At 36.7% G+C, this 72,089-nt stretch overlaps 6 protein-coding genes across 7 annotated transcripts; 5 read left to right on the top strand and 1 right to left on the bottom strand.

Annotated features, from left to right (window-relative positions):
* The first annotated feature begins 10,469 nt into the window (after positions 1–10,469).
* On the top strand, positions 10,470–13,893 carry LOC121900610 (interferon-induced protein with tetratricopeptide repeats 3-like). The gene is given in 3 exon segments (XM_042417042.1): positions 10,470–10,509; positions 11,784–12,197; positions 13,445–13,893. Coding segments are annotated over 3 exon segments (903 nt in total).
* A 2,168-nt stretch (positions 13,894–16,061) lies between these two features.
* LOC121900820 lies at positions 16,062–19,705 on the top strand. The gene is made up of 6 exons (XM_042417369.1): positions 16,062–16,192; positions 16,938–17,000; positions 17,891–17,992; positions 18,104–18,268; positions 18,389–18,508; positions 18,628–19,705. The coding sequence occupies exons 2-6, from the start codon at positions 16,949–16,951 to the stop codon at positions 18,819–18,821; spliced, it is 633 nt and encodes a 210-aa protein (XP_042273303.1). The 5' UTR covers positions 16,062–16,192; positions 16,938–16,948; the 3' UTR covers positions 18,822–19,705.
* A 7,521-nt stretch (positions 19,706–27,226) lies between these two features.
* LOC121900609 (urokinase plasminogen activator surface receptor-like) lies at positions 27,227–30,076 on the top strand. The gene is made up of 6 exons (XM_042417041.1): positions 27,227–27,392; positions 28,095–28,157; positions 29,073–29,174; positions 29,287–29,451; positions 29,615–29,734; positions 29,862–30,076. Exons 2-6 carry the CDS (start codon positions 28,106–28,108, stop codon positions 30,074–30,076), a joined length of 654 nt encoding a protein of 217 aa, XP_042272975.1. The 5' UTR covers positions 27,227–27,392; positions 28,095–28,105.
* A 10,124-nt stretch (positions 30,077–40,200) lies between these two features.
* LOC121900817 lies at positions 40,201–43,538 on the top strand. 2 transcript variants are annotated; one of them, XM_042417362.1, is made up of 6 exons: positions 40,201–40,254; positions 41,031–41,093; positions 41,992–42,093; positions 42,205–42,369; positions 42,512–42,631; positions 42,760–43,538. In XM_042417362.1, exons 2-6 carry the CDS (start codon positions 41,042–41,044, stop codon positions 42,981–42,983), a joined length of 663 nt encoding a protein of 220 aa, XP_042273296.1. In that variant the 5' UTR covers positions 40,201–40,254; positions 41,031–41,041; the 3' UTR covers positions 42,984–43,538. The 2 variants fall into 2 exon arrangements, with proteins under 2 accessions (XP_042273296.1, XP_042273297.1); XM_042417363.1 differs by having other exon boundaries at positions 40,217–40,254; positions 40,997–41,093.
* Positions 43,539–44,968: 1,430 nt separating this feature from the next.
* On the bottom strand, positions 44,969–49,973 carry LOC121900608 (phospholipase A2 inhibitor and Ly6/PLAUR domain-containing protein-like). The gene is made up of 5 exons (XM_042417040.1): positions 49,923–49,973; positions 49,649–49,816; positions 49,354–49,470; positions 48,189–48,290; positions 44,969–45,027 (listed from the first exon to the last, which is right to left on the bottom strand). The coding sequence occupies exons 1-5, from the start codon at positions 49,945–49,947 to the stop codon at positions 44,969–44,971; spliced, it is 471 nt and encodes a 156-aa protein (XP_042272974.1). The 5' UTR covers positions 49,948–49,973.
* Positions 49,974–68,915: 18,942 nt separating this feature from the next.
* Positions 68,916–71,634, top strand: LOC121900936 (interferon-induced protein with tetratricopeptide repeats 5-like). The gene is made up of 2 exons (XM_042417527.1): positions 68,916–68,929; positions 70,332–71,634. Exons 1-2 carry the CDS (start codon positions 68,916–68,918, stop codon positions 71,632–71,634), a joined length of 1,317 nt encoding a protein of 438 aa, XP_042273461.1.
* The last annotated feature ends 455 nt before the right edge of the window (positions 71,635–72,089 follow it).

Genomic DNA, 72,089 nt, shown 5'->3' with positions numbered 1-72,089 from the left:
GCCTGACACGTTGTGAGCAACAAATGTGTAGTTTTTGTATTTTGGCTGTCTAAATTTTTCACACAAAGATCAACACAAGATGTACCAGAAGCCCACCATTTTTTGTTATTGAAATCAATCGTGCAGACAAAATTGGCCTTATCTTTATTGTTTTCTGCTTTTTGTTGCGGCCAGAATGTAGCATTTATGTTCAATGTCCAATTTTCAACAGATCACCGCAATGTCCGCATTTACCTTTCTGACATTTATGACCCACAGAATTCGACTTGTGACTTATTGGGTACAGATGACCACATTCTTCACAATATATTCACAAGGTCTGAAATTTTTACGATGCTGATTGGATTCAATCACTTCTTTGTGTTTCATAAAACAAAACTCAGATCTGCAAATGGGTGAACAGTCTGGGCAATGTATGGTTGGTTGTGAAATCTTGTTGTTTGTGACAATCATCAGACAGGCATATGTTACAAAAATATTTACATTTGTGGCATGCCTGGCTTATATGTAACCTTTGTAACCGTATTCACACACATCAGGGCTTCCAAAAAACCCTTTTTTGTATTGTGTAATAGTGATCTTCATACAGATAGAGCCATACTGTTTCCAAGTGGAGTTGTTCATGTGTCTTGGACATTTCCAGCTTTTTAGTGCCATCATTGTGGTGAAAAACATGAATCTTAACATCCAAATGTTTCTCAGATTTTTACAGATCTCCTAGTGAAGCTTTGTGGTATGAATTAAACCCTACACTCACATGGATTTGTCGCGTCTGTTGTTGAATTTCATTCTCAGACGCGTGGGTATGTGAGGCATGCTAAACACATGGAGAAACATAAATTATTGTCCGTGTTTGTTTCTTTCGAATAATCTGATCATACAGCATGTTTCCTAATTTGCACCTTTACACCACCTCATTTGTTTAAAGCTGCTGTGACAACGAATTCAAGTCAATCATCTGCCAGAATCTGTCTTGCTTTGTATAACCTGTTCAGTTTTGTTCAGAAATATTTCAGCATTCTAGTCATTGGAGGTTTAATAATGTAAGTAAGTAAGTAAAATTTATTTATAGAGCGCTTTTCACAGACATTAGGGAGGTGTGTAGTGAAGTGGGTGTGTTGTTAAGTCTGTAAGACTGCAGATAGACCCTTCTCTTTCTCTGAGATCTTATCTGATGCAGTGTTGAGATATAAATTATTGAGTTTTATTGTGTTCAAAGTGCAGTATGAACTTAAAGTATAAATATAGGGAACTAAGAGTATCATAACATGTAATACATTACAATTTTGCTGTGCTATTTCTGTAGAACTGTGTTTGAAGTTGCATTATGGGAAATGTAGTTTTTGTTCTAGAAGTCACACAATGGTTGTTTGTAATGTTAACCAAAATATTTTTGTTAGTAATATATCCTTAGTTTAACATTTCAATAACAAAGTGATTAATTGATGAATCCGGAAAATAATCATCAGTTGCAGCCCTAAATTACTAGTCAAGATGGTTGATAAAAGACTACAGTGTATATGTGCAGGTAAATTAAGTCTACTTCTGTGCTGATTTTATCTGTTATAGCCAACTAAAGTTATACAAAGGAGCAGACTTTTGTGCTTTCTCATGGAACAGCCAGTGCTGCAGTTGGCTGATACATTTCTTTTTTCATTTTTGTTTCAAACCACATCCTGCCACAGATTTTCATTTTCTGCAAGACCATTCACTTCCTTTGCCACTCCTAAACCTAACCTACTTACTGTATTACACACGCAGAAATACACAGAAACATCCTAAACTGATCTAAACTGAACACTGGCTTGTCAACAGTTAAAAAAAATGGTCAGAATGACAGTAAAGGGTCTTTGTCACCAGTGGTGGAAGGTGAGAACTTTTATTAAAGTATTGTACTTAAGTACAATGTTGGGGTACTTGTACTTTACTTGAGTATTTTTCCATTCCATCCATTTTCCACTACTTTATACTTCTACTCCACTACAGTTCAGGAGAAAATATTGTAGTTTTTACTCCACTACATTTATTTAATAAGCTTAGTTACATGTTACTTGCAGATTCAGAAAAATAATAAAACATGTAATTAACAATTAAATTATGAATTATTATTAAGTTGAAGCTTCATTGATCCCATTTGCAGTATATAAAGTGATTAAAATTAGCCCCACATAGCTGAAACATTAGTGTACACATTAATGCACCAACAATTATAATCAGATAATATAATATATATATGATTCTGAAAGTACTTTTACTTTTAATACAATAAGTACATTTTGATGCTTGTAATTGTACTTACTTTAATTTTACAACTTGAATTTCTAACAGTATTTCTTTGTTATTGTATTGCTACTTTTACTTAAGTAAGTCATCTAAGTCACTTAGAGCTTCCTTTCGGTGTATATCATGTTAAGGGATCAGGGTTTGGTTTGGTGGTTGTTTTTGTGTGTGTGTTTCTGTTTCCAATCATAGAGGTGGCCGATGAGAAAATGGTCATGTTGGTCGGAAGGCACTGACAAATGGCCTAGTTTGTCATTTACAAATGACGACTTGTTACTTTCTTTAAGCAGGACAATTCACTCAGTAACAGTATTTCACTTTTTCATATATTCAAAACAACAATAAAACAACAAGACAATTAAAAATGCATAAAACACTTGTTACAGTCTGCCAATCAAGAGTTCTGGTGTCCAGACTTCATTTTACATTTGAGAGCATGTAAAGTTTGCCAGCTGATTACAAATAGTGGCTCTATAATACTGCAGACTGCTCTTGAACGCAGCATTTTTGACTGCAGGTTTGGGATTTCAGGTTGGAGCCTCTGATTGTCTGTTCTTGTGAGCTGAAATTATTCTGTTCATCATTATCTTACACCACACTGGAGTTACAACACCTGAACCAAGACTGCAATGTAACTTATCTGAAAACATTACTAAGGAAGTTAGAAAAAAACAGTAACAAATGAAATAAGCTGTCAATAAATGACAACTGGCATCCCTTGTGTTTTACCTGAGCATTAACACCGAATCCAAGGTGGCCCCATTTTTTTTCTTTCTGAGTTTGATTAAAACCAATTTTGCCTGTCAAACTCTGCAGATGATAATTCTAATCATTAGACACGTACATATTGTCTGCAATATGAAATATCACCGAAAAAAGAACTTCAAAAATGAATATGGTGTGTTTGGTATATTTTTACCATTATTCTCCTGCTCAACGTGAAATGGTTGATTGTTCTAAAATTTTGTCTCTGTTTCGGAAAGTGCTCTCCAATAATTACAGGTACACGCAATTTGTTTTTAATGGGCTAAAATGTGAACAAATAATCATTTGGTCCTTAAAGTAACTCAAACAACTGAAACAAGTTTTTCTTTCCATAATCATTCCTCCTGTTCATACCGACCATTGGAAGATCCCTTCATAATGCACTTACAATGTAAGTGATGGGGGACAAAATCCACAGTCCTCCTTCTTTTCAAAAATGTATTTAAAGGTTTATCTGAAGCTAGTATGAAACTTCGGCGTCCAAATGAGTCAAATCAAGTAGATATCTTTCAACGTTAGTCTTTTTAATGCCATGTTACTGAAGGACAATAGCTGATCGTTCATGGTCCAGAAAGACGACAGCAAACAGGACAAGGTGATTGATGACTGTGAATGTCTTTGTTTTGTTATGTCTATGAAATCAAAGCACACTTTATGAATGTGGATGAAAAACACAGACTAATAAAACAGAAAATAAATGACATGAGGAAACATCAGATTTATTCACATATTTTTTTTTTACCTTGTTGCACACAACTCATCAGCAGAGTCACAGGTGTGTAAGACTGATTCCTGCCAGCACTGAAGAGCTTCAGCTGTAATTATGAAAATAGGAAATAGTGAGTAAATAAATATGTATAAAAATATAAATAAACAATAGTTATGGGCATAATGGTTACATTTTTAAAACTGTATTCTTGTGCCTATATTAATACTTACTGTAACTTTTCCTCATGTTGATAATTGCCATTAATAGATTCTTTTCTAGTGTGATTCCACTGTAAGTGAAGGGGGACAAAATCCACAGTCTTTATCGTGCAAAAATACCTTTCAAAGTTCATCTGAGGCTTCAGCAGCATATATGACACTAACTTTAATATTTTTTGGATTTGGACTGTTAGTCAGACAAAACAAGCAAATTGAAGATATCACTTTGGCCTCTAATAAATTGTTTCAGATTTTGTTCTGATAAACTATTTTTTCAACATTTCAATAACAAAATGATTGATCGATAATAACCATCAGTTGCCGGCCTAAAGTATTAGTCAAGATGGTTGATTGAAGACTACATGTGTATATGTGCAGGTAAATTAAGTCTACTTCTGGGCTGATTTTATCTGTTATAGCCAACTAATTTTATAAAAAGGGGCAGACTTTTGTGCTTTCTCATGGAACAGCCAGTGCTGCAGCTGGCTGGTACATTTTTTTTTGTTTCAAACCACATCCCGCCACAGGTTTTCATTTTCTGTAAGACCACTCACTTCCTTTGCCACTGTTCTATAAACCTAAACCTAACCTACTTACAGTATTACACACACAGAAACACACAGAAACATCCTAACAAAACAATTTCCAAAATATTTTAATAAAATTCATCCAGTTAAAATTCTGCACATCTATCTTTCAGCTAACACAGCTGATCTAAACTGAACAGTAAAAAAAAAAAAAAATGGTCAGAATGACAATAAAGGGTCTTTGTCACCAGTGGTGGAAGGTAACTGAGAACTTTTAGTAAAGTATTGTACTTAAGTTTCTGGTCACAATTTTGTTGTACTTGTACTTGAGTATTTTTCCATTCCGTCCATTCTCTGCTACTTTATACTTCTACTCCACCACAGTTCAAAAGAAAATATTGTACTTTTTACTCCACTACATTTATTTGATAAGTTTAGTTACTAGTTACTTTGCAGATTCAGATAAATAATAAAACATGTCATTAACAATTAAATTATGATTATTACAGGTTAAGATGTGGTTTCATTGATCCCATTAGCCCCACATAACTGAAATATTACTGATGTGCACATTAATACATCAACAATTATAATCAGATAATATATATGATTCTGAAATGGGCCATACTGCATAATAAGTACTTTTACTTTTGGAACTAAAAGCACATTTTAATGCTGATAATTTTACTTTAATTACTTTAATTTTACAACTTGAACTTATAACAGTATTTCTACATTGCTGTATTGCTACTTTTACTTAAGTAAAGCTCTTTACTTATCAGCACATGTGCTGCAGCATCAGCTGTTTGTGCTGACAGATGCATTAAACGGCCTGTACATGGTCAAATACAATCCCAATATGCTGCACACAAAGAATCTGGAGCGCTCCACTGGGGAGGATGGGATGTGCACTACAGTGATAGGCTGTCATTTAGGCTTCCAAATACAACAGCAAATGGAAGCATTTTGCATGTTCAAAATTCCTTGCACCATATGTGTTGCCTGCTTCAAAACACAGTACCTTGAGCCATTGGTGATAATATCTCATCAAATAACCCACTAGTGTTCAGCCTGATGGTCAGCTGAGCCGTATGGATTACATACCGGTGTCAATTTTTAACTTTGAAATCAACCATTGTAGGTGACCTCTCCCCAAACCCTTGCGGAGGCTGCTTTGTCTTCAACACTGTGTCGGTTATTTTGTTGGATTTTTTTCCTGTGTGTCATCTAGGCAGTGACCACTGTGTGGTGCTAGATACCTAACATGACTCCTGCTCCCCTGCTCTCCTGCAGCAACCTGTGAGGGGTGGTGGAAATTTGCATATGTATTAGAGGCGCACAGCCAGCTGAACACCTAGGCACACAGAGGACAGCCCCATGTTACATCTTTCATGCAAAACTTGACTTTAAATTTCTCTGTGTGTATGGTCTTGTATAAAACACAGGTATAGTTGAAGCACATACACTTTATTTGTTAATGAGAACATCTAAGAGAGCCAAGCAAGGTTTAAGCCCTCTCCACCAAAAGACTTCTTGTCCACTCCGTAATTAAATAACACTTTTTCATTGACCTCAGTGTTCCTGGTCGCTAGAATAATGACGTCTTTTTCCTCCCCATCTGTGTCCACAGTATACAACCTGGGCCTTAGGTTGGCTCCTTTCCTGGGAAAACCTGATAAACCGGCCAACCATCTGCTGCTCAGGGTGGCACTCACAAAAAGCTGAAGGTGCATCAATAAACATGGGCTGCCCTTTTTTATCTTTGTAAAAGAACATATATCCAGTCTTCCCCTCACTTTGTCTGCTTCACGTGGTAATGTTTTCCGCCATCCCAGACAGACTTTTCTGTGTCTGTCATAGTCTTGGTGGCTGTCTCCAAGACTTGGTGTGCCACCTGGCTGGTCACTGGTTGAAGGTTGTATCTAAATGCAAGTTTAAACAGTATTAATATGACATTAATTAATGCACTTTTAAGAATCCAAGGTGGCCCCATTTTTTTTCTGAGTTTGATTAAGACCAATTTTGCCTGTCTAACTCTGCATATGACAATAAACTGATTCTAATTATTAGACATGTACACATTGTGTGCAATATGAAATATCACAAAAAAAAGAACTTCAAAAATGAATATGGTGTGTTTGGTATATGTTATCATCATTCTCCTACCCAAAGTGAAATGGTTGATTGTGCTAAAATTTTGTTTCTGTTTCGAAAAGTGCTCTCCAATAATGACAGGTACGCACAATTTGTTTTTAACAGGCTAAAATATGAATAAATAATCGTTTGGTCCTTAAAGTAACCCAAACAATTGAAATTGCACAGTACAGTGTATGTAGCTATATTGCAATCATTTGCAGAATTTGTAATCTGTAGATTGCAGCACAGTTAACAGCAAAAAATGTCATCTTTAAAAATATCAGCCTAATATTGGGTTATGAATTTTGCTGTGATGCCAGTGGGTCAATAAATTGTGGCTAAAGTGGTGAACCTGACATAAAGAAACACAAAAATCACATTCAGATTACTTTCAAAGTTGTTTTTTTGATTGTTTTGTTTTTCTTTGTTGTTCTTTTCACTCTTTATTTGACCACTGATTATTATGTGTATAGCCACAATAGTCATAGATTTACCAAACTTCAGAATAATTAAATTTATCAAAAGAATAACTCATCACCAGCATCTTTAATGAGAAATCTTTTTTTGTCTGGACTTCATGCCATCATACAGTAAACTCTTTCTACCAGTAGAGGGCACCGTAACACCAATTGTACCTTGTTACCAGTTGCTGACACCAGCTGTAAGAACACTGTCACTGACTGGCAACTTAATTTACCTCACATATATTCTCCAACAAAATAAAGGAACCCCAAATTAAACTTTTGCACAAGGTCTATCCCTTTAATTTGTTTCTAGCTAAATTTACAGATACTGACATTGGAGATCTTGAGCTCACAGGTGATTTAAAACATGAAAAGTCAATGATGGTCACCATGATTGGCTTCCTTGGAAAAATATTTATTTTTAACACAAAACGTCCAAATTGGGTTGAACAGATGAACACATTGTAGCAGTCACCCATTTGTGGGACTGTTCATAATTTGATATAGTTGTATGTCAAAATCTCTCTGGGTTAATTGGAGGGTTATTCAGATCACCTGTTGTGCAGAGTGTGGGGACTGGCTCCCAAATAGTAATTGAGAGCAGCTGGATGCATTCCCCTCTTGGCCAATCAGGGTGTGACGACGCCCTTTTTCTGGGGTTTAAGAGAGGAGAGAAACTGTACACCCTGGTCCCTCTGTTCTTTCCTCAACTGGTTGCAGACCTTGTTTGCAGAGATTGTCAGAAAGAAACTCTAGTCATCACCACCACAACATGAATGTTGTTTATTGTTTATCTTTATATATTTTGCTCCTGATGAGATTTGATTCTCTTCTAAGGCAGCTTTATTGGCTCGGCCTGCACATCTCGTGTTATAGTATGAATATTCCCTTTTGTTGTAACCTGTTATAATTTTTTTTTATCTGATGTTTTATATTGTATCTTCTATTTCAATATAGTGCAAATAAACAAACAAAACCCAAACACTGTATGTCAAAATGAAACGGCATTTAAGTCTGATGATCGAGTTACTCAACACACAAGCAAAGCACATCTTGTTGCCAGTAGGGATGTGCAGAGAACCCAGTATCTGTATTTGTATCTATATTTGTTCTGGCAGCAAAATTATTTGTATTTGAATAAAAGTGGAAATGGGCTTTAAAAAAATCCTGTTTTGTTTTTATTATGCTTTTAATTTTAGAAAACTAAAGTATTACAATAAGTTTTCATGAAAAAAACAAGCTTGTGAAGGAGGTCACCACACTGGAGTCTCCCAGATCATAGATGACTGCACTGACTACTAACCTAAAATCTAGCACATTACTGCTGCGCAGATGGACCTATAGGTATTTACTTTTGGTGTATGTTGACAGTATATTTGCACAGTTTCAAAGTATTCTGAGTGTAATTTGCCATGTTTTGGATTTATATGGAATACTTTTTTGCACAAATTCCTTGAATCTCAAACTAACTATTAACTCTTTCGCAAACTTATTTTTCTCCCCCATTTCTTGAAACAAGGCACAAAATTCTGAGAAAAACTAAAAAAGCCCTGACAACATATTTTCTTCTTCTTTCTTTCTTTTTTTAAACTGTGGACTTCATTGGAAAAAGGTAATGACACATACAATATTTCGCTCAAAAGCTGATGATTGGTTGTGTGCTTACATTGCCAGGCCACTGTCTATCAAATGTACAAGATAAGTTTTTGACTGTGAATTCTAAATGAATAATGTTTGTCTGAACTTTGGCTGCTTATAAGTCATAATTATTCATTATTATAGAGTTGTTCTTAGAGTAGTTTAATACCAGGTTGAAAAACAGTGTTTCTGCCTGTCTAAATAGAAGTTTCCAGTCTGTAGTGGTGGAGGAAACAAAGCTTTCTGAAGCACCAAATCAGTGTGAAGCAATAGTGTTGAAAATGGTTCACTGTTGGGGGGGATTTGATACAATCAAAATGACGACATCTGCTGGACAATTGTTGGCATTTCATTGGCATGGATTAAATCTGAGGCCATGATGAAATACTTTGTTCAAATCCAAGTAGTCTAACTGCTTTCATCGTTGTTTTGTTCAATAAATATTATTATTATTATTATTATTATTATTATTATTATTATTATTATTATTATTATTATTATTATTATTATTATTATTATTATTACCTCTACCGTTACCTCTGACTACCTAGCATCACTGATGGGTGTAGTCAGATATGTGCTTTATTGTAACCATGTCAATGATGTCACGGTGTACTGACACATCCTGAAGTGCATGTCTTCATCACTGCAGCTTGGTGAGAAGTTTTGAGGAGTTAAATTGATATTTAAGATTTGAAATAAACCTTTCAAGGACTTTAAATGTGACATTTAAAAAAAGAAATGCTAAAGGTTATGTCTTTATGTGTGTTCATCCCACCAGTCACAGTGAAATACACAAATACTATAACACTTGCTAAGGAAACTTTTTTAGTCCTGTTTACACTTTATAAAGCCCATTTGTCGCTATAAATGGCCTTCAGTTGAGATGGACCCAAATGCGAGGGGGAAGCCTGCCTGCCTGCACAGAAGCTGTGTGCCATTTTGAAAAAATAAAATACAATTTGATCAAAAGAGAATTTATCAGACATGAATTCTCATGTAGCATGTAAGCAGCAGGTTCTGTAAAAATCAATACAATACCTTTGCATTTTGGAATGAAGTAGCTGCTCTGGTGAAGACAATACGAGAGAGAGAGAGAGAGAGAGAGAGAGAGAGAGAGAGAGAGAGAGAGAGAGAGAGAGAGAGAGAGAGAGAGAGAGAGAGAGAGAGAGAGAGAGAGAGAGAGAGAGAGAGAGAGAGAGAGAGAGAGAGAGAGAGAGAGAGAGAGAGAGAGAGAGAGAGAGAGAGAGAGAGAGAGAGAGAGAGAGAGAGAGAGAGACCCATGGATGTTTGTCTGTCCAGCAGCTGAACATTTCTGTCTAGAATGGGTTTTGAGTTTTGCGTTGATCGTCAGTTTCAAAACAAACCTTTGACACGTGTTAGTTCTCTCAGTCCATCTGCATGCTGTTCTCACTTCCTCAATCTTCATCTAAACCAATCTGAGATCATGTAATGTGACTTTGTCAAACCAAAAAAGAAGAAAAAAAAAAAACCACAAAACAATGTAAAAATGTCATGAGTCTGCAGGATTGAGGAGCCAAACACAGACACATGGGCACAAGGCAAGCAGGTAGGATTAAGGAGAATTTACAGGAACAGAAAAACAGGATCAGGTTTCAGGTAACAGGCAGTAACAGGATTCAGGATTCAGGATACAAACTTGGACAGATGGAAAACCTAAGGTCATATGATGGGCAGATGGAGGATTGCAGGTCTGGAAAGTTCCTCATAAATGATTGGGCCAGAGAGAAGTGAAGAGTGGCTGAGGATAGGTACAGAGGGGCAGACTAAGGATTAAGGCAGTCATCGTGACAATAAAACCCATTGCCAACATTTGACAAAACACCAAAGCAACCCAAATGGGCTAAAAGTCGGAGAAAATGAATTTTGTGCCAATCCATCCAATTGGTGGTGCTAGAGGAAAAGTCAGGAGATCATCAGAGTCATTGGGATTCATCTTCTGGGGACCATGAATGTTTGTACAAAGTTTCATGGCAGTTTTTGGGATATTTTACTCTGGATTTATATAGTGAACTAACTGACTGGCATTAGAATATCTAGAAAAATACAGCTAGTGTGGCCAAAACTAGTATCTGAGCTCAAAATTAAGAAATCTAAATGGATTCTGTGTATTTTTAAGACTTACTGTAACAAATATGCAGAATGGATTTCTTTCCTCATAAACCAGTTGCAAAGCCATTATTTCACAATTATAGAATACCTTAAAGAAATAAAGCTTAAAGAATTAAAGCCAGAATTAAAAACGCAACCAGAACTTTAAAGCAGTGTCTACATCAACTTTAAAGAGGTCACAAGCCAAAAAGCTTGGTAACCACTGGTTTAATCTTTAATATTATTTTTATTATGTTTTACATACATATAAAGTAGCCTACCATAAAAGATAAATACTCAAGTAAAGAACAGTAACTCAAATGTCTTTAAGTACTTTACTTCAGTATCACTATAGATATCTTCAGCTAAACATACTGACTCAATTAATTAGTAGTTAATAAGTACCAACACAACAATGTAAAAATACTTAATCAAAAGTAAGTAAGTAAGGCTTATGTAAACTTAAAGTATCAAAGGTAAAAGCGCTTATTTAGCCGAAGAATGCCCCAACCCACCCATTTCAGTATGATGCACATGTGGCTGTAGGTTTCTATTACTGGGAAAATGACACACATCTCATCATGTGGCATCATTTACAGCGTCACAGAAGTTAAACATAAAGAGCAAAAACATAATTAGGAAAATACTTAGTCCAGATAACAGCTGCATGAGGTGAGTGGGTACTTCTGCATTTCATATTTATAATCAGTAACAACATCAACAAACAACAAAAACATTATGAATTCAATGTGATTTGTTTTATTATTTATCAGCTCTCCATTCCCTCTCTTCTCCTCTTTTGCTCCATTCCCTCCTTCCTTCCTTTGCTCTTATTTCTCCCCTTTTCTTTCTTTCTTCTCTCCCACTCTCCTTACCAGCTCAGCATATTACCATACTGGATATGTGTTGTGATATTAGTGATTTTTCTTCTCAGTCAGTGCTGCTCAGAGTCAGACGACACTGGAAGCTAAACTGGGGGCCCTGCAGTGCCACTTCACCTGGGACCTGTACAAACTGTTCCATCTCAGGGACACGTTGGAGGACATCGGCACCAAGGAAGGGACCAGCTGGTTGGGTCACATTTACAACCTGCAGTGGTACATTCACTACCAGCTGAGCTCCACTTAAGACGCCCGGTGTTTCTTCAGCAGGGCCACAGAGGCCTTCCACCATATAAGAAACACCATCTCAGATGAAGGCCCCTGGTTGGTGGTGAACTACGGGAACCTGGCTTGGCTGCACCACCACCTGGGAGAGGAAGAAAAGAGTCAGACTTACCTGTCAAAGGTCGACGCCCTGCTGAACAAATACCCAACTCCATCCCAGGACAAGCTCCATCTGGAGATCTATTCAATTCAATTCAGTTTTATTTATATAGCACCAAATCACAACAAAAGTCATCCCAGGGCACTTTTCACATAGAGCAGGTCTAGAACATACTCTTTAATTTACAGAGACACAACAATTCCCCCATGAGCAAGCACTAAGGAAAAACTCCTCTTTAATGGGAAGAAACCTCAAGCAGAACTGGGCTCTAGGTGGGTGGCCATCTGCTTGATAATAATGAATTGCAATAATCCAGCCTAGAAGTAACAAATCTGTGGACTATTTTTTCTGCATCTTTTTGAGAAAGGATGTGCCAATTTTTGCAATATTATGTGAGTGAAAAAAGCAGTCCTTGAAATTTGTTTTCTGTGGGAGTTAAAGGAAATATCTTGATCAAAGATAACTCCCAAATTCCTTACGGTGGAGCTGGAGGCCAGGGTAATGCCATCTAGAGTAGCCATATCATTAGATAATGTGTTTCTAGGGTGTTTAGGGCCAAGCACAATAACTTCAGTTTTGTCTGAGTTTAGTAGCAGAAAATTGCAGGTCATCCAGGTCTTTATGTCCTTAAAGCATGCTTGGAGTTTGTTTAACTGATTGGTTTCATCAGGCTTCATTGATAAATATATTTGGGTATCAAAAAAAACTATGGAGTGCTGCTGAATATTATTACCTAAAGGAAGCATATACAAGGTGAATAGTAGTGGTCCAAGTACAGAACCTTGTGGAATTCATCATTAACGTGTACAAACTGAAATCGATCTGATAAATAGGACTTAAACCAGCTTAATGCAGTTCCTTTAATCCCAATTAAATGTTCCAGTTTCTGTAATAGGATGTGATGATCAATTGTGTCAGATGTGGCACTAAGATCTAACAAGACAAGTATAGAGACAAGTCCTTTGTCCGGGGCGGTCAGGAGGTAATTTGTGACTTTCACCAGTGCTGTCTCTGTGCTATGATGCCCTCTAAATCCTGACTCAAATAAACTATTGTTATGTAGAATGTCACGTAACTGATTAGCAACTGCTTTCTCACGGATCTTAGAGAGAAATGGAAGATTAGATATAGGTCTATAGTTGGCTAAGACACCTGAATCAAGAGTAGGCTTCTTAAGAAGAGGTTTAATTACAGCTACTTTGAAGGACTGTGGTACATAGCCTGTTACTAAAGACAGACTGATCAGCTCTAGTAAAGAAGTGGTAATTAAGGGTAAGACTTCTTGAAGCAAGCAAGTCTAAAAGCAAGTCTAAAAGACCGCATCCCAACTGAAAAAGCCATGGACCCCGATGAAGTTCAACAGAGACAAAAAACTGCTGGCTGCAGATTACTTCCAGAGAGCCATCAGGATGCAGCCAGATGTTGTGGAGTGGCACACCAGCCGCGTCATAGCGTTAGCGAATGCTTATAAGCACTACAACAAACCACTGGAAGAAGACATTTTGGAGAAAATGAAAATCGCCAAAGAACACGATCCAGAGAACTTGTACCTTGTTGCTCTGTACCTTCAGGCAAGGAAAGGAAGAAGAATTGAAGATGAAGTATGTGAGTTGGCAAAAAGGGTGTTGAGAAAGCCTGTAAGCAGCTACAGATGTATAACACCATTACTAATGCTGTACAGAATCTATGTATCTATGGATGAGGCTATTGATTTGGTAGAGGAGGCCCTGGAAAGACATCCAGATGAACGTTATCTGAAGTGGCGTGCTGCAGTGTAACAGGTCATCACTGGAGGAGGCCCACTCTGATTGTCGAGGACGCTGGCCCGGTTTTATGGGGAAGCTTCGGAGCCCTGGCCCTAACTATTTAGCCAATTAAACACCTAAAATAAACCTTTCAACCTGATTCTATACTGAGATTATACCTCCATCACATGTGCAATGAGCTGACCTCAGCCATTAAATCTGAACCTTTATCATTCTGTTATTTAATATACTCTGAAGTTTATCCTTAGCCAAATTCATCATAATTTGTAATCTAAATGGATTTAAAACTAATGTCAGCCTATCTCAAAGACGGCGCTCTTTCTTACCTTAAGGAGATACCAGAAGACCTCAGAAATGAGCACAAGTCAGGGACTTTGGTTGGAGTGTATAAAAATACAAACTAGTTTTATTTGTTTTTTTTACAAAATAAGTCTTATAAGATGCAAAAAAAAAAGAAAACTACAATAACTTGAGTAAAAATTAAAAAAGCAAAAATGAACTAACAAAAAAGACCTCAAGTGACTACTCAAAGAGATTCAAAAAAGAGACCTCAAAAAAGCCTCACTCAACTTCAACCCTCGGAAAAAGCTCCCTTGTCACTCTTGGCTATTCTTTTTATAACCATACATCTTCCTCTTTCTTACATTCTTACTTTCCCATATGGGTTTTATCTTTAGGACATCTATCAGTTACATGCTGATGTTATGACTTTATACAAAATAGTGACTTTTTCTTTAACTGTCACTTACACCACACCCTGTGGAACATTGGAACTTCTTCTTTCATACATTTGAGGTTAAAATTTAAGGATGTTTTCTGCGTGCAGAAAACTGCAGCTTCTCCTTTGGCCTCAGGTTTCCTAACAGTTGGCTATGTTTTTTTTTGTTTTGTATTGGTCATTCTTGACAGTTCTAGTTCAGTACAAATTGTACAAATTGTGCAAGTTCCGCACAAATGGTGCAAGACATTAAACTATGTTTTATTTATCACAAATTAGAATTAAATAATTTAGTCTGAAGTAGGCTTGAGTGGAGTTTGTCTCGGCCACTAATAGTGGAGCTTTCAACACCAGTAATTGTGTAAACTTATCCCCACATGTTTTACCTCATTGTTAACTTTTAGTACCTTTCTATTTTTAACAATATTGTAGATTCTGGTTTGCACAGATAAGTGCATGAATGTTGATTTTATTTACATATTTTGCTCCTGATGAGATTTGATTCTCTTCTAAGGGAGCTGTATTGGCTCTGCCTGCACATCTCTTGTGATAGTATGAATATTCCCTTTTGTTTTAACCTGTCTATTTCAATATTGTGCAAATAAACAAACAGTGTGTATGTAAACATTTGAATAATGAAGTGAAAATAAACCATACATTTCATGTCTGATGATCGGGTTACTCAGACATCTTAAATCACTGGGAATGTTCAGACAAACATATACAAACAAAGCACATCTTGTTGCCAGTGCTGTCAGCAGTTGACAGCCAGTAAACTTGACCCCAAGCTGTTTCCATAGCAACGTAGTACGCATAAATGTGTATAGTTAATAATTACAAGTAGTTATTGACTGCTCACTTCATACTGATGCAGTGTCTGATCTTAGTAGCAGTGTGTAAGATCACACTGGTAGGTTAACAGACATCAGTTTCTATAGAAACACGGTTAAGGTCAAGAATCTCACTTTTACAATTTTACAGTAACATCGTCATCCCACAGTCCACACAGTAAAATCCACATAAAGGAAGATCTGAGTTGTTTAAAATGTTAATATGTTCATCTGTATCAATTAGCTTCCATTATTACTGTGTGCTCACAAGAAACAAAACTCCCATCAGTGAGTGTTTTGCAGATGATTTACCTCAATGACAGTGCAAGAAGTAGTGAAACAAAGCTTGATGAAGATGGTGCAGCTTGATGAAGATGGTTGATTTCACATGATTTCCTACTGCCACTTTAAACATTGTGCAACAACTGCTCATATGAACATCACTTATTATGCCTCTTCTTGGTACAACATTTTCTTTCTTTATTTTGTAACACGTTTTACTCAATAAGATGTTTGTGACCAGAAACACTGATATTATGTTGTCAGTATCATGTAGAGAAGTGAAACTGTGCCCTTAGGCTGTGAAAAAAACAGTGAAGAGGTTGAGACATCATTTGTGGAGGTATAAATGGAACAGTGTTAGAAGCGAAGAAGCGAAGAAGAACAGACATTTCTTCTGGGACAATTTTCACAATAAATTCAACACATTTTTATAAGTTTTCCTTTTTTTGTTGATGAACTAGAAGTGTTGAATTTTAACTGGGTGAGTTTTATTAAAATTATTCTGAAATTTTATTGATATGCTCAAGGCTGATGTTCATTTTGATGCCTTGAAGGCCTTGATTATAATTCATTATAATAATTTATGATAGTTCTTTAATAATATAATAGCTGCATTTGATTCTATTCAACTTAACTTCTGGTGTGAATCATGTTGTTTCATTCCTGTACTGAGGTGTAGCTGTTATCATTATCAGACTTTCACTTCTTAATGTTGACAACATTTTATGATCCAATATTTATTTAAATTTTTTTATGGAACTTTGTCATAATTTTTTCTCATAATTTCTCAACTTACTGTGCTAACTTACAGTAGCTTAAAAATGTTAGAAACAGTTTGGACATATTTTACCATTGAATAGCTCTGGAGTATAAAATCTAACCTGCTGTTTCGTTTTGTTTTTTTGTTTGGTATCATTTACATTATCATTTTTTATTTTCCAATTGTTCAAAATACTATTCTTTTTAAAGAAATTATTGTTCTATGATTAACAATTATATTATAAATTATATTTATATATGTATTCATCCAGACATTACTGCAGGTGAAAAAGACAAAGAGTCGATGGCTTGTTGAACTGTGTATTTCAGCTGTTTACAGCAAGAAAGTTTATTAATTTTGCTGGTTTTAAGGTAAAAAAAAAATACCCCTGGTATTCAACTGTGATCAGTAACTTCCTCTTTTTAAACACAGGCTCACTATATAAAATATTTCCTGTAATCTGCAGATTTACTCATCATGATGAAGCTGATCCTGTCTCTCACTCTCATCTGGACACTCTCCAGCACAGGTAACCTCACTCACTCTTAAAACAGCATTTCTGCAGGTACCTGTCATGTCAGGTAGTTCATAATTCTGCTATTTTTTTAGTTTGTCTGCCAGGTGCTGACTTTTGTTATCATCATCATCATTTATGTTTTGTTTTATACCATCTAGTAACCACAGAAATATACAAAATGATATAAAAACACTAAAAAGACTAATTTGCAACAGCAAATATGTTTAGAAAGAAACTTCATGCTGCACAGATTTTGTTTTTTTATCAGCATAATGAAGAAACATCTTTAATTGAGCTATCAAGTTACAAAAATTTCACTGTCAACATATTTGATATGTTTTTCCTACAATATTCACTCATGTCAACCAAAGCATGATTTATATCTTTATAGTAACATAGTTATAGTTGTTGAGGGACTCAAAGCACTTTCTTAAGATAAGGGAAAGATGATGGTCTTGGTTAAATAATAAAAACATCAACACAGACTTGAAGAACAGGACATGTTTACTTTTTCAATACTGAAACAAAACCACAATCTTTCCCCAAACATCAGTTTTTCTTTATTGGCCACAGAAATGTCCCAGTTAACATCATTTTACATAGTGCCGTTTCATTCTTTAAACATTTTTAGAAAGAGAGATAATGCAGACGTCACCATGACAGAAAACTGTACATCTAAAGGCTGCAGTCATTAAATTTGATGACTGATTTCTGATATTTTATATATTTGTTAAGAAGAATTTATTGGATTTATTTTGTCTTAAATATCATTCTGTCATTGTGTGTTGTAATTTGGGGTTGTCTCTCATCAGATTAACTTTGCATACTGTATCTGTGTTTATATGACAAACAGGATTCATGTTGATTGTTCAACTCATACTTATTTATTTCATAAATTGCAGCTGAAGCTGTTGATTGTTGGACCGGTCAAGGGACTGACACAAAGCAACAGGAATTACTTCCATGTAACTCTACTGAGTTGTGTGCAACTGTTGCCTTTCAAGGTATCTGTGAAAAGTATAAAAATAATCAGATTTTACCTTAATATCATTCACTTATTCAGTTTTAAACGGGATTTCTGAATTACAGTGTTTGGTCTGTGTTTCACTTTACAGGATATGAAAATGGGACTGTCACTCAGGACACCATCAGGTTTTGTTTGTCATCCTCCATTTTCAGTGAAGGACAGCACACATTTTCATTCAATGATGGTTTTGGAGGTGTGGCTGCATCTGTTCATATGTGCAACACAGATCGCTGCAACAATCAAGTCATTCCTTGTAAGTAAAGAGAAAAGCTTCCCTTTTTAAAGACACAAAATCACATTCACATGCAGTATCAGTCTAATCTTTTGTCGTCTGTCTTGTACAGTTTCTGCCATGTCTCCTGTTCTGTTTCAGACCCTGCTGTTCAGAAGAAAAACAACCTGCAGTGTTTCACCTGTGATGATCGATTCTCTGCTGCGTGTAACAAGACATTACAGTGTGTGGGAGTGCAGGACCGCTGCATTAGTGGGACTGGTGAGCCCTCATGATCCTTTTGTGCCTCAAAACACATTGCTGCCTTCAAAATGACCATTTCCTGCTGATTAAATTTGAAAAAAAAAACTGTGGTCTAACAATGATTTTGTCATCCGCAGTGGGAGATATTGATGACGAGGGCGGAACATTTCCTGTCTTTGGATGTGTCTCTGCAAACCTCTGTCAAGTTGTTCCTCGCTTGGAGCTCCTCCTGGATGCTAAATTCCTTCATGCACCAAAATGTTGTGGAAGCAGCTTCTGTAACTCTTTGGACTCATTACTCGTATCATCTACTAGAACAAAGAGAAACTAACAAAATAGCAAAAGGACACATGTAGTGTGTGTGAATAAGCCAAATACGTCTATCATCTTCTCACACATTTACACAGTGAAATGTCTAACATTTTGAATGTTTTAGCTTGATAATTATTTTGACCATAACTGCAGCATCCCAGTAAAAAAGTTAGCTAATGGTAATCCTGTCTGGTTCAGTAACAAATACGTCTATTTATAAAATGATAACTTCCTTATTGAGTTATTTGAAGAAAACCAAAACAGCAGTGTTGTTACTTTATATGTAACAAGAAGATAATTATTTAAAAGTTAAAGTACCCATCAAAATGAGTACTTGCAGTAGTACTTGAGTAGTGAGTAACTTCATGAGAACCCCTTATTCATGAGTATATCTGGTCAGTTCTTGGTCCAATCCTGTCCTCTGCTGCATCATTTCTTACTTTGATATTGTTTCAGTGTTATGCTAACGAGACAGCTGCATCTCTCTTTTAATCACAATAACTCTGTGAAGTTAGATACAATCCAAAACTGCCAGGAGCTGGACCATGGACGTTGCAGTTATGTTGTATAAGCATTAACCATTACTGGACTGTATGGACTGTAAATCTTGTCTCTGTTCATAAACAACCATATACATCCATCTTTTATTAAGTTCGTATCATCGTGTGTCTCCATCCTCTGATGAAGAATTTTAGATTTAGTTTAAAGTTCTGGAAAAAGGTAGTAAGACACACCTTGAGTGAAGATTTTATTTTTAATGCCGGGGATGAACTTTGACACAGAGGATAGTGAATGATATTGAACTAAAGGTAATAAGTAGACAAGGTCAAAAAGAGTCTGTCATCTTATATCTTCTGTACTGTTGCAACCAGCTAACATTAAACAGTATCAAAGGACTTTAAATCTAGTCTACATGATTGAATCTGAGAGAACATGAGTTTCAGTGTTCACATCCACATGCACCAAGATCAGTGTTTAACAGTGTCAACTTTGGGAGTTTAATCTGAGTGACTAATTCCCTTTGAAAAACTCTTTAAAGAAGACTTTCAGCATAGGCAGCAGAACAGAACCAGCTAAACTGGGAAAGGTAATGATGCTTATTCACTACATTACTGAAGAAAATGAATCATAAAATAACCAAGACTCATGTGACTCTGAGTGCATGAAACTAAACAAAAGCGTCAATCTTACCTGAATAACCGTAAAATCATCACTACTAAGAAACTGTCAAGGTCAAGGTCAAAGTAATCTTTATTAATTTGTTGCACAGCCAGAAGTAAATAATACAAACACCAACACCAACCTACACTCAAAAAAAGACAAAGAATTACATAATACTCAAATGGTAGCAGGGACAAATAAGTTTTAAGTCTACTGGTCCTGCATATGGACAGAATATATCTGCGGCCAGTTAGAAGCAACCTGTACTCACTGAACAGGGGGTGACTACGGTCAGCCAGGACTGACTGGGCTTTCTTTGTGGCTCTGACTTTGTACAATAGGGAGAATTCCTCAAGATTTGTGCCAGCGATTTTACTGCACATTCTTCTAATGCCTTCCAACTTACTCCTGTTTTTCAAGTTAAGTGACCTAAACCAGTAGATAAAAGAAAAGGTTAAAATAGACTCAATAAAACAAGGATAAAATATTTTCATGGAAGAGGTGTCAACGTTAAAAATTCTGAGCTTTCAATAAAAGTACATATGTTGGTGAGCCTTTCCACAGACAGCATCAATGTTAGAGTCAAATGTTGATTTGTTGTCAATTATTGTCTCCAGATACATGTGCTGTTGGACAACTTCAACAGCCTGGCCATGAATAAATTAGAGTATAGAACAAATAAAAGTGGTGAGAGGACACACCCCTGAGGGGAGCCAGTGGAAGATAAAATGACATTAGATAAGATGCCACTGACTCTCACTTTCTGAGGTCTATCAGTTAAAAAGTCAAAATATTAACCTCTTCCACTCCTGCCCCCCTATTATAGACCCATTTTTTGGGGGGACAGGGGATGTTTAGGGGGAGATAGCAGGTCAACAGTATATGCCACATAGAAGTGGTATACATCATCTGACAGCTGGGAACCTGAAGATTAATTTGAGATGCAGCTGTGTGTCAAGGTTTTCTAGTAATAAATCTGTAATAAACATTGTGTTTTGGTTAGGCACCTTTTCAAATTGTAAAAAAAAAGTGTAAAAGGGCTTAGAACATCATGATGGAAGTATATGATGGCCATTCCCAGGCTCAATTATGTCTCATAAGTTGTTGCAGCAATTTGGGGGTTGATACAATTTGTTACACAGATTTGGTACAAAATTTAACCATTTTTGACCACTCCACAATTGATAAAAATAGTCAAAAATCCCTTCAGAATACCACATTAAGACACCAAGACCTCGAGGAACACCACAGAATAATCCATGCTGTGATTTGGTATCAAAAACATTTGACATTTGGAGATTTCTGTAAGAATTGCATTTTTCAGTGATTGGATGGTGAGCACTTCTGTTCTGGAAATTGCTCAGAAACCCCCTTATTGTCAATATACCTATGAAAGCCATACATCCTCTGAATGCCCTCAGTCTCTAGTTTGTGGTTGTAAAGTTTCATGAGGCTGTGATTATCAAAGAGGTCACAACAGGTCATTTTATACACTGCTTTTGCAGCAGATAAAGCATGCTTGTCTCGTGCCAAGGGAGGGAAAACATTTAGTTTAAGCCGTGTTTCATATAACCAAATCATATCAAAACTATGAATCACATCATTTATTAGTAAGGCGTTGGTAGACAGTAATCTGATATTTATAAAACCAAATTTAAGCGTCTTGTTGCAGTGATCAGTAGTAGGCAGAACTGTAGAGCTACCACTAGATTAAATATTTGTATTATTAGACAGTTTTGAAGGCTTGTGCTTGGGATGGTATGAGGTCACATTTTTGATGACATTAGATGTTTGGTGCTGCTTATTATTAGGTTTCTCTTTTTTTCCCTTAAATGTGTCTCTGTCCAGGTAGGAAAAGGAAAGGAAGAGGGATGAAGGGTTTGCAAGGGGAGGAGGCTTTTCATGACACCCCACTTTACAACACACACACACACACAAAGATGTACACACTCAGGTACACAAATGCATTTGCACACGTAGGTCACACTTCCATACTGAGATACACACACAAAGATCTACACTTACACGCAGGCACTCACACACATGCACATGTAAATAGGTGTATATTAGTTTTAGATTTAATTGTGCGGGTGGACAACCCACTGGACACTGGTGACAATGTGTTCTATGAGTTATCCAAAGTCAGATGGATGCTGTTTCTGGAAAGACAGTTTGATGTTGCATTTTTTCACAAAACTATGGCCTAAAAGAGGCTAAAATGTTCTGCACAGCTGCACCGTCAAAGTATAAAATTAAATTAGTTAAATTAGTCCCACCAGCTAGTAAAGGTGAGCTTTTAATCACTTTATGTAGAATATTGCTACTGGGATCATTGAAGCATTGTCTTAACCTGTAATAATACATCATACTTTACTCATACTATACTTTATAACTAAACTTATCATATATAAATATATATGTAGTGGAGTAAAATTTTGGAGTACTTGTACTTTACTTAAGTACAGTGCTTTAGTGCTTTAGTAAATGTTCTTACTTTCCACCACTGGTAACAAAGACCCTTTATCTACCAGATGTGGCTGGAGTCTCTAAAACCTGTACAATATTCTTACTTTATAAGTGAGTAACAAATACTCTGAAGTAAAAGCAGCCATCGAATTGTTTCAGTGCTGTAGGTACCAGCCAACCTGCATGTTTAGTAAAAGATTTTCTGCTTATGAACTCTGCAGTGTTTTATCATGCTTGCTGATGACTTGTTGCAGTATGTTTCTAATTTTCAGGAGAACGGTTTATGAATACAATTGATGAAAAAAAAGTTTCCTTAATAATTTTTGTCATAGTATTTGTGTATTTCACTGTGACTTTTGGGATGAGCACACGAGAAAACACATAACATCTAACATTTCTTTTCTAAATGTCACACATTTAAAGCCCCTGAAAGGTTGGTTTCAAATCTTAAAGAGGACCAATTATGCTCATTTCAGCTCTAAATTTTTATTTTTGGACTCCACTAGAGTAGCTCTGCATGATTCGTAACAGATGAATCAGAGATGTGGAACTTTACTGTCAATTCAAACCAAACATTTCCTGCTTTACTGCTTCAAATTAAAAGCTTTTAAGTGACGAACTAACGAGATACTATTATTGTGAAGAATTTACAGGAAGTAAAAATGTGTTCCTAACTGAATTAGCGGAGCTTCGTTAGCGGCACTAAAAACCGGTGGAAACAACAACATATGGAGCTATTTGGAGCTATTTATTCAGCAGATCAGTTAGAAATGATGCAAGGAGGAAGAGTACAAGCAGAAACAGCCACAAGGAGATGTTTTATGAAGAGCTGCAGACAACCAGCACACCTCCAACAGGTAAACTACTTATTTTAATTTGCTGTGCTGTGTAATGGAGTCTACTTCTAGAGCTGTGCTGTGCTACTCCCAGAGCAGAGCAGCGAACTCACGTGCTGTGCATGTAGCAGATGTCCATATTAAGAAATCCGTCATGAACTGACATCAGCTTGGGCTGAAAGTAGAAAAAACTGTTGGAAACTTAGCGTTCAAAGCAGTCTGAAGCTGCTGCTTTTTGCTCACAGGGATTACTGCTACATACATTTACCTCGTTATTTGACACGTCGGCCACTTTTAACATGAACATCCGACATTGTGACGTTATATATATATATCCACCAAAGTCAAGGTTCTCAATACCTGCCATGCAGTCTTCAGGTGGGAATGCATCCATTACAGCTTGACAGTTTGAAACAAACTTGTGTAGCCTCCGGTTTGAGTCACTGAGGAATGCCTGAGTCCTCTGCAAGAGGTTGATGGCCTCAGCTTCAGTAGCTAGAGACAGAAGCCCATCATCCACGTAGAAATGGCGCTCTACAAACTGCACAGTGTCCGCTCCATATTTTTGTTCACCCTCCCGGACAGCCCTTCTTAGCCTGTAGATGGCAACAGCTGGAGAAGGGCTGTTGCCAAAAACATGGACCCTCATCCTGTAGTCGATGACATCCTTTTCCATGTCATTGTCTCTGTACCACAAGAATCTTAGTTAATTCCTATGGTCTTCGCGGACAAGAAAACAATGAAACATTTGTTGGACGTCCGCAAGGATAACAACCTGTTCTCTTCTGAAGCGGATCAAAACTCCCAGAAGAGAATTGTTAAGGTCTGGGCTGGTGAGGAGCACATCATTCAGAGAGCCACCAGAATACTGGGCACTAGAGTCAAACACCACTCTGATTTGGCCTGGCTTTTGTGGATGATAGACACCGAAAGTTGGCAGGTACCAGCATTCTTCATCGTCTCTCAGTGGTGGGGCTTGCTCAGCATGGCCGTTCTAAAAAATCCTTCCCATGAAAGTGATGAACTGCTCTCTCATTTGGGGTTTCCTACCCAGTGTGCATTGCAGCGAGGCGAGTCGATTGAGTGCTTGCTGACGATTGTTGGGTAAGCGTTGCCTTGGCACTCTAAACAGGAGAGGAGCAACCCAACGGTGTGTCTCGTCTCTATAAACTTCCTTGTCCATAATGTGGATGGTGGAGAGCCGCATCTGGTGTTGGTATTTCAGAGCGATTATTGAGTATTTCATTACACTCAATAAGTGCCGAGAGAGCAAGACTGACCTTTCCATCAAGTGAATCAATTTGAAAACCGTCTGCTCTTCTCCAAGACATGTCGACAGTACCAGCACAGGTTCTTAAGGAGTATGAGGATGGATGGCTCTGAATGTTGAACTGCTCAAAGAAGTTTGACTTAGCCAATGAACGATTACTTTGGTCGTCAAGTATGACATGTATTGATGGCCTTGTCGTGCTGACCCTGAGGATACACTCTGACCAGACAAATCTTTGACTGCTGGTGTGTTAAAAGAGTGTTCTCCTTCCTCCCTGCCATTATCTGATGAGAATAAAGAAGACTTATGAATTTGTGGTGCTGGGCCCGGGTGCATAGCTGTGGTGTGACAACTGCTGTGGCACTCACTACACTTCACCATGGCTTTGCAGTCCTTAGCCAAGTGGGTTATTGAGGCACAGCACTTGAAACATATCCCGTTTTCCTTGAGGAAAGCCTTCCATTCATCAAGAGTCTTTGCTCTTAAGCCTTATGGACAGATATTGGGTTCCTTGTGCCTGAGTTCTTTAAGGGGGGCGTGTCTGGTTTCCAAAGGGTACCACCGCTGCTACTTGGAAGAAAGAAATTGGGGTCATTTCTTACACGTGCCTCATCGCAGATGAACTTAGCAAAGAAGCCAAATGGAGGGAAACAGCCCCCATTCTCTTCTTTATACCGTGAACCATGGGAGATCCACTTCTCTTGCAAGCCATAAGGGAGTTTCTCAACAATGGGACTGATGCCATAGGCCGTATCCAGGTATATCAAACCCAGCAAGTAGCCTTCCTCCTTGGCATACCGAAGCTCCATAAGAAGGTCTCTCAGCTCCCTTAACTTGGTGTAATCTTTGGCAGAAATTCTAGGGCAATTGTCCAATTTTAAATAGAGCATTCTCTATAATTTCTGGTGAAGCATAGCAGTCCTGAAGCTGTCCCCATGCCTTCCTTAACGCTGCCTCAGGGTCCCTGATGTGCACAGAGCGCATCCTTTTGACATGCTCAGAGGATTCTTTGCCAAGCCACTTTTACAGCAGATCCAATTTCTCACAAGCTGTGAGACAGAGACCTCTTATTGCACTGTTGAATGATGACTGCCATGCCCTGTAGCTTTCAGGCCTATCATCAAAATGGAAGAGACTTGTGCTCACCAAGTCACGACGAGCTAGGTAACATGCAAAGTCTTTTGTTACAGGTGCAGGGCCAGTGGAAGCTGCAGTGTGCTGGGGAACACAGGACTGGGCTGTAAGGCTTATGGATGGGTGAGCTGACCTGGAATCCCTCTGGTGCTCACTCTCCCTCGGAAGGGTAGCTATCCTCCTGGGGACTGAAGCAAAGGTATTTACAGATGAATCATGAGCAACGGGTGGTCTACTGTTCCTGCTATGTCGTGTGTGTGGATAATCTTCCACAGGACTTCCCCATGTGACGAGGCTTTTGCCAGGAGCATGTAGAAGTTGGGAGGTAGAAGGAAAAGGTGAGCCAGCATGTGATGAGTGGAGTTTACTCTGTTCTTCCATGTATTCACTCGTGCGCTCTGCAACGTCCCTCTCCAACACTGGCTTCCTGATATTATCCAATGTTGTTCGCTTTCTCCACTTCTTCAGCTGCATCTAGAGCCTCAGCTTGTGCTACAGCTGCAGCTGCCTCTCGTTGAAAGGCTAATGTTCCCAGTTCTGCCTCCAACTTAGCTTTTCACAAGTGTAACTCTGCTTCCTTTTGAGCCTGTTCCATTTTTAATTGTTCCTCCTTCTCTGCAAATGCAGCACGTGCTTTAGCCGCTTCAGCCTTAGCACGGGCTCTTGCTTCCACACTGGCAGATGAGGATGTTGTGTGGTTACTCCCCATGCTGGACACTGAAGCACTGTCACAAACAATGTGTATGTCAACATTTGAATAATGAAATGAAAATGAACCTCACATTTCAGTCTGATGATCAGGTTACTCAGACATCTTAAATCACTGGGAATGTTCAGGCAAACACACACACAAGCATAGCACATCTTGTTGCCAGTGCTGTCAGCAGTTGACAGCCAGTAAACTTGACCCCAAGCTGTTTCCATAGCAATCTAATATGAATAAATGTGTATAGACAATAATTACAAGTAGTTATTGACTGATCACTTCATGCTGATGCATCTGATCCTAGTAGCAGTGTGTAAGATCACTCTGGTAGGTTAACAGACATCAGCTTCTATGGCAACACTGATAAGGTCAAGAGTGTAATTTCCTCTATTCAAAATCTCACTTTCATAGTTTTATAGTAACATCGCCGTCCCAGTCCAGACAGCAAAATCCAGATGAAGATCTGAGTTGTTTAAAATGTTAAAATGTTCATCTGTATTGATTAGCTTCCATTATTACTGTGTGCTCACAAGAAACAAAATTCCCTGCAGCAAGTGCTTTGCAGATGATTTACCTCAATACCAGTGCAGGAAGTAGTGAAGCAGAAAGTAAAGATCAGTGAAAGGTTGTGTAGCTTGTTGAAGATGATTGATTTTACATGACTTCCTGCTGCCACTTTAAACATTGTGTAATAATTATTCATATGAACTTTACACTTATTTCTCAGTAAGTTGTGTTTGACCAGAAACACTTATTCTATATTGTCAGTAACATGTAGAGAAGTGAAACTGTGTCTTTAGGCTGTGAAAAAACAGTGCAGATCATTAGTGGAAGTATAAATTGAATGGTTTTAGAGGTGTTAGTTGCATTCTGACCAGAGAAGAACAGACATTTCTTCTGGGACAATTTTCAGTTTTTAGTTACGATTATCTTGGAGACATTTCACAACAAATTAGACACATTTTTATAAGTTTTCCTTTTTCTGTTGATGAACTGGGTGTGTTGAATTTTGACTGGGTGAGTTTTATTAACATCATTTTAAAATTTTATTGATATGACGTTCAAGGCTGATGTTCATTTTGATGCCTTGAAGGCCTTGATGTTTTCATTATAATAATTTATCATAGCTATTTAATAATATTATAGTTGCATTTGATTCTATTCGACTTCTGATGTGAATGATTTTGTCTCATCTCTGTACTGAGGTGTAGCTGTTATCAGTATCAGACTTTCACTTCTGAACATTGACGACGTTTTATGATCCAGTATTTACATTTTTTGATGGAACTTTTGTCATCTCATCATTATACAACTTATTATGCTAACTTACAGTAGCTTAAAATTGGTGAAACAATTTGGACATATTTTACTGTTGAATAGCTCTGGAATATAAAATCTAACCTGCTGTTTTGTTGTGTTTTTTGTACAGTGTCATTTATATTGCCATATTACCACCAAAAGATATTATAGTGCTATCATTAACAATTACATTATAAATGATAATAATTTATATATGTATTCATCCAGACATTACGGCAGGCGAAAAAGATGAGGAGTTGATGGCTTGTTGAACTGTGTATTGCAGCTGTTTACAGCAAGAAAGTTCATTCATTTTGCTGCTTTGACAGTGAAAAAATACTCTTGGCATTCAAGTGTGTCCAGTAACCTCCTCTTTTTAAACACGAGTTCACTATATAAAGTATTTCCTGTAATCTGCAGATTTACTCATCATGATGAAGCTGATCCTGTCTCTCACTCTCATCTGGACACTCTCCAGCACAGGTAACCTCACTCACTCTTAAAACAGCATTTCTGCAGGTACCTGTCATGTCAGGTAGTTCATAACTCTCCTAATTTTTTCACCTCTTCTGTTTGTCTGCCAGGTGCTGACTTATGTTCAAGCTCAGGTTCATCATCATCATCATCATTTATGTTTTGTTTTATATCATCTGGTAACCACAGAAATATACAAACTAATATAAAATATTAAAAAGACTAATTTGCAACAGCAAATATGTTTAGAAAGAAACTTCATGCTGCAAAGATTTCATTTTTCATCAGCATAATGAAGAAACATCTTTAATGGAGCTATCAAGTTAAAAAAACATCTACTGTCAACATATTTAATGTGTTTTTCCTACAAAATTCACTCATGTCAACCAAAGCATGATTAATATTTTTATAGTAACATAGTTATAGTTATGTTGAGGGACTCAAAGCACTTTGTCAAGATAAAGGAAAGATGATGGTCTTGGTTAAATAATAAAAACATCAACACAGACTTGAAGAACAGGACATGTTTACTTTTTCAATACTGAAACAAAACCACAATCTTTCCCCAAACAAAAGTTTTTCTTTGTTGGCCACAGAAATGTCCCAGTTAACATCATTTTACATAGTGCTGTTCTATTCTTTAAACATTTTTAGAAAGACAGATAATGCAGGTGTCACCATGACAGAAAACTGTACATCTAAAGGCTGCAGCCATTTAATTTGATGACTGATTTCTGATATTTTATATAGTTGTTGAGAAGAATTTATTGAATTTATTTTGGTTTAAATATCATTCTGTCATTGTGTGTTGTAATTTGGGGTTGTCTTCATCAGATTAACTTTGCATACTGTATCTGTGTTAATATGACAAACAGGATTCATGTTGATTGTTCAACTCACCTTGATTTCTTTCATAAATTACAGCTGAAGCTCTTAAGTGTTGGCATGGTGAAGGGACTGACATAAAGCAACAGACCTTACTTCCATGTAACTCTACTGACCTGTGTGTAACTGTTGCCTATCAAGGTATCTGTGAAAAGTATAAAAATAAATTTGATTTTTCCTTAATATCATTCACTTATTCAGTTTTAAATGGGATTTCTGTATTACAGTGTTCAATCTGTGTTTCACTTTAAAGGATATGAAAATGGGACTGTCACTCAGGACACCATCAGGTTTTGTTTGCCATCCTCCCTTTTCAGCGAAGGAAAGCACACATTTTCATTCAATGTTGGTTTTGCAAGTATGGCTGCATCTGTTTATGTGTGTAACACAGATCGCTGCAACAGTCAAGTAATTCCTTGTAAGTAAAGAGAAAGGTTTCCCTTTTTAAAGATAAAAAATCATATTCACATGTAGTATCAGTCTAATGTTGGTCACAGTCAAGAGGAATAAGAAAATGGCACGTGTTCTGTTGTCACTTTGTGTCTTGCATAGTTTCTTTCATGTCTCCTGTTCTGTTTCAGACTCTGTTAATAGGACGAAAAACAACCTGCAGTGTTTCACCTGTGATGATCCATCTTCTGCTGTGTGTGACAAGGCAGTTCAGTGTGTGGGAGAGCAGGATCACTGCTTTAGTTGGACTGGTGAGTCTTCATGATCATTTTGTTCCTCAAAACACACTATTGCTGCCTTCAAAGTGGCCATTTCCTGCTGCTTAAATTTAAAAAACTTTTAAAAACTGTGGTCTAACAATGATTTTGTCATTCACAGTGGACGATGACGAGGACAGACAATTTCATACCTTTGGATGTGTCTCTGCAAACCTCTGTGAAGTTGCTTCTCACTTTGAGCCCTTGTCTGAATTGTCTATTAAATTACTTAGTGAACCAAAATGTTGTGGAAGCAGCTTCTGTAACTCAGCCTGGTCTGTCAAACTGAATGTGATCCCTCTGCTGTTTGGACTCATTACCCTTATTGTCTATTAGAAGAAAGATAATCTAATAAAATAGCAAAAGGACACGTGTAGTGTGTGTTAAGAAGCCAAATACATCTATCATCTTCTCACTCATTTACACAGTGAAATGTCTAACATTTTGAATGTTTTAGCTTGATAATTATTTTAACCATAACTGCAGCATCCCAGTAAAAAAAAAAAAAGTTAGCTAATGTTAATCCTGTCTGGTTTGTGGACAGTAACAAATACATCTATTTACAAAATGATAACTTCCTCACTAGAGTTATTTGAAGTAACCCAAAATAGTAATGTTGTTATTTTATGGGTAGTTAACAAGCAGATAATTATTTAAAAGTAAACATACCTATCAAAAGTACTTGCAGTGCAGATGGAAAGAATATCTAATTAGTGAAGACTACTTGAGTAGTGAGCAACTTGATGAAAACTCCTAATTTATGAGTCTGGTTCAGTTTTTGGTCCATTTCTGTTCTCTGCTGCATCATTTCTTGCTTTGATATCATTTATCAGTGTTATGCTAACGAGACAGCTGCATCTCTCTTTTAATCACAATAACTCTATGAAGTTAGACACAATCCAAATCTGCCTTAGTGCAATAAAAGAATCAGTGTCTCAAATATTTCCATAACTTAACTATGATAAAACAAAATTATTTTTCTTGGTCCAGAAACTTTACACAAAATGATTTATATTTAGTTGGCCTGCTTGCCCAGAATTTTAAATCTAGTGTGATATCCATGTTAAATCTCAGTCCTGCTTTTTCCAACAAAGGAACATTACAAAGATCAAACCTTTACTTCAGTTTTAAAGGATAAGGCTGGTAATTTTCTATATTTTTCTTATCATCAACAAATTTCATGAGCAGAGCCAAACCAACAATGGATTCATCCTACTTACAAGTATTATGTGTGTATCCAAAACCAGATAAATCTTATTCCTCTGTGCTGTAGACCTCCATTGTCCAAAAACTATTAAAACATGTCAATGAGCCACACCGCTACACTGGGTGACATGTTACTTTGCCCTGAAGACAATGGTCACAGAAGTTTGTTTGGAAACTGCTCCAAAGACTAATAACAGCAATCACAGTTTCAGTCTCAGGAGAGTTCCTTGTATGGCAGACACCACTGCACATGTGTGGGAACACAGTTCTGTGTACAGAGCTTCACTAGCTTGTTGTGCTACATATCACAACCTCATATGACAAGCAGTATTCAACCGTCTGACATGCAGTTCTTACAGAGTAAAGCAAATGGCATGTATAAAACACCTTTCCACCTAAATAATGAACTGAAGTAAGCACTTACTGAAAAGAGCGGAGCTATTGAATTGTCTGTAATGCCTGCTGTGACTCTGGCCATGTAGAGGTGATTTTCTTGATTAAAGTTAAAACTCTGAATCCTGCTCCGTGTGTTTTTACTGACTAACCGTAGTGACCCTGCCTTCCTATCAAACATACAGTCCTTCAACTCCTCCACAGTTTCCAGATTTTCAAAGAAAAGCTAAAGCTATTGTTGGGCGAGAGCAGAGGTCAAGAGTGCATTCTGCCCAGCTAAGGAGAGAAAGGGAGAGAAAAACCGAAAAAATGCTGACTCCAATTCACTCGAGAGTTTGATATAAGCACATGTGATGTTGTGGTTATTGTTGTTGAGAACAGTTGTTTAGGTGCCGCTGTGTGATGTACTATTCTTAACTTTGTCAGTCAGAGCTGTTGCTTAATGAGGGCGCAGCTGCACAGATTCTCAGGAAACAGGATCTTTGCTGAGTAGGTCACATGTGCATGCACGCTTCATGCATTCTTAGAATGCAGGCCTTGAATTACGTCATTTCTAGGGCAAGGCCACTTTGGTCTTTGAAAATACAAATGTATTTATTTCAATTTATTTCATTTTTATTTTCATTTTGAATTTGTTTGTTTTTTGTAGCAGGAAAATGAGAAAAATATAATTTGTCATCCTCCTTTTTCACGCAGATAATATAGTTTTATGATAAGCAATGGCTGAATAGACAGAGGTGGCACTCCTTTTTCCTGCAGTGAAACGTGATTTTGTTTGATGTAGACTGTCCACGACAGAGTTATTATAATTTTGTGTTTTTTTCATTAGTTTTATTTCATTTTTTAATCATTGTTTTTCCTAGATCTGTATTGACCTTACACGGAATATGACAGTTGAGGATCAAATGAATAGAGGTCAATCGTGTTCTTCTTGTTTGGAAGTGTCATAAATTATGCTTTTTCATGCCCTTTGTTTCCCACAGCTAATCTAGGGTTGTGAATAGAGAGGTGTCATTTATTCTCCCACAAAACTAAAATGGGTGTCCTAGGGTGATGGCAAATGGTCAGGAAGATGTCATATATATAGACATGTCTTGTCAAGTCAGTGTCACCAACCGGTTCATGGGATACCTTTATAGAAGAGAAGCCAATGAAGTGTTTGTGTATGGAACTCCTCACATCCATTTTTTTTGCCAAAGACTGGGATCATTTCTGAAACAAAATTTTTCATTCATTAGATTTCATTAGATTCATTCATTAGATCTGTATACAGCACAATGGAATGGGTTGGTGCCTGAAGTATATAAAGAATAGGAAACATGTCCAGTGGAGGGATTTGGGAGAGAATACTAGATGCCTTCTCACATATTGATACCTCCTTCAGATGGTATAAGACGTACAAATATTATGAAGATCTCAAAATAAAACTTTTTGACACTTCCGCAAATGATCGGAATCCAGATAATGATGAGGAGAAATCCTGGAGAAATCCTGGAGAATCTGTTAACAGGCTGCATAACATACAATCTGTTTAGAGGGATGCACACCAAAAGACATGTAAATCCAGAAGAGGATAAGGAGAAACATCCTCATATGGTAGACTCTGTTCACAGGCCGCACAATAAATGAAATCAAAATGTTGTATGTATTGACTGTTCTAAATTTTAGCATGTGTTTATTTAGATGTCCCAGGAAGTCCCAGGATGACGGTAACAACATCTCCTGGGCGGAAAACGTTGGGGAAAAGAAATTTGACATTTCTTTCTCCTGAAGTGAAAGCAGCAGGGTCAGAATATGGTACTAGTCAAATGGTTTTTCAAGTGTGTTGCATACTGAGATGTTTTTCTGACATGGATGGGGAGGGGTTTTTTGTTACATTACCTAGCAATTCTTCCACATCATTTTACCCCAACAATACAATAGAAAATTTTAGAACAAAGCTACCCAAACCTTTTCAGTTTGATTGAAGTTTATCTAGTGAATTTTTAGAAGCAGGACCACACCTCAAGCGCACCTCTTCGGGCATTCCTATAAATACCAACCTAACCCTCTCCTCCTCTTTCATTCTTATATTCTGCAGCAGAACCGAAAACACTCAACATCACCTCAAGTACACTCCAACAACGGAGCTAAGTTACTTATCATACGAGCTACATCAGCCCTCTACTCACCTCATCTCGAGTATGGATTTTGTCTCATTATCCCCATCAGACCATCTTTTTGGACAAAATCAGGATGACCATGTCCTAAGTTTCCACCATCCAACGGCAACAGATCTATCAAACATCTACACCATCCAGGGCAAATGACAGTGGCCCCCGCCACTCAGTTCCAGCACTTACAACAGCCAACACTGGCACAGGAACCTGGCAACAGGATGCCAGTGCCCCCTGCTGCCTCCTTCCTCCAACTGCAGCAGCTTGCTTTAGCTGGGGCTCCTCACACCATCCGTTCCCTGCAGCTCACGTCAGCAGGCACTGGGATGCCAGCACCCAGCTTTCCTCTACAGCCCTTGCAGCAGCAAGTTCCTTCTGCTTTTAACTCCGGTCTTCCTTTGCAACCCATTCTGGCCCACCACGCAACCGCTAACTTCACCTTGTCTACAGCCAATCCTCCTGTGTGCCATCCTAAGACTTTCGTCTCCCATCCTTCTCCAGTTCCTGCCAATATATGTAAACAAATCGTAGATTGCAATTACATGGATGTTGCATGCCTTCCCTTCACCAACCTCCTGCTGGTAGAATCTGTACAGAAGCTTCAGCAGCCCCACCAGCACCCATACCTCCAAAGCCAGCCCCTTCTGTCATCTTCCCCATAACCAATGGTATAAAAAAGGCTGGCGCATCATGCACCAGGAAGGTCAAACCATATGCAATAACTTCAACGATGCCAGATGCAACATGTCCCAATGCTGCTTTCTCCATGTCTGCTCCCTTTGTGGCAGTGGCCACACCTGGCTTGGGTGCCCACACAACCCCACTTCACAGAAACTAGATAAGAACCTGTCAACTATTAACATCCTCCATCCTTTAGCAGCGGCACTTTGTAACCACCCTGATCCAGCTTTTGTTAAGTTCTTGATAACCTGATTTAAGGAAGGGTTCCAGCCTGGAATTTCCGTAAAACCATTCCTCTCTCTGACTACAGAGTAGCATGTGTGAAAGTCTAGACTTGTGTGTGTACATGTACATGCATGGCACTTGCTTTTATTTACACATTTACGTGGTGTGCAATTGTCCTTATTCGCCAGCTGTGGTCTGATTTCAACAAATAAAATTCAACCCACTTGTCACAAAGTGAGTGGAGCAGGTGGACCCAAGAGCAACACAAGGGCAGTCTGGGAGCTGATAGACTGGGGAAGACACTAAGATCAGGGCAGGGCTAACAAGGGTAATGCAGGGCAGGTGAGAGGAGGAGCACATGAACACAGGGGGAGTGAAAGAACACACAAGGAAAACAGAGAAAACCAAATCTCAGAACACTCAATACAATCCAACCAAAAATGCAAGAAAGTCCCCCAAAGTCAAATAACCTAAATGAGCTCAACCAAACAACCAGGCACATAAATGTAACACAGAAAACCCAAAAGAACAAAAACACACAGTAAAAACACAACGGAAAGTCAAACACAAACAGAAAGATGGATATGACACCACTGTGTCAGACATGATGGCAAGCTAACAAAAAGCAGTCCAAGCTAACAGTATCAGTACTTCAATTTTCATACATTCAAACCAATAATAAAACAAGACAAATAAAATGCATAAACACTTGTTACAGTCTGCTGATCAAGTGTTTTGCTGTCCTGACTTCAATTTACCTTTGAAAGCATGTAAAGTTGGCCAGCTGATTACAGATAGTGGCTCCATAATACTGCAGACTGCTCTTGAACGCAGCATTTTTGACTGCAGGTTTGGGATTTCAGGTTGGAGCTTCTCATTGTCTGTTCTTTTGAGCTGAAACTATACTGTACATCATTATCTTACAACTCACCATAAGTAAGTAAACACCACACTGAAGTTACAACATCTAAACCAAAACTGTAATGTAACTTATCTGAAGACTTTATTCAGGAAATTAGAAAAAAAATAGTGACAAATGAAATAAACTGTCAATAAATGACAACTGGCATCCCTTGTGTCTTTACTTGAGCATTAACACTGAATCCAAGATGGCCCCTTTTTTTTTTTTAATTTGATTAAAACCAATTTTGCCTGTCGAACTCTGCAGATGATGATTCTAATCATGTACACATTGTGTGCAATATGAAATAACACAAAAAACCTTCAAAAATGAATATGGTGTGTTTGGGTAGGAGAATAAGGATAAACTATGCCAAAGTGAAACGGTTGATTGTGCTAAAATTTTGTCTGTGTTTCAGAAAGCGCTCTCCGATAATGACAGGTACACGCAATTAGTTTTTAACAGGCCAAAATATGAACAAATAATCGTTTGGTCCTTATAGTAACCCAAACAGTTGAAATAAGTTTTTCTTGCTGCAATCATTCCACCTGTTCATACTGACCATTAGAAGATCCCTTCATAATGTAAGTGATGGGGACAAAATCCACTTTTGCACAGTACTGTATATGTATATATTTAGTATGTAGCTGTATAGCAATCATTTGTAGAATTGGTAATCTGTAGACTGCAGCACAGTTAACAGCAGAGAATGTCATCTTTAATAATATTGGCCTAATATTGCGCTGTGAATTTTGCTTTGATGCCAGTGGGTCAATAATTGTGGCTAAAGTAGTGAACTTGACATAAAGAAACACAAAAATCACATTCAGATTACTTTAAAAATGTTTTTTGGTTGTTTTTTCTTTGTTGTTCTTTTCACTTTCTTTATTTAACTACTGATTATTATGTGTATAGCCATAATAGTCATAGATTTATCAAACTTTAGAATAATTAAATTTATCCAAAGAATAATTTATCACCAGTATCTTTAGTGAGAAATCTTTTTTTGTCTGGACTTCATGCCATCATACAGTAAACTCTTTCTACCAGTAGAGGGCACCGTAACACCGTTTGTACCTTGTTACCAGTTGCTGACACCAGCTGTAAGAACACTGTCACTGACTGGCAACTTAATTTACCTCACAGATATTCTCCAACAAAATAAAGGAAACCCACATTAAACTTTTACACAAGGTCTATCCCTTTAATTTGTTTCTAGCTAAATTTACAGATATTGACATTGGAGATCTCAAAACATGAAAAGTCAGTGATGCTTACCATGAATGGCTTCCTTGGAAAAAATATTTCTTTAACACAAAACTTCCAAATTGGGTTGAACAGATGAACACATGCATGTTGTTTATATTTATATATTTTGCTCTTGATTAGATTTGATTCTCTTCTAAGGGAGCTTTATTGGCTCTGCCTGCACATCTCTCGTGATTCTATGAATAAACAAAGAAACAAACATGTTAACATTTGAATAATGAAGTGAAAACGAACCTCACATTTCAGTCTGATCGGGTTACTCAGACATCTTAAATCACTGTATATGTTCGGGCAAACACATACAAGCAAAGCACATCTTGTTGCCAGTGTTGTCAGCAGTTGGCAGCTAGTACACTTGACTCCAAGCTGTTTCCATAGAAACATAGTATAAATAAATGTGTATAGCTCATTATTACAAGCAGTTATTTACTGATCACTTCATACTGATGCAGTGTCTGATCTTAGGAGCAGTGTTGTAAGATCACTCTGGTTAGTTAACAGACATCAGTTTCTATGGCAACACTGATAAGGTCAAAAGTGTAATTTCCTCTTTTAAAAATCTCACTTTTATAGTTTTATAATAACATCATCGTCCCACAGTCCAGACAGCAAAATCCAGATGAAAGAAGATCTGAACTGATTAAAATGTTAATATGCTCATCTGTATCAATTAGCTTCCATGCTTACTGTGTGCTCACAAGAAACAAAATCCCATCAGTGAGTGCTTTGCAGACTTCTTCACTGGGTCTCGCCTCTCAGGCTACATACAGGCTGCCCTGCTTTATTGGTTAAGGTTGTTGGTAGGAAGACTCCTATTCTCCTATCCTATTGATGGGCAATATGACCAATGTGACCTAATGTCATCATAGTTTACAGCATACTTTTTAAACTTTATCGTGTCATCTCATTTCTGAAAGCAGACCTGTGCCCTTGGATTGGTGTCGTAACATCTCTCATACATGCTCTTGTAATTGAAGCTGGTTGATTTCACACTTCCTGGCTCATAAAATCAATGCAAAAGTGTAACTTCCCATGTTGTGTATGCACCATAGTCAGATATACACTGATTCATCCTTGCATCATAGCCGCATTTCCACTCTTTCTGTGTTCCTGTTTTTAGATACAGCAGGTATTTGTATGTCCTTGCAACCCAGTCTTGCATCAAAATGTGTAATAGCTACCTTGGTCTACAGTGCAATATGTACTAGTTTCACAATAACGGCTCAAAAATTGAGAGATGCCTTGGGTTTTTTTGTTTTTTGACCTATTCTTTCTACTGGGCTGCATCTATGTCATGTGACTGTCAAGTTTCTGTCTGCTTAAACACAGAAAAAAGGGCTGCCATTCATTTTTGTTCTGTGGAAAATGCAATATTTTAAGATAGTTTCAGAATTAAAATGCATTTTGATAACATTTCAAGCAAGAGATGTGCATTTTATTTTCATAATCTTCCTTCATTGAATGTATATGATGTTTAGTTTATTATGACAAAGATTCTTGCAGGCTTTCTATCGTTGCTATGGTGGTTGCTATGGATGCTGCTGAATCATTGTCTTTGCGTTGTGTAGTTATCAGAGCTGTTATGTTGTTTGTGTTATTTTATGTAACTGTTTGATGATGTTCTCTCAGTAAAAAAATGTAGGTTTTAGAGCATCTCGGGGTTGAACTGAAATTGAAATCCAGTATTTGAAGCTTTGCAATTGGCTGACTGGCTGATTTTACAACCTTTACAAACCAAAAGAACTACAACTGTGGTGCTGACTGTATCAAGCTGCGTGGCGCGGCTCTAGGGAATTGTAGTTTTTAAAAAATATTAGTGTTTTTGTTAGGATTGGAAGTTGCAAATACTGAATTGAGACTACACTGAGGAGTTTAAGGGGATGGTAAACACATTTCTGTGATCAGATTTTAAATATCTAATTGTTAAATGGGTGAAAATTTTAACCATATTTTACCCATATTTGACAGCGGCCCCAGTTGTTGACTATACTCACATGATAGCTGACGTCAAGAGCTCTATAACATTTGGTAACATGTCGGTACCCCCTTTTTGTTGCTGAATTATAAGCCTTCAAACATGCACAGAGGTCAAGTTTCAAAGGTCAGTATTTCAAAGGAATCATGTAAAATCTTCATACTGACATATGTTACTCTCCAGGTCGAGACCTTTCCAACAATGCAATGTATTTGATTTAGCTCTACAACAAATGTTTAAATTTTCTCATTTCATGGACACAAGCCATCCCAGGTCTAGTTTCAGAGAGCACTTTGAAGGCCCAGTTTATAAAATGTTTAAAAGTTTTTTGTTTGTTTGTTTGTTTTTTTCTATTTTTTAGTGTAAATACTGACCACAATGAGTCACCTTCAGAGATTACAATACCGCTGACTATCGTTTTCATTACTACAGACTTGGAGGAAGGCCTGAAGTGCTTGGGTTAGGGTTAGGGCTGAAAAGACCAACCTGTTCTCATTCATGCGTAGGTTACTATTTACACAACCCTGGAGATTTTTTGTATCTTTATGGTTCTTGGTTTTGGGATTATATATCAGATTCAGATGAATAGGCTATGTCATGCTGTTTAATTAGCCAATGCAAGCATACAAAGAATGTGTGTTGGTGTTTTCTCCCAAAAAAACACAACACAGAATGATAATAATAATAATAATAATAATAATAATAATAATAATAATAATAATAATAATTTTAAAATATATTTACAGAGTGGAATAGTAATAGTTCTGAAATGGGATATAAAACTTGAAATGAAATATTGACTATACAAAGGAAATATGGAATGTGCTATGTACAAAGAAATTAAATGTGTAAAATATGAAGGTAACAAGAGTAAAAACTAAATGTGACATGTGCATAAATAATGAAATTATGTAACAGTGGAAGTTGAATGCAATGCACAATCTAGTCCAGTTTGATGAAAGATGTGAAGGTGTAAAGTGCAGGGATTAAATGAGGGATGTCAATGTAAAGTCCCGTTTGACACACACACACACAGTGTTAGAGTGTTTTTATTGGGTGACGTGGCTCAATATTAATTGAGGAAGACTTTATGTTTTAAGATTTAACATTAAATATCAAAATTAAATGAGCAACTTGAGCATGCATAGAGTTTAGTTTGAGCAGACAGAAACTAGACTGACTTGTCTCTTTATAACTGAATATGGAGTCAAGTTTTGCTCCTCTGCACAGAGTGAGATTACAGATTTTTGTTAAATTGAGAAACACACTATTGTGAGCACTCAGGTGAAATATGTACTCAGTGTCTGCAGTTGTGTTAAATGTTTTGCAAACCAGAATTCAGATGGCAGAAGTGCATCTGAACAACAGAGAGAAAATGTGCTGTAATTAATTAACTTTGCACCACTGCTCCACATACACATAATCTAAATAAATTTAAACTATAACCCACAACCGTACACAATGAGTCAATTAAACTTGTCACTTAAGTTTTAGTGACACATTTTGCAGACCGTTGTTACTATTGTACTGTCAGGATCTTGTAGAAAAGTGAAGCAATGCCTTTGAGCTTTGAAAAAAAAACCAGTGAAGAGGTTGTTACATCACTGGTGGAGGTATAAGTTGAACGGTTTTCAGTTTAGAGTAACAGTAATCTGGGAGACCTTTTCTTTTTTCTGTTGACAAACTGGGTGTGTTGAATTTTGACTGGGTGAGTTTTATTAAAATAAAATCTATTGATATGACGCTCAAGGCTGATGTTCATTTTGATGCCTTGGAGGCCTTGATGTTTTCATTATAATCATTTATGATAGTAATTTAATAATATTGTAGTTGCATTTGATTCTATTCAACTTAACTTCTGATCTGTATCATGTCGTCTCATTTCAGTACTGAGGTGTAGCTGTTATCAGTATCAGACTTCCACTTCTAAAATCACCACATTTTATGATCCAATATTAAACTTTTTATGGAACTGGAATTTCTTCAAATATGTCGTCATAATATTTTTTTTTTTTCCAACATTATACAACTTACTGTGCTAATTTACAGTAGCCTAAAGTAGGACGGTCTATATTATATTACTGAATCAATTTGGACATATTTTACTGTTGAATAACGCTGGATTATAAAATCTAACCTGCTGTTTTGTTGTTTGTTTTTGTACAATGTTATTTATTTCACCATTCCTCATTTTCCAATTTTTCAGTATCTTTTTTTTTAAACATGATAGAGATATAATTAACAATTATATAATAAAAGATAATAATTTATATATGTATTCATCCTGACATTACTGCAGGTGAAAAAGACGAGGAGTTGATGGCTTGTTGAACTGTGTATTGCAGCTGTTTACAGCAAGAAAATTCATTAATTTTGCTGCTTTGAAAGTGAAGGAATACAGTTCCTTTGATATTTAATCATTTCCTGTAACTTCCTCTTTTTAAACACAGGCTCACTATATAAAATATTTCCTGTAATCTGCAGATTTACTCATCATGATGAAGCTGATCCTGTCTCTCACTCTCATCTGGACACTCTCCAGCACAGGTAACCTCACTCACTCTTAAAACAGCATTTCTGCAGGTACCTGTCATGTCAGGTAGTTCATAACTCTACTATTTTTTTCCTCTGCTGTTTGTCTGCCAGGTGCTGACTTTTGTTCATATTTATCATCATTTATGTTTTGTTTATTTTATCATCTGTATAGCAACCACAGAAATCTATAAACTAATATAAAAACACTAAAAAGACTAATTTGCAGCAGAAAATATGTTTAGAAAGAAACTTCATGCTGCACAGATTTTGTTTTTTATCAGCATAATGAAGAAACATATTTTATGGAGCTATCAAGTTACAAAAAGTTCACTGTCAACATATTTAATGTGTTTTTCCTCCAATATTCACTCATGTCAACTAAGGCATGATTAATATTTTTATAGTAACATAGTTATAGTTATGTTGAGGGACTCAAAGCACTTTGTTAAGATAAGGGAAAGATGATGGTCTTGGTTAAATAATAAAAACATCAACACAGACTTGAAGAACAGGACATGTTTACTTTTTCAATACTAAAACAAAATGACAATCTTTCCCCAAACATCAGTTTTTCTTTATTGGCCACAGAAATGTCCCATCATTTTACATAGTGCTGTTTCATTCTTTAAACATTTTTAGAAAGACAGTTGATGCAGATGTCACCATGACAGAAAACTGTACATCTAAAGGCTGCAGCCATTTAATTTGATGACTGATTTCTGATATTTAATATATTTGTTAAGAAGAATTTATTGAATTTATTTTGTCTTAAATATCATTCTGTCATAGTGTGTTGTAATTTGGGGTTGTCTTTCATCAGATTAACTTTGCATACTGTATCTGTGTTAATATGACAAACAGGATTCATGTTGATTGTTCAACTCACCTTGATTTCTTTCATAAATTGCAGCTGAAGCTGTTAGGTGTTGGACTGGTAAAGGGACTGACACAAAGCAACAGACCTTACGTTCATGTAACTCTACTGAGTTGTGTGCAACTGTTGTCTATCAAGGTATCTGTACAAAGTATAAAAATAAAATCAGATTTGTCCTGAATGTCATTCACTTTTTCAGTTTTAAATGAGATTTCTGCATTACAGTGTTTGGTCTGTTTCACTTTACAGAAAATGAGATTAGGAACGTCACTAAGGACACCACCAGGTTGTGTTTGCCATCCTCCCTTTTCAGTGAAGGAAAGCACACATTTTCATTCAATGTTGGTTTTGATGCTATATCTGCAACTGTTCATGTGTGCAACACAGATGGCTGCAACAATCAAGACATTTCTTGTAAGTAAAGAAAAAAGTTTCCCCTTTTAAACACACAAAATCGCATTCACATGTAGTATCAGTCTAATGTTGGTCACAGTGAAGAACAATAAGTCATTTTGTGTCTTGTACAGTATCTAACATGTCCCCTGTTCTATTTCAGACCCTGGTGTTCAGAAGAAAAACAACCTGCAGTGTTTCACCTGTGATGATCAATCTTCTTCTGTGTGTAACAAGACATTACAGTGTGTGGGAGCGCAGGACCGCTGCTTTAGTCGGACTGGTGAGCCCTCATGATCATTTTTTGTCTCAAAACATATTATTGCTGCATTCAAAGTGGCCATTTCCTGCTGATAAAATTTGAAAGACTTATAAAAACTGTGGTCTAACAATGATTTTTTTCATCCACAGTGGTAGATAGTGAAGACAGGGGCGCAGTATTTCATTCCTTTGGATGTATCTCTGCAAACCTCTGTAAAGTTGCTTCTCACTTGGAACTCCTGCCTGTTCCTATTCCTGTTAAATTCAGTGTTGCACCAAAATGTTGTGGAGGCAACTTCTGTAACTCAGCCTGGTCTGTCAAACTGAATGTGATCCCTTTGCTGTTTGGACTCATTACTCTTATCATCTATTAGAACAAAGAGAAACTAACAAAATAGTAAAAGTAGTTGTGTAACGTGTGTGAATAAGCCAAATACATCTATCATCTTCTCATTCATTTACACAGTGAGATTCCTTTAACATTTTGAATGTTTCAGCTTGCTAAGTAATTATTTTAATCATAACAGCAGCATCCCATCCCACATAATGACTGGGCAACCAACGAATTTTGAACTTTAAAGTATTTTGACTGGAATTTTGCTGTATTTGGATTCATATGGACTACATTTTTGCACAAATCACCTCAAACACAATCTCTGTTGTACATTTTTATTTCATTTTTAAATTCTTGAAACACTTGTGAAAACTAAGGATGCAATACCGGGAAAAGAAAAATAAAGAACTGTGGATGAAATTGTGATTTTAAGCAACAAGTGATCTTCAACTTAGCTTGTGCCTTTATGCAACAATAGGTGTGTGTGTGTATGTGTTAATTTCCTTTAAGTAAGTCGTGTTGTGTAACTTGTTTTCTAAGAGGAGAGGTGGAAATGAACTTATCTATACTGTGCATGTGGGAAGCCAAATAAAGAGTTACCTTGCACTGTGTTGTGTGTGTTTGTCTATAGCCACTGTAAGAGTATAAAGGGAGAGCACTCCTTGACTTTGGGGGTTCTCATCATGTTGTGATGAGTCCACTCTTGCAAGGTAAAGGTATTTCCAAGACAAAGTGCAACCTTTCAATGATCTTCATCATATATTGATGGAAAACCTTCTCAGTCATTTTTTAAACTGTTCAAAAAAAGGTTATGACACACAATATTTGGCTCATAATCTGAAGATTGTTTGTGTGTTTACATTGCCAGACCACTGTCAATCAAATGTACAAGATACATTTTTGACTGTAAACTCTTAATAAATAATAGCTTTTTGTTTGTCTGCACCTTTATGGTTTATTATTAAGTCATAATTATTTATTGTAATAGAGAAGTACTTAAAGAGAAGCTTGATACCAGGCTGAAAAACAGTGTTTCTGCCTGTCTAGATAAAAGTTTCCACTCTGCAGTGGTGGAGGAAACAAAGTTTTCTGAAGCACCAAATCAATGTGAAGCAATTGTGTTGAAAATGGTTCACTGTTTGGAAGCATTTGATTGTCAAAGTGGCGACATCTGCTGGACAATTCATTTGTTTGGATGGATTAAATCTGTGTTTTATATATTGTGAAAAGTGGCTGATTGAGAGAGTCAGAGCTCGAATTCAAACCTTCTTCATTGACCCATGAATGTTTATCCCTCAGATATTAGCATTCTAGGTGAACTCTTTTATGAGACTACCTTATGGTTTGGTTATTGGTCCTGGTTTCCAGGTGGTGCCCCGTAATTATTAAGTGTTATTAATAATTGTATTAACTTTTATACTATTTATCTCTAATAATTATTAATTACTGGTAATAACCAACCATGCTCCTCACAGATCCAACAGTTGTTGTCCCCATGTGAGGTTCTCTAACAGTTGGTGCCCTGTATTATTATCTAATATTAATAATTCCTTAATTTTATAATTCATAATTATATCTGGTAACTAAGAGAGTTTCATTTAAACATACTACGGTTGAGCATAAAAATAGGGGAGTACAATAAATTTATGTATTTATGTATTAATAAATTGTGCATATTTTTGACTATAGTAGAAAAGATTCTATAAACTTATTTGACCAAAGACCCCTAGACGGGGAACTTCCAGAACCTGTTGGAGCAGAGGAGGAGGAAAACTGACATAATAGAATTCATAGTAGGGCACTTAACTATCTGGTCTACACACTCACATAAATAATTTAAAAAGCTATCAGAGTGAGCGGAGAAATTACTTAAAAATGGAAACAAGGGTACAGTCGGTGGCAATTGCTGGGACAGGTAGAGGGACTTCTCTGGGAAGTCCTACTTAGTGCAGATGGTGCCATTTCTTCCATTCCCCTGGGAGGACCATGTAAGACAATCACCAGAGTATAAGAGCCCACATATTCTTAAAACAGACACATCCTAATCTTCCACACATGAACTAGAGCACTAGGACAATCCACCACTGTGAGAGGAAAGAAACATCACAAGACACATTACCCCTGATCATCGGATAATGAAAAGATGGATTCCATACCACCATGCATCATAAGTGCTAGTAACCGCTCCATGGTGGTGGCCCTTTACTGTGTGCAAAGTTCATGGGTTGAAGACACTAAAATGTGATTCAAACCCAGACTGAACTCCTCCACAATTATGATGACATTTGTGTGTAAAATGTATTGATTATTTTTTTTCTTGTTCAAACATTTATTAGCCTAAGACAGTGTTTTGCAATATTAATTTGGAGAACATGATGAAAATAATGTAACAATGACTGAATGGTTTGAGTTGAACTATACATTAAGGTGTTTTCATTTTTACTACGTTTAAGTTTTTACTGAAGTTTGCTGTCTTTACCTTATGTTCTTAACATTGATTATATGCCTTAAAATGCCAGTTTTAAGTGCTTTAATCAGCAGGTAGTGTTTTTTATTCTAATATCTGAAAGCTAATATCACTATAACCAGAAGACCTGAGATGAAACTGAATTAAGATCAATTTAAAATATTATGACTTATTCTTGGTACTGATTATAACTACTCAGTAGTTGTTGATCAATTTTATTTCTTGTTTTTCTTTTTTATATATTTTTTATTGTAATCATGTTTGCATCATCCATACTGGTCACCCTGATTTATGTTTACTCGTGCTTACTCACCTCAAGAGATTTTTACCTCCTCAGCTTTTGAGTTTTTTTCTCCTGTGGCACCGATAGTTAAAGTAGTTAAACCCAGTGGTCTTTTACCTTTCTCTTGCCAGTTGGAGGGAGATTTGGCCCATGTAGTTGTGGCCTGTGACCTCTGCCAGGAGTCCTCATTTCTCTTGAGGATCCTTTGAACCTAACTGATTGTTGGGTTGGATGGAGCCCACAGGACAGAGGGTAGATCATTGAAGATTTAAAAGGGGCCATATTATGAAAAACTGGAAACTTATGAAAACTTATATCCCTATGATATTGTCTTAAGATTATGTTATACTGCCTTTATTGCCAAAAGCACACTGTAAGACTTTGTTTCTCTGCTTCCTGTGTGAAAATGTTGTGAACAGGTACCATCAATGGTGAGCTGTGGGACTCGGTCACTGTAACTTTTGTTTCTCATTAGACAGAGGCAGGGAGGGAAAGTCCAGGGAGGAAAGGCAGATAAGTGTTCGGCCTTCAACTCTTAACCCTTAGGAGTCTTGGGCTATTTTGGCCGTTTTTGCATACTTTTTGCCTTTATATATCATTTTAAAAAAATGTTTAACATGCCAATGTTTGGTATCTTTTTTTTCAGCACAACATCACCTATCTGACCAGACAATTTTTTCACTTTGACATACTATATCATCATATTTGACCAAAAAACACACAAAATACATAAAATCTGATTTGGAAAATTGTAGTGTTTTCACTGTAAGAAACACAAACATGTTAAACATGCTTACAATGGCTAATAAAACAGATTCTGATTGAATGGGTTTTGTCATGCTGACATATAATCCCAAAGTCAAGAGTCTTAAAGATACAAAACATCTCCAGGGTTGTGTATAAATAGTAGTCTATGCATTCTGTCAGAAGCCTACTGCATAAGGTTATATGCCTTGGCATCTTTGCAGCCTGGTTGCTTCCCTTAACGATAATTAAAGTAATCATAACATCTTATATGCTGATACTGATGTTTCTAATTTGACAGTATAGCCTTTGGCATTTTGTTGCAAGTGGCCATGGTATAGGCAATAATTATTATAATATAGGATAATAAAGTTCATAATAATAAATAATAAAAGTAAAGTTCATGCACAAATCATTCAGACATACTCTTTGCTTTTGTTTATTTCCACACAATTATCAGTTACACAAAGAGACAAATCATATATAGATATAATGCCTGTGGATCCTTGTGTTGTAGGATTACAGATACATGTAGTACAGTATGTTGCTTATGAAACAAGATGTCAGAGGTACGTTTGTATCTTAGTTGCACATATTGTGATAAGGTCCACTTGAAGTATGAAACAAAGTTATAAAAACATGTTTTATTTTTTAATAAAATGATTATTATGAAGCTAGTTTTCCCTCTCCCATTGATTTTTCTATTAATTTCAGATATTTTTCTCAAAAATTTAGTATTTGTATAATCTGAAACAAAATGTCAACTAAAAAATAATCTAGTAAACTAATAATGCATTCAATCCACTTACAATACACATGGATTTGAGAGAAAAATCCCAGGGAATATATAACAAGTAAATTAAAGCTGTGAAAAAGGTTTTCCCATCTCAGCGTCACCTAGACCCTTTCTCCTAAGTGTGGATTTTCTGGCTCTACTGCCAACCAAAGATATTGCCCAGTATCTCACCAACTGTGTAATACACCTGCTGGTCCACCGTGTCAGTGTCATGTTTTGCTTTGCCCAGGCATGAAAAGTACACACATGTGTACTTAATGCCAACAATACCATCTGGCAGCCATAGTAAATATGACCCAGAGAAGTAAAGTGGTTCAGATGATGTCTATATAAGGTGACTGCCTTATTAGGAGGAGGCAGGTTGGGTGGATGGCTGAATAGTTAGTTAGATGGCAAAAAAACTTTTTTAAAAAAAAACCTAACTATATTTGCTGTGGTGTTTGCTGGGTTAACCCTAACTCTAACCCCCTAATCCTAACCCATAAAACATAATTATCGTTTAATAGTGATTTGTAACGGTTTTGGAAAGCACAGACAAATTATGTTGTCTTGCCAATTACTGCTGATAGAGGCCATATTAGAAAATGCTCCTAACATACATGTGTGTACTTTTCACGCTTAAGCGAGGCAAAATGTGACACTGACACGGTGGACCAGCAGGTGTATTACATGCTTTGGCGTGATACCTGGTTGAAAGATAAGCAGTAAACCCAAGTCAGTGTTTCAAAAGATCCTGTCAGAGTCCTTTGGGTGGCTTCATAGATGCCCCATCTATATTTGTGCTTATGTTTTGTGTTCTAATAGAGGGTATAAATTAGGAGTCCCAGCAGCAGATGGATTATACCCAGTCTGATACAGCAGGCATCACTGGGATTAGTGGCTGGCTGTGTTGTTTGTATTATTTGTGTATTACATAAACTGGTCCCACAACAGGTTAGTCCACTGCTGATGTTACCAGCACTTTGCAGGAAAGGTAGATTACCCAGGCTGGCAGCAGCTACACACATGTTTGTAGATGCACAGCCAAACGCTGAAAAAGTGCTGTTTCCACTCGTCACTGCAGATGAAATATCACAGTTTTACTATTCAAAATACGGTGAGCTAATTTCAGGAATAATAACAATCTTAATAACTTTTTATTTGTATAGCACAGTTCATATGAGTGCAACTCAAAGTGCTTTAAATCAATAAAATCCAAAGGACAAAACACAAGACAAAAATAAAATCAAGTAAAAACAGAAAACACACTAAAACATAAATAATAAATATAGTATATATTTATATATATAGTTATAAATATGATTAATTAATATTGCCACTAAAACTACATAAAAGCAAGTCTAAAAAATATGTTTTACAGTTCTGTTTGAAGCTGTCCACCGTTTGTGATGCCCTGACCTCCTCTGGGAGGCTATTTCACAGGCGAGGTCTTACTTCTGGTCTGGGGAACGCTAAGGAGACCAGAGTTTGATGATCTAGCAGGGGCATGCCTAACCAGCATGTCAGAAATATAATAGGGTGCTAATCCCTTACGATTTAAAAACTAAAAGCAAAATATTAAAGTTAGTTCTAAAATGAATGGGGAGCCAATGAAGGGCCTTTAAAACAAGGGTGATAGGTTCTCTATGTCTAGTTTTGGTGAGGAGACGTGCTGCTGTATTCTGAATCATCTGTAGTTTGTTTAAACATTTCTTGGGGAAGCCTGAGAACAAGACATTACAATAATCCAGCCTGGTATAAAGCATGAATATAAATATTAGGGACGTAAAAGAAGCAATACCACAATGTTTCCTACCTCTATTCTTCTCTGAAATCTTGTTTTTGTGTCTGATATGAAAGAGAACCTTACTTCCTACTTCACAAAGATGTGTGATCAATTGATTTTTAAGCATCTCCTGTGTCATTCATTGCAGCATTATAAATGCCAATGGTTATTTTTTCAGTCTTTGGAGACCCCCCGCCATACTCCAGTTGCTTTCACTGAAGGTCAGTTATCTTTTGGGGAGTTTAAGGTTAAGCTATTTTGCAAAATTCAAAAGAAGGAATTTGTGTGGAATACTTTGAGGTAGCAAAACATATTTGGAGACAGTTTTCATTCATTTTGAACAAAAAAGACTCACAACTTGCTTGAAAGCAGCGGTCCTCTTCTCCTCTGCATTGTAATTGAGAGTTGCATTGACCAGTGATGGGGTCACAAGAGAAACACTGTAGGCTGTTATTCGCCATATCATTTGGGACTGGAACAGAAAAGAATTACATAATTTATTATAAAGACATATATTAGCCTATATATTGATATCACATATACATAATGACAAATATTCCAACATATTTTTTAAATATTTTTATATTTATATGTTTATAATAATTACACCCTATCTTTTCTTATATTAAATAAGATCCATCTGTACTCACAAGGTAGAGTTTCTGAGTTGCAGTTATCTGTGTTGCAGCACTGGACAGATGCAACTGCACTCAAACTACCCAGGCTGGTTGAATATGTTTGAGAGCCTGTGGTTGGACACAGGGAGGATGATGCACACGCTTTTAAGACTTGCTGTGTCTGAGTTCCAGATGAACTGACTACAAAATCAAAGCACAGTTTGTTGATGTTAACTGAAAGACAACATAACTCTACAGTACTATGTATTTTATTGAAAAGTACTAGAAAATATGAAGAAATTACTACCTTGAATGGAAGCTGTTATACACATCGTCTCTGAGGAGGAACATGTTAGTGAAATACACCCAGTACCACCTGCATTTGTGCAAGCAGTACATTGAAGAGCTCCAGCTGCAATGGAGGAGAAAAAATAGTCAGTGAATGTCAGACTGATTTTAGGCTGCCAACTTCACACCTGGCCAGGGACTACAGACAAAAACTAACCTTCTGGCTAATTCTGGCCTATTTACAGAAATATTTATTAATATGAAATGTCCCTGAGAAATAAACTGAATAAATAAATATAATAAATAAAATAACTGATGATCACATCACAAGTCAAATGTAAATAATTGAATTCCTGAGGTGCTCAGGGTTACAAAGTTTTGATCTTCTACATAGGCTGAAAATTCTTCTTATTGTTGTTGTGTCTAATATACACTAGACTTATTCGTGCACATAATATATCTGTGTATTTCTGTAATATATCAATGTTCAAGTCATGTCATGTCCAGTATGTGGACTAAGCATTGTAAGCATATCTATATAGCTTTTGTATGTAATTTAATTAGTTTTCTTATTTTGATAACTATATGTGTATATATATATATGTGTGTGTGTGTGTGTGTGTGTTCTGAAAAGTTTAAATTTGACTTTCTAGTACCTGCAGAAACTCCAATGTAAGAATAAGTAGAGTTACCTGTGCTGAAGAGCGCCCAGATTACAGTTAGTGAGAGGATCAGCTTCATCATGATGAACATGTAAGTACTGTAGATTAGTTTTCCTGGACAGTGATACTACACCTTATCAACTGCACCTTTTTATACTGTACAGGTGTTGGATCAATTTATGACATATGCATGCTTAAAAACCAGAGGAACTGGGTGTGCTCCTATTCTCACACCATGAACTTTTACTCACTTCCTCTTTTGTCACTTGGAATCACCACTGTAAAATAAAACTGTAGAATAACTTCCTGACTCATACATGCTTGTTTTTTTTTCATCATTTGGAATGTTTTGAAATTGATAACCCGTCTGTATACGCCGTTCAATGATGTTGAAGGTATGATACAAGTATACAGCTGTCTCACCTTAAGTGTCAGGTCAGTACTCAGATTTACTATAGTACAATTTGAGATACTTGTACTTTACATGAGCATGTCCATTTAATGGTTTATCCCTCTTTCTCTAAACATGTTTGCTCCACTACATTTCAGGCGACAATGTGGTACATTTTACTATGCTAGGATGAAGCAGTCTATCATACTGATAGCTTGGTTTATGAAATTGAAATGAAATTGTCTCCATCCCCTGTATTGCTCACAAGCTCTCTTTCCCTAAATGTGTTAATCTAATAATCATCCCTACCACTGGTGGTGGTGAAGTGTGCGACAAAGCACCTAATAATGTGTAGAACCAAACATCTAATGTAATCAAAATTGTGACCTCATACCGTCCCAAGCGCAGGCCTTCAAAACTGTCAGCTAATAATACAAAGTGTCTAATTCCAATTAATATTTCATCTAGTGGTAGCTCTATAGTTCTGCCTACAGACGCTTAAATTTGGTTTAATAAATATCAGATCACTGTCTACCAAAGCCTTACTAATAAATGATCTGATTCATGCACATAGTTTTGATATGATTGGGTTATGTGAAACATGGTTTAAACCAAATGTTTTCTTTCCCTTAAAAGAAGCTTCCCCACCTGACTATACTTATGCCCATGTAGCTAAGATATGTTCAATTTAACCTTCAGACTTGACACTAAATTCAACTCATTTGAGGCTAAGTCCATCTCCCTCAGCCATGAACAGACTCTGTTCATTCAACACTCTTATACTCTATCGGCCACCTGGTCCTTACTCACAATTTTTAGAAACATTTGGAGAATTTATCTCAGATCTTGTTAATCATTCTGATGAGATTCTAATCTATATCTAATCTATAATTCTTGGTGATTTCAATATTCACCTGAAAAAGGCTGGTGATCCTTTTAAGTAAAGTCTTTCTGGCACTTGTTGATACTTTTGGTTTCGCTTAGTTCCCACAACAGGTTGGTCGACTCATTGCGATGGTAACACCCTTGATTTTATCTTATCTTAAGTGATCGTTGTGACTTATCTGACAGTCTGTCCATCCACACCTGCTGTATCACATTTTCTCATTAGATTTGAAGCATCATTGTCCTGTCCTGTTGATGTTGGCACAGATGTATTTACTACTCACCATACTGGTCCGTCTACTAAAGCTGCATTTGATCAGCAGTTGCCTGAAGTCTTGGCTCCTTTCACTGCAGAGACAGGCTCTGTTGAAAGTTTCACTAGTGTCTTAAGTGCAACCCTCTCTAGTCTCTTGGATTCAGTTGGACCTCTTATTACCAGAACTAGGTGACTAAAGAGGTCTACACACTGGTTTAATAAAAAGGCACAAGCTCTTAAACGGGCCTGCAAGAGACTGGAACATAAATGGTGAAAATCAAAATTGGAAGTTTTTTACCTAGTATCTTTGCACAAGTGTTTATTGAAAGACAAGCATGCTTCAGAGATTTCTCTCGCTTAAGCAATATTAATAAACATAATCCTAGATTTCTCTTCGACACTGTAGCTAAACTTACTAAAAAGGCAGCCATCCGTTACTTGCTCACCTATCATGGCTCATGAGTTGCTAGACTTTTTCTGCAATAAGATTGATGAGATTAGAATCAAAACTATTTCTTTAACTCCAGCTGCTCCTGCAGATCCTGTCTTACCAAATTCATACTTATACAAAGATCACAGATAGTCCCTGTTCTTGCAATTCTTGAGACTATCTCCCTGCTTATCTCCTACTTGACCCTTTTACCAGCAAAACCTTTCAGACATCTGTCCTGTTATGGGACCTACAATGCTAGATATTATTAATTCATCACTTATTACTGACATTGTCCCCAGAGGTGTTAAGACAGCTGTGGTTAAACCTCTACTTAAAAAACTGAACCTCGATCCAGGGTCTCTTAATAACAATCGACCAGTCTCTAATCTTCAGTTCTTTTCAAAAGTACTAGAGAGAGTTGTGTCTGAAAAACATTCGACTCATATAAAAGAAAAATATCTATATGAAACCGTTCCTTTCAAGGCCTGTCTGTCCACTGAAACTGCTCCAACCAGAGTGGTAGTTGATCTTCCTCTTGCTATGGATTCAGATTGTACCTCTGTGCTTTTTTTACTGGATCTCAGCACAGCCTTTGACACCACTGATCACGGAATACTATAAGACAGACTACATTGAAATTTGGGTGTCTCTGGCTTAGCTCTCTTGGCTGTTTGTAAAGCACTGACTATGGCCTGTTCAGAGTTACTTGTTAATGTTTTCAGTTGCTTTGTTCTATTGCTACCCATATAGTGTGGCCATGGCTCAGTCAACAACAGATCACCATCTTATAAATAAACCTGCATTCTATGTGTGAACTGTCCATAGCTGATTATGGTACTATGCAGATGTATTTACCATTCATCACACTGGTCTGTCTAGTGTAGCTGCATTTGTTCAGGTGTTGCAGTTGCTGTGTGTGTGTGTGTGTGTGTGTGTTTGTGATGGCCCTTCCCACTATGCTTGTTTGTTTGCATTGGTCTGCTGCCTGTTTTGCAGATAATGGGAGTTAGCTCTCCATTCCTTTGTTTGGTTTGGTGCACCAGCCAACGCTTTTTATACCATAGTTTCACTATCTCTTTTCCACACACTGCTAACATGACTGATGTCTCTCCTACTTACACACCCCACTAGATAGTTATTATGTTTATTTGTTTGCGTTAAATAAATTACTTTTTGATTGATTTGTCTGTGTTTGGCCTCCCTTTCTTGTTGCCAGCCTTGAGCCAGGTGGTAATAATTGGGGCCTTGTCCGGGATGTAGGAAAGGTTAGTGCTGGGCAACTGGTAAAGATAACATTTTGTTTAAGGGAGTGTGGCACACAAATTTTGGCTTGCTCTGGCATTTTTAGGGGTTGATAGGTTGGTGTGGTGTGGTTGGACTATCTGTATTCCAGTAAATGGTTTGCTCCATAGATTTTGGCCTGGCAATGTTAAATTGTGTTTTCCTGAGCTGCCAGTAAGTGGTAAGGGTCAGTTAGTCATTTGGATCCCTTATTCCTGATAGGCATATGCAATGAGGGGCACTAGGTGTCTCCACTGATCCTTTTTTTTGTTTTATTTTGTTGTTTTTGTGCAGTAAATGGTTAGAGCAGTTGCTCTGGTTCACTTCAATGACTGCCTAGGTGATTTTCAGCGTGCTGAAGATTAACCGGGTTACTGGGTTTTGATCTTAATTTATCTTGCCACTAACCTGCATGAAGTCTAGGGTTGAGTGAGTCAGCTAGTATTGGTTAGGGAGTTAGCCAGAGGAATGGGGTTCCATATTAAAAGCAGCCTGTAACCATGTTAGGTAGTGGTGGTAGTTTGTAGTTCTGGCCTGTCTGTCGTGTGTGGTACAACAGGGTATTTAGTGCTGGGGAAAAGTGACCCTAAGTGGTGAATTGGTAGGATGGCCTCCATTGAAGACTTTGTTCAGTCTCCAAGTGAGGATTTACTAAATTCTTACAAAAAAGATCATCTCTTGAAAGTGGCTGACTATTTCAGTGCTGAACTTCCTAAAAAAGTTACACAAAGATGAATTGTTTGACACATTAAAAGCCCAATCGGTGGAAAGAAAGGTTTTGTCTGTCCTAGTGGAGGATGCAAGTGCACCTGTAGGAGTAACTAGTTTTTCTGACGTAGCCTCCCCCATGGTAAGTGGGTCAGGTAAAATGTCTAATAAAGCTCCTGGTCTGGCTGGACTTGGGGTTGGGTTGACATCTGAGCAACAAAAACAGCTTCTTCTGCTACAACTGCAACAGGAACAGAAGAATGCTCTGGAGTTAGAAAAGATGCTTGTCTTCGGGAAGCTGAACTAGCTCATGTTCAAGCAAAACAACAGTTAAATTTGAAGCGCTATAAGTTGGAGCTTATAAGTGAAGGAAAGCTTCAGGCCGAGCAACTTCAGACTGAAGAGTCAGCATTGCTTGTTCCTTTTACTCTTTCTTTTGCTGTTCATTTATGGTCATTTCCAAAGTTTAATGAAAGGGCCCCCAACATCTTCTTTGTGTTGTCTGAACATTTAGCAGAGGCTCAGCCTTGAGTGTTACTAATAGCGGTGGCTACCATCTGGTGAAATGAGTGTTCAGTGTTGAGGAAAAAATTGAAGCCCACTAGTTAATTATTATGTTTTTTTGTTTGATTTAAATAATTACTTTTTGATTGATATATCCATGTGTGGCCTCCCGTCTCAGTGTGTGTGTGTGGTATAAAGTTCAAGTGCCTTGTTCTATTGCTACCCGTATAGCGTGGCTGTGACTCAGTCAACAATAGATTATTTTCTTATTATGAATAAACCTGCATTCCATGTGTGAACTGTCCATAGCTGAATATGTTACTATGCTGCTTTGACATACTGGTGTTCAAGTTTGCTGTCTGTTGTAGCGTAAAATGTTCTAAAACTGTTGTAAAATGTTGTTGGCCATTCAAATAGATAAAAATGAGTACATTATGTGAAGACAGTAGGTTTATGCACATCCCCCATTTGTTCAATCCAAATTGTTGTTGTATTTGGAACAAATGTTTATAACACATACTGATGATCATCCTGATAAGCAGGGTGGTGTTCAGAGTGAGAACAGCAGTGTGTGAAAAAATGCAGAGCTCTCTATAGAGACTGATCATAATCTTAACTAGAAGAACCTGATTAAACATTAATCTTTTGATATAAATGAGGGTGTGTTAGTATAAAACCAAAACTTGAAGATGTTTACTAATGACAAGAGTGAACATTTTTACATGAATAATCCAGTCGTAAGTACAACAGGTCAAAACTGAAGCACAAAGTCGTTGGCATTTTCTCGATTGTACTCCACCTTTTCATCTGAATGCTGGTGTTTCTTTACCCATCGTACCTCTTTTTAGCTGAAATCTTGTCTCAGCTATTCACCTGGTGAGTATACAGTTTTTATTAGTGATAGAAAGAGACTTGATACCTTCCACCTTGCGAAAACAAGGCAATTCAAAATGCTTTACATAAGACATAAAAGGCAAGAAATAAAACACATCATGACAACATAAAATCTGATCTTTCCTCGACTTGCTGCAGACCTCATTTGTTAGAGATTGTCAGCCAGAAACTTGGGTCTGTTCAGGTCCTTTTGAGTCTTCTTTCCTGTCCTTTGCATTTCTGATTTGAGGGTACCTTTGAGCCTTCTGGGGCCTAGCTTGAGGGAATACTAAAGAAATAAACCTTTCAACCAAGTGACGTGCATTAGGGGAGATGTTAGGCTATCGTGAGGCAAGCAAAACCTCTTGCACAAATAGCACTAACTCCATACTACAAGTGTCGCTGGAGTTCTCATCTCTTTAGACTTCTTTCCCTTCTCCGTGCACCTTGGAAGTAGGTGAAGTTGTGCCAGAGACCCTTACCCTTTTTATTTATTATTGAAGAGGTATTTGTTTATTAAGAAGACATTTTCCATTGTGCAGAAACTTGTGAGGTTGTTTTTCCAAGTGAATACTGTTTTTGTATTTTTTTTTTTTTTTAAGTGGTTGGGAGCTGGTTCTTAGGCTTCTCTCTGATCAGCTGTGGCCTGGAGAATCAGTATGGCCACAAAATGACACATAAAAAGGATTAAAAAAGTAAAATAAAATAGAAGATAAAAATAAGCTAGAATAGAAGTACATCTATAGTGCATGACATGAATAAATAGTTCCAAATTTACTGTAATGAAGCTGAAACAAAGTTGAGACTGTTAAAGATTTCTTTTATTATTTCATTACAGGCTGGAGTGTCTTTTTGAGTGCTGCCATCTCTTTGTGTCTGCAGCATTCAGTGGATGAAACAGACTGTTGCTGTCCGGTGTAATAAACACTGACCTTGTGGGTATGAACACTGAAACTCACATGTTCTCTCAGATTCAGTCATGTGACTTCACTGAATTTTTAAAATGTACCAACAAGTCAACAAATAAGTTTAACCAGCCAAACAGATCAACTGCCTTCTGTTTGTTGCATCTAGTACATTTATTTTGTCTCTCATGTTACAGAAATATTGAAATATTTATGGGTATTTATGTTTGTATGCTTTTCAAATTTTGCCTGTAATTTAGATAACATGAATGAAAGTTCCACACAAAATTGGTGTTTATTAAATATTTAGGTGATATTAACATATATTTTGTTTTATATTTGAGTAATTTATTCAATGCATTTTAATCAAAATATTTTAATCTAAATCTATTCAATAATATTACATGTCATTTTATTGTCATATTATTTTTAGTAACCATTGATCACATTTTTTATCTAACCTCCGAAAATATTTTCAAGCTCCATCAAAGATACTCTCAAGCAACGTTTGTTTTTGCTTTTTACTGATGTTAGCTGGTTGTAACAGTACAGAAGATAAATATATGATGACAGACTCTTTTTGACCTGAAATAAAATCTTCACTCAAGGTGTGTCTTACTTACTTTTTCCAGAGCTTTAAACTAAATCTCAAGTTCTTCATCAGAGGATGGCATTACAAGATGATATGAACTTAATAAAAGATGGACGTATGTGGTTGTTTATGAACAGAGACAAGATGTACATTCCATGGAGATAAGTTACAACATAACTCTAAGTAACAACTAAATATTTACACACATGCCTCTATGGTAGGTGTAAATCATAAAATGTAAAACAGGCTGCCACACAGCATCATTTTTTAACACAGCATTAATTGCAGCCATTTTTACAACACAGTAATCCAGTATAGACCTAATTTATTGATATAATATTTAAATACTGATCTAGCTTACTGTTACGATGCCAAGTGGCTAATGCCAGCTCACACATAGCTGGTGCAACTCAGTGCAGAAATCTATGTTTTTATGGATATAACGTTAGCCATTATCACTGATATTGGTCAGTGAAATTTCAGCACAATGCCTTGTGTTCTAGGAAGGAGCAGTTATCCAGAGCTTTGAGAGAGCTTTGAGGGAGCTCTCAAAGCTACTGAAAGGCTACTGTAAGATTTTCTTCCTTTCTAAGAACTATAATTGACAGCATACACAAACATTTTTGTAACTTTCCTTTAACGGAAAATTTCAATTCAATTGAATCTTCATATAAAACATCAACTATTTAAATAACTTGTATTTTTCTCCAAAACAAAATAAAAAGTGCACCAGGTTACAGGACTAGGAGAGAGCTTTTTTGTACAAATAAATCCAACTGAAAACTGCAGAACATCCCACTTTATCTAACAATATGATTTACTTTCCCAAAAGAAAACAGGTGTAACAGATCTGTAATGGAGATTTAGATACATACTGCCATCTTGTGGTGAAAGCAACACACTTTTTTTGTTTTGACTTTATTTTGACAGCATAGCTATAGACGTTGACAATATGTTCTCTGAAAATAAAAATATGTTCAAAAAAAGCAAAATCAGCTCAGAACAGTTAAATTTTTGTTTGGTTGTTTATTTAAAAGATAAATCCTTAATAATCTTAATAAAAAACAGTGGTGGAAAGTACCTAAGTACACTTACTCAAATACTGTACTTCAGTACAATTTTGAGGAACTATTCCACTACTTTCAGAGGGAAATATTATACTTTTTACTGCACAACATTTATCTGACTGATATCAGATCATCATTTTTTGAAATATGCATTAAAAAAGATTTATCTAATAATATAGGTTGTTAAAATAAACTTTATCTTGACAACATTAAAATGCTGTTTACATGTAAACATCAATGAATCAGTATTACAAATCATATACACTGTATATGATAAATATATCACTATAAATTGAGTCAATTTGCATAATGAGTAGCTACTTTTGATACTTTGATAATTTAAGTACATTTTGCATGCTTTGCAAATTTTGTAGTTTTGCTTAAGTAGAATTTTTAATGCAGGACTTTTGCTTGTAAAGGAGCATTTTTCCATTATGATATAGTTACCTTTACGTAAACACTTACATGTTGTTTTAAATGTATTGCTAGAATCCACAAAAACACCAGATTTTTATTTTTTTTTTTCAAAAAAAAATATTTCCCACCTGTATCCCAAGTTATATTGTTTAACATTACACCTTGAACTCACAAGCTACTACAGCACATGATTCAGTAAATTTACTTAACTCTGCTCAGCTCTGGTATGAGTCAGAGAACATCATGAGACTTACAGAAATCTGATGATGATGATATGAACTGGTATAAAAACTTGGAGGGGACAAAGTTCCATTTTGTTTCTTTACAAATTAATGTGTCAAAAGTTGTACCTTCCTCCGACTCACCTGCCACGTATTCAGGTCTGCATAGATTTTTTTCAAAAACATTTCTTGACAAATGAAAGCGTCATCATCTGAGCTCCATGTTGAGTCATGACTTTTTTTTTTTATTTGTATCAGTATGACAGACATATGGTTGTAGGTTTCTATTACCAGGAAAATTAGGTGCACCGATTCCAAAGTCAGTCCTCCACATGGTGTTATTTATAGCGCCATAGAAGTTATACATTAATGATTTTATGGTGCATATTAGAAAGCTATTGAGTCCAGATAATAGCTGCATGATGAGGAGAGTGGCTGCTTCTGCACGTCATATTTATAATCAATAACACTCTTAATATGTTAAACATTATGAATCATTCTTCAAAAAGATATTCCCTCATTTGGTGTTTTGATGATGGTGATGGAGAGCGCTGTCTAACACATCAGTCCGAAATCTCCCATAGGTGTTCAACTGGGTTGAGATCTGGCGTCTGTGAAGGCCATAAGATATGATTCACATCATTTTCATACTCAAACCATTCAGTGACCCCTCGTGCCCTGTGGATGAGGGCATTGTCATCCTGGAAGAGACTACTCCCATCAGGATAGAAACATTTTATCATAGGATAAAGGTGATGACTCAGAACAACTTTGTATTGATTTGCAGTGACCCTTCCCTCTAAGGGGACAAGTGGACCCAAACCATGCCAGCAAAATGCCCCCCACAGCATAACAGAGCCACCAGATCCCCTCACTGTAGGGGTCAAGCATTCAGGCCTGTACTGCTTTTTCCTTTAATTTGTCACCTATCTGTATCTGGACAAAGTATAAAAATAAATCAGATTTTGGGATTTCTGCATTATAGTGTTTGGTCTTTGTTTCACTTTACAGCAAGTGTGAATGGGAATTTCACTCAGGACACCATCAGGTCGTGTTTGCCATCCTCCCTTGTCAGTGAAGGAAACCACACATTTTCTATTAGTGTTGGTTTTGGAACTATGTCTGCATCTGTTCATTTCTGCAACACAGTCAAGCTATGCCTTGAAAGTAAAGAGAAAAGTTTCCCTTTTTTTGTGTGAAAAACAACCTGCAGTGTTTCTCCAGTGATGATGAATCTTCTGCTGTGCGTAACAAGACAGTTCAGTGTGTGTGAGTGGATGACTGCTGCATTAATGGGACTGGTGAGCCCTTATGATCATTTTGTGCCTCAAAACACATTATTGCTGCCTTCAAAGTGGCCATATCCTGTTGCGTAAAATCAAGAAGAAAAAAAAAAAAAAAAAACTTTGAAAAACTGGTCTAACAATGATTTTGTCATGTGAGTCAGTGTGCTTCTGAGGGTTTGTCTGAAGTTTGATGGTTTCTTAAGTCAGAATTACTCATTGTTACAGAGAAGAGAAGCTTGATACCAGGCTGAAAAACAGTGCTTCTGTCTGTCTAGATAAAAGTTTTCAGTTTGCAGTGGTGGAGGAAACAAAGCTTTCTGAAGCACTGAATTAGTTTGAAGCAGTTGTGTTGAAAATGGTTCACTGTTAGAAGAATTTGATACAATCAAAATGGGGACATCTGCTGGACAATTACTGGCATTTTGTGTGTATGGATGGATTAAAATCTGAGACTGTGATGAAACAGTTTGTCTGAATACAAGTGGTCTAACTGCTTTCATTGTCGTTATTTTGTTCAATAAAGTTTATAAAACCTTTGAAGAGTCTAGAGTTCAGCTTTTAAAAACTGTCAGACTCAAAACCAGCACGACCTCTGTGTGATATAACAAGACGCAGTTTAGAGTAGTCTTGTGATTGATGGTCAAAACATCTTGCAGTGATACCTTTGCCTTGAAAGGTTGATACTGTGTTGAGTAGTCTGCTTTGAGTGTAATATCACTAGTCTGCTGCACCTCTGACCACCTAGCATCACTGATGGGTGTAGTCAGAAATGTGCTTTATTGTAACCACGTCAGTGATGTCACGGTGTACTGACACACCCTGAAGTGCATGTCTTCATCACTGCAGCTTGGTGAGAAATAAAAACACGATTTCGGGGAGTTAAATTGATATTTAAGATCTGAAATCAACCTTTCAGTGGCTTTAAATGTGTGACATTTAGAAAAGAAATGCTAAATGTTATGTGTCTTTACGTGTGCTCACCCCACCAGTCACAGTGAAATGCATAAATACTATGACAATTAAAGGAAACTGTTTTTAGTCCTGTTTACACTTTACAAAGCCCATTTATCACTATAAATGGCCTTCAGTTGTATTCATAAACCGCTCCCTGTCAAGGGAGAAGCAGGAGATGAACCCAAATGCAGGAGAAAAAAAAGCCAGAATGAACTGAAGAATGTCTCTTTAATAAAGATTCAGGCGTGCAGGCGCAGCAAAACAAAGGATCCAACCAGATTGAACTGAAACACATGACTGAAATACTAACTGAACTAATGAGGAGATGAGGTGCAGGTGGGGAGATGGGCAGAGAAACCCAGGTGAGGGGAATGAGGAGATGAAACAGGAGAACGGGAAAGAAGCTGATAGGCTGTGGAGAACACTGGGAAAAGAGCAGGGCTAACGAGGATGATGCAGGGCAGGTGTGGAGGAAAAAGCAGAACAGACACAGGAAAAACCCAAAACAGCAGAAAACCAAGAAACCAGAAAACATAATCCTCCTCAAAATAAACCAAAATACATAAACCCGTCTAAGAATATAAATAAACTTAATATACATAAACTAATAAACTTAAATACACAAGTACATTATAACCTTATTTATAGTTTCATGATGATGCAGTTCTGCTCACATGGCAAATTATTCAAATCTACAGAAACAAATGCCAAACAAACTCTTTCTTCATAATGTGTTGAGGATGAGTTACAGAGAGTCCAGCCATTGAACAAACATCTGTCAGTCTCTGGATAAGAACATCTGATAAATGCCCTAAATGTAAATACAGAAGAACTGGAATGAACTCCCTGCCACTCAATCCAGTTCAACAAACAGGGAAAAAGTCCAAGGGCATCTGGTGGACTGGTGGAGGGACATAGAGTCAGACTGGGACAGAACCTGAAAATATGAAACATCACCCTGCAACAAGCATCACAAAACATCACTATGTTCAATAAAGTTCAATTAAAGCAGAGATAAATCAGGAACCATTTTATTCATATATATCAGAAAAGCTTTATAAGGGTGGCATTCCATGTGTATCTTTCTGAAGAATGTTGTGTTGGGTGTAAGTACACTGAGAGCCGCTAAACCAGAGTCAAATTCCTTGTATGTTTAAACATACTCGGCCAATAAAGGTGATTCTGATTGCTGTTGTGTTTTAAGTGAAGGTGGAGGAAGAAGATAAGAGACAGAAACATTCTAACTGTATAGTTTTAAGCTCTTCGGGTGTCAGTTCCTTGTGTCGTTCTTTTGGCTTGGTTTCTTTCTTTTCTTCTCCATTTCTTTTTCCTCTTCTGAGTCCCGTTCTTCAAAACTTCATAACAAGTAAGCTCTGACAGCTGTGCTCTTTAATGTTGCTATGGTTACAAGTTGGGTAGCGGGTGAATTTAGGATGGTTATTAAACTTAAGCTGACCTATGTGTGCATTAAACGGTTCTAATGCACACCTGCTGGCCAATCAGAAAAGACTTTTCGCCCAGACCATGGTATAATACAATTTAATATCCATTAAATAATTATTCCAGTTTAAGTAAAAAAGTATATTTTATCATAATTATACAAATATAAAAACAGTTTTGAATGGATAAGCAACAGAAACAGCATTACACAAAAAAGGGGGTTCTAGGCTACTTGTTACATGACACCATGTATCTTTGCAAACTAACTTTTTGGCTTATACCATTTACTATCATCATTTATCATTTATCATCATTCGTCATTATCTGCTGCTTACCACTGTCCTGCTTTCTTTTCTCCTCCTCCTTTTTCTCTCTCTTTCATTCTTTGCTCCCAGACAGATAACTCCTCTCTATTTTGAAAACAGTAGTGACCTGGATGTGACACAGGTCACACAGACGAAAATGAGATGGGGCCCCTTAGGGGGAGTTTCCTAGTCCTGGCTGTCGCTGTAATGGTACTGCAGTTAAAAGGTGTTCCCACATATTGAGACAGTGTGAGTCAGTCCTTAGGGGCCTCCTCATGCCTCTGTCAACTATACAGGCACGTGTCTCCGTAGAAACAAACAAAAAGCAGAGATTTTGGGGGGCATCTGGGTGGCCAATCAGATTGTAGGGGTGGCACTGGCCACCACAGCCACCACTTTAAAACCACACATTGGCATTCTGACCAAAGAAGAAGATCAAACTTTTCTTCTGAGACAATTTTCAGTTTACAAGTGACAATTATTTTGGAGACATTTCACAACAAATCCAACACATCTGACTAGGTGAGTTTTATTAAAATAATTCTGAAATTTTATTGATATGACGCTCAGGGCTGAAGTTCATTTCGATACCTTGAAGGCCTTGATGTTTTCATTTTAACAATTTATTTACTAATTATTTAATAATATTAAGTTACATTTGATTCTATTCAACTTAACTTCATTTCGTCTCATTTCTGTACTGAGGTGTAGGTGTTATCAGTATCAGACTTTCACTTCTGAATGTTGACAATGTTTTATGATCCAATATTTATTTAATTTTTTTTAATGGAACTGGATTATTTCAAAAATATTTCGTAATAATATAATTTGTAATAATAATCTGTTGTTTTATTGCATTTTTTGTACATTTATTTATTTTACCATTTTTAATTTTCCAAAATATCCTTTTATCAATTATCTTGATTTTATATATATATATATATAAAATCAAGATAATTGATAATTGATATATACATCTGCTGTGTACAGCAAGAAAGTTAATTTTGCTGCTTTGAAAGTGAAAAAAGTGTGTCCAGTAACTTCCTCTTTTTAAGGTTCTCTATATAAAATATTTCCTGTAATCTGCAGATTTACTCATCATGATGAAACTGATCCTGTCTCTCACTCTCATCTGGACACTCTCCAGCACAGGTAACCTCACTCACTCTTAAAACAGCATTTCTGCAGGTACCTGTCATGTCAGGTAGTTCATAATTCTACTATTTTTTTAGTGTGTCTGCCAGGTGCTTACTTTTGTTCAAGTTCAAGTTCATCATCATCATCATTTATGTTTTGTTTGTTATATCATCTGTATAGCAACCACAGAAATCTACAAACGAATATAAAAACACTAAAATGACAAATTTGCAGCAGAAAATATGTTTAGAAAGAAACTTCATGCTGCACAGAATTCATTTTTTTATCAGCATAATGAAGAAACATCTTTTATGGAGCTATCAAGTTACAAAAAGTTCACTATTTAATTTGTATTTCCTACAATATTCACTCATGTCAACTAAAGCATGATTAATATTTTTATAGTAACATAGTTATAGTTATGTTTTGGTTAAATAATAAAAACATCAACACAGACTTGAAGAACAGGACATGTTTACTTTTTCATTACTAAAACAAAATCACAATCTTTCCTCAAACATAAGTTTTTCTTTATTGGTCACAGAAATGTCCCAGTTAACATCATTTTACATAGTGCCGTTTCATTCTTTAAACATTTTTAGAAAGAGAGATAATGCAGATGTCAGCATGACAGAAAACTGTACAGCTAAAGGCTGCAGCCATTTAATTTGATGCCTGATTTCTGATATTTTATATATTTGTTAAGAAGAATTTATTGGATTTACTTTGGCTTATATACCATTCTGTCATTGTGTGTTTTTAGGGTTGTCTCTCATCAGATTAACTTTGAATACTGTATCTGTGTTAATATGACAAACAGGATTCATGTTGATTGTTCAACTCACTCTGATTTATTTCATAAATTGCAGCTGAAGCTCTTGAGTGTTGGACTGGTCAACAGTTTTTTAGCGCAAAGCAACCAACCTTACGTCCATGTAATGCTACTGAGGTGTGTGCAACTGTTGTTGCAGAAGGTAGTTGTAAAAAGTATTAAGTCTGATTTTTCCTCAATGTCATTCACTTAATTAGTTTTGCCATTCATGGGATTTCTGCCTTACAGTGTTCGGTCTGTGTTTCACTTTACAGTAAGTGATAGCGGATATCTCCCACCGATAATCACCTGGTCATGTTTGCCATCCTCCGCTCTCACTGAAGGAAACTACACATTTTCGTTCAGCCTTGGTTTTGGACCTAAGGCTGAATTTATTCATGTGTGTGAAACCGATGGCTGCAACGGTCAAGTCATCCCTCGTAAGAAAAACATTTCCCTTTTTAAACACACAAAATCATATTCACATGTAGTATCAGTCTAATGTTGATCACAGTGAAGAACAATAAGTCACTCTGTGTCTTGTACAGTTTCTGCCATGTCTCCTGTTCTGTTTCAGACTCTCTTAATCTGACAAAAAACAACCTGCAGTGTTTCACCTGTGATGATCCATCTTCTCCTGTGTGTAACAAGACAGTTCAGTGTGTAGGACCAGAGGACCGCTGCATTAATGGGACTGGTGAGCCCTCATGATCATTTTGTGCCCCAAAATACATAATTGCTGCCTTCAAAGTGGCCATTTTCTGCTTCTTGAATTTGAAAATTTTAAAAAACTGTGGTCTAACAATGATTTTGTCATCTACAGTCACAAATGATGACAAAACACTTCATACCTTTGGATGTGTCACTGCAAAATTCTGTGATTATGCTCCTCGCTCGAAGCTCATGGGTCTTCCAACTTTAAAATTCATCAGTGAACCAAAATGTTGTGGAAGCAGCTTCTGTAACTCAGCCTAGTCTGTCAAACTGAATGTGATGCCTTTGCTGTTTGGAGAATAACCCCAGGAGCCAGAAAATAGTACACACCTTAAGAGTACCACCACTGCTATTCGAGCCACTCAGCAGATTGGTAAGCACTGGTGACAATGGTTTGGATTTGATGTATGATGACCTCCGAGGGTTTGAAGAATGGGTTCCACTGGATAACATCTTTGATGAAATGATGAATGAAGGTGAAAATGTTAAAAAAAACATGACATATTGGAAAAAAACCCTAATAGACAAATGGTGATTCATGAGTATATCCTCGTGTATGTGAACTAAGAGGTAAACAACATCATACTCCAATCCCAGAACAGAATTTGGATTTTCCATTTTTTATTGGGTTTGTTAATGAATTATTCTTATAGTTAAATTTGCTCGCTAATGCAATGATCATTTAATCAATCATATGTTTTAGTCTGCAGGTAGTCCAAGGAATGCATATTGTTTGTTTTTATTTTTAGTCTTTACTATATATTCCATTCAATGCAATTCAATCAGGTAATTGTGATACATTGTCAATTTATTTTAATAGTAGTATGTACTCATATATGGAGGTGCGTAGCTTTCATTGAACATTGATTGATATGTTTTGTGCCTTAGTACATATTTCAGATGATCACTACATATTCCAATCACTAGAATAATTAAGTTCTTTTGAATATTATACGCTAAGTAAGCGTATAAGATTCCATATGGTTCCATATGGTTACTTTGATTGATCAATCACTGCCACATATTTGATTTATGTGAATTATTTTAGCTTTAATTGGCTATTCTCAGAGTCACGCAAAATGGGTGAGTTGAGATGTATAATTTTATATCTATGGTTTTTTATTAAGACTCATTTTTCTTCTGTCCTGATTTATTGAATTGAGAAAATATCTTCATGTCTCTGATTGGATGTGTACGGATTGATGTTAACATGTCTAAGGGTTAGATATTTGAGATTACATTTATCTCATCACTACACTACATTCATCACATTATTACATTATTTTATTAATTCTACATTACATCATTCATTCTTGTTATATAATCTATTCATATTAATTATTGTATATTTTGATTCACATGATGATTCACTTTGCAAGATACATCCTTTAAACTTTCAAGTATTTTCCTGTGTTTGATGAACGTAACTACAGTGATTGTGTATTGTATTGTGTGGCTCTAATGTGCTAATGTGCTGCTTTCACTACACAGCCTGTGTATATATTGTGTTAATAAAACTCTCCACGGGATTCTAAAACTGTCAGTGTGTGATGACAGGAAAAGACCTGCATTTAATCTTAAAATTACAAAATATTATTTTAATGAGAAATGTCTTTGCTTTGTTACATTTATAGTTTACATGTTAAATCAAGCCAATGCCAAAAACTGCTTATTAATCGAACCTCTAAAGATTTATTGTTCAGGAAATGAAGTAATGATTATCTGCACAGTCATAGTTGTTGTTTAACACACAGTTTCCTACAGTACACAAGTTTTTCCTGGAATGTGGTTTTAAAACAGGGCTGCAATGAGACACAGTGAAGATTAATCAGGTCACAGCTGTTCCAGAATAAATTCAGAAAAACTACAAGTCACTAATAAAAAATCCCCAAACAAAACTCTCTCATGAAACATAGTACACACTCAGTATCAACCAGGTTCTTCTAAACTCATTTTACTGGCTTGTGTCAAGTTCCTTATCCTTTTGCATAAGTTTGGACTTTGATGTTGACATAATGGAAGTCGATGTGGATTGGATGAACAAGGCTGTCTGGTTATCAGCTGGATACATGGCATTAAAGACCTTTAATGATTAATCCTGATGATTTCCATACTGCAGTAACATGAACCGAAACTGATACCCTCCTGAAAGAAGGTAATCAATCTTTATGACTTCATTGTCTAATATGGAAAATGAATAATGAGAAGTCTATAAAAATTTGTATTTAATGGGGTCAGACATAGAAATCCAGTGGGTTTTTTTAGCAGCAGCATATATTCTGACCCTGTACCTGCTGAATGTCTGGATACCCTTAATCTTCTGGTCACTTGCAACTTGCAAAGGTCAGTACTGAAAATGTTACAATTTCACAATAATATCTCTAAATCACAAAACAGAAATGATATACAACTCTAACCCTACCTAACCCTAACGCTAGCCCTAACCCTACCTAACCCTAACGCTAACCCTAACCCATAATGGAGGCCCCGCCATATTTGACAGATGGGGTTTTTGGGTCATGAGCTGTTCCTTTTTTTATCCACACTTTCCTCTTTCCATCATTTTGATTACAGATGCACCGATTGCAATTTTCTTGGCCAATTCTGATTTTTTAAAAGTCTGACCTGCCGATTCAGATTTTTGACTGATCCCGATTTTTTTCTTTGTAAGAATTTAATAAGAAAGAAAGATTTTCTTTCTTTCTAAGAACTATAATTGACAGCATACACAAACATTTTTTGCAACTTTCTTTTAATGGAAAATTGAAATTCAAAATTTCAAAATTGAATCTTCATATAAAACATCGACTATTTAAATAACTTACATTCTTCTTAAACAAATTAAGCAAAATCAAAAAGTGCACCAGGTTACAGGACCAGGAGTGAACTTTTTTGTGCAAATAAATCCAACTGAAAATGAACTACAGTACATCCCACTTTATCTAACAATATGATTTACTTGTAAGAAAACAGGTGCAACAGATCTGTGATGGAGATTTAAATACTTGCACTTGCAATTCCATTACCTTTTAAAATGCAGCAGATTACAGGACATTGACCTCTCTGTACGACCTGTACAGACAGTCTAATCCACATCAGCCTGACAGGCATTGCAGCAGCAGTCTTCATGTCATTGTGTTCAGTCCTTCTCATTTCTTGTGTGAAAATCAATGAAGAAGAACAAGTAATGCGAGGAAATTGAGGAAACATTATACATTTTACTGCATTACATTCATCTGACTGATATCAGATCAATATTTTCTACATAAAACATATGATCACTTTATGAAATATTCATTATTATAGATTTATTCAACAATATAGGTTGTTAAAATAAGCTTTACCTTGACATTAAAATGCTGTTTACATGCACCCATCAATGAATCAGTGTTAGTGCTCTATTAATATATACTGTATATGATAAATATATCACTTTAAATTGTACTTTAAGCACATTTTGCTTGCTGTGCAAATTAAGTACTTTTGTAGTAGTTTTGTAGTAAGTTAGATTTTAAATGCAGCACTTTTATTTTTAATGGAGTATTATTTTCATTATGATATTATTATCTTTAAACACTTACATACTATTTTAAATGTATTGCTAGAATACACAAAAACTTCTGATGTTTTTTTGTTTTTTTTAACAGTCAAACAATATTTCCCACCTGTTTCCCAAGTTATGGGACACCAATTTCGTTACCAGTTCATGCAGTAGATCTTTTTTTTTTTATCATTATACCTTTAATGCACAAACTGCAACAGCATATGATTCAAGTTGAGGACAGTGGTGGAATTTAACTAAGTAAATTTACTTAACTCTGCTTGTCTCTGGTATGAGTCAGAGAACATCATGAGACTTACAGAAATATGATGATGATGACAATGATGATGAGGATATGAACTGGTATAAAAACTTGGAGGGGACAAAGTTCCATTTTATGTCTTTACAGATGAATGTTTTCAAGTTGCACCTTCCTCTGACTCACTTGCCACGTATTTAGGTCTGCAGTGATTTTTTTCAAAAACATTTCTTGACAAATGAAAGCGTCATCATCTGAGCTCCATGTTGAGTCATGATGGTTTTTTTGATTGTTTTTTTTTGTATCAGTATGTAGGTTTCTATTACCCAGAAAATGACATGCACCAATACCAAAGTTGGTCCTCCACATAGCATCATTTATAGTGCCATAAAGTTTTACATTACTGATTTTATGGTGCTGCAACCAAAGCTGAAGTGTACATAAACAGCAAAACATAGTTAGAAAACTACTGAGTCAAGTTAACAGCTGCATGATGAGGTGAGTGCCTGCTACTGTATTTCACATTTATAATCAATAAGTCTTAATAAGTTAAATAGTTAAAAGTTAAATATTAATAATCTATTGTCATTTGTTTTATCTATCAGCTCTCAATTCCTTCTTTTCTCCTCTTTTGCTCCATTCCCTCCTTCCTTCGCTTTTATTTCTTAATTTCTCAACTTTTCTTTCTTTCTTCTCTCCCACTCTCCTTACCCGCTCAGCATATTAACACACTGCATATGTGTTGTGATATTGGTGATTTTTCCTCTCTGTCAGTGCTGCTCAGAGTCAAACGACACTGGAGGCCAAACTTGGGGCCCTGCAGTGCCACTTCACCTGGAACCTGGACTCCAGCAGGTGCAAACTGTTCCGTCTCAGAGACATGCTGGAGGACATTGATACCAAGGAGGAATACAGGTGGCTGGGTCACATTTACAACCTGCAGGGGTACATTCACTACCAGCTGGGCTTCACTGAAGACGCCCGGCGTTTCTTCAGCAGGGCCGCAGAGACCTTCCGCCAGATGAGAAACACTGTCTCAGATGAAGGCCCCTGGTTGGTGGTGAACTACGGGAACCTGGCTTGGCTGCACCACCATCTGGGAGAGGAAGAAGAGAGTCAGACTTACCTGTCAAAGGTCGACGCCCTGCTGAAAGGATACCCATCTCCATCCCAGGACGAGCTCCATCCAGAGATCTATGCTGAAAAAGCCTGGACCCTGATGAAGTTCAGCACAGACCAAAAGCTGCTGGCTGCAGATTACTTCCAGAGAGCCATCAGGATGCAGCCAGATGTGGTGGAGTGGCACACCAGCCATGTCATAGCATTAGTGAATGCTTATAAGGACCAAAACAACTGGAGGACACCATTGAAGGAAGACATCTTCGAAAAAATGAAAATCGCCAAAGAACACGATCCAGAGAACTTGTACCTTGCTGCTTTGTACCTTGAGGAATGTGCAAAGAGAGGAGGAAAAATTGAAGATGAAGCAAGTGAGTTGGCCAGAAGGGTTTTGACAAAGCTCACAAACAGCTACAGTGGTATAACACCATTACTAAGGCTGTATCAAATGTATGTATCTATGGATAAGGCTATTGAGTTGGCAGAGAAGGCTCTGGAAAGACATCCAGATGAATGTTATCTGAAGTGGTGTGCTGCAATCTGCTACAAATGGGTGATTTATTCACACAAGGACAATCTCCCGGAGCAAAGCATGATAGACAGAGCAGTCAGTCTCCATAAAGAAGTGATCTCTCTCTACCCTCATTCTTCGATTAAAATAAAAATATCTCTTGCAAACATAGACGCGAAATTCAATCACAGCCAGGCTGAAGCTGAGCAGATTTTCCAGGAACTGGTAGAAAGTGATCTGGAACCTGCAGACAGACAGATGGTTTACAACTACTACGCAAAACATTTACACTTCATTCAAAATGATAGCAACAAGTCAATAAAATATCACATGATGGCAGCAGCGATACCACAACAATCTCCGTATCGTGAGAAAAGCATCCAAAGTCTGAGGAAGATTAGAGAAAGAAACAGACACCAGATGTGTGGAGAAATAGAGGAGTTTCTGGCTAACCTGTAAGACTAAGAGCCGATAATAAAGAGGAAACATTTACTGCACTTCAACTGAACATTTATTGTAACAACATTATGTCAAAATGCAGAAAAATGTAGATATTCATGTTGTGGAAAAATCTGTACATATTTATTAGTCTGAATACAGATGAGGAAAATTTGTAGAAATTTTGTGATGTTTAAAATGTTTTACTTTTCTTTACACTGAACACTTTTCAAAGAGCAATGCTGTTTTAGATACAATTTTGAGTTAAAATAACATTTTATTGCAGGCAGAGAAACTTTCTTATAATGAAAAGATTTGGATCTTTTGTTCATCAGCTTCAGCTCATAATTTCAATAACTAGGTTCACTAACTATACACTACAGGAGCAAAACTATATAGTCTGAGGGCCTCTGGAGGACAGACTGGGACGTGCAGCATGATGATCGAGCATTGCAGGTTAGAGTACTCGCAGTACC

Source organism: Thunnus maccoyii, chromosome 7, assembly GCF_910596095.1.
Source record: "Thunnus maccoyii chromosome 7, fThuMac1.1, whole genome shotgun sequence".
NCBI lineage: Eukaryota > Metazoa > Chordata > Actinopteri > Scombriformes > Scombridae > Thunnus > Thunnus maccoyii.
This window is presented reverse-complemented; position numbering and strand designations above follow the sequence as displayed.

What these genes read in the sequence shown, in the direction of transcription:
- LOC121900820 (XM_042417369.1), top strand. Translation starts at nt 16,949, where the DNA reads ATGATGAAGCTGATCCTGTCTCTCACTCTCATCTGGACACTCTCCAGC. An exon ending in TGCAACTGTTGCCTTTCAAG is followed by an intron (nt 17,993 to 18,103) that starts GTATCTGTGAAA and finishes TTCACTTTACAG; the next exon opens with GATATGAAAATGGGACTGTC. An exon ending in CAACAATCAAGTCATTCCTT is followed by an intron (nt 18,269 to 18,388) that starts GTAAGTAAAGAG and finishes GTTCTGTTTCAG; the next exon opens with ACCCTGCTGTTCAGAAGAAA.
- LOC121900609 (XM_042417041.1), top strand. Translation starts at nt 28,106, where the DNA reads ATGATGAAGCTGATCCTGTCTCTCACTCTCATCTGGACACTCTCCAGC. An exon ending in CTGGACACTCTCCAGCACAG is followed by an intron (nt 28,158 to 29,072) that starts GTAACCTCACTC and finishes CATAAATTACAG; the next exon opens with CTGAAGCTCTTAAGTGTTGG. An exon ending in CAACAGTCAAGTAATTCCTT is followed by an intron (nt 29,452 to 29,614) that starts GTAAGTAAAGAG and finishes GTTCTGTTTCAG; the next exon opens with ACTCTGTTAATAGGACGAAA.
- LOC121900817 (XM_042417362.1), top strand. Translation starts at nt 41,042, where the DNA reads ATGATGAAGCTGATCCTGTCTCTCACTCTCATCTGGACACTCTCCAGC. An exon ending in CAACAATCAAGACATTTCTT is followed by an intron (nt 42,370 to 42,511) that starts GTAAGTAAAGAA and finishes GTTCTATTTCAG; the next exon opens with ACCCTGGTGTTCAGAAGAAA. An exon ending in CCGCTGCTTTAGTCGGACTG is followed by an intron (nt 42,632 to 42,759) that starts GTGAGCCCTCAT and finishes TTTCATCCACAG; the next exon opens with TGGTAGATAGTGAAGACAGG.
- LOC121900608 (XM_042417040.1), bottom strand. Translation starts at nt 49,947, where the DNA reads ATGTGTATAACAGCTTCCATTCAAG. An exon ending in TATAACAGCTTCCATTCAAG is followed by an intron (nt 49,817 to 49,922) that starts GTAGTAATTTCT and finishes TTGATTTTGTAG; the next exon opens with TCAGTTCATCTGGAACTCAG. An exon ending in CCGCTGCTTTCAAGCAAGTT is followed by an intron (nt 48,291 to 49,353) that starts GTGAGTCTTTTT and finishes TTTCATCTGCAG; the next exon opens with TGACGAGTGGAAACAGCACT.